Genomic DNA, 61,658 nt, shown 5'->3' with positions numbered 1-61,658 from the left:
CGCGGCGCGACGGCCGGGCCGGACCTCCGCGCGTTCCCCGGCGCCAAGGCGCTCCCGCCTGCAGCCCCAGAAACAACACGGAGAACTTCTATGTCTTTATTTAGCTGTATGCACACGCACCTAAAAACACGCCAAGCGCCCCGCCTGGCTCCGCCTGTGTGGCACGTGCCCATGCGCTCCGTGCCGGCACTGCCGTTCCGGCGGACGCGGCCGCCGGCAGGCGACGGCGCCCCGAAACAGAGCCGCTCCCCCCAAAAAAACCACTTTTCTTTAAAACTCAACACTTTTCTTTAAAACTCGCCGCTAGGCGTCCAGCCAAGCGGTTCACGCAGACCCGGGAGCGCGACACGACTCCGCGCCCGGCGGCGACGCGCGGAGCACCCGGAGCCCCTTCCGAGGGGCGACCGGGGCCGCCCGCCCCGGCGGCAACGGCCGCCCCAAGCCCCGCCCCCTGGCACGGGCACGCGCGGGCGCACGAGGTTTATCTCCGACGCGCGGCCCTGGCACCGCCCATCGCKCCTCCCTATTGGCCGCCTCCCACCTCAAGCCACGCCTCCGTATTCCCTCGGGGGGGGGGGCGGAGGAGCGAGAGCGTGGAGCGGGGAGAGGAGAGCGGTTGGCGTCACGTGATCTCGCCCCGCTCTCGCCTCCTGGCCTATCGGGGGGGGAGGTGACGTCACGTGGGGTGGCGCGGCTCGGGTGCGCCGGAAGTGTCGTGCTGCGTCGTGCCATGGCTTGAGGCTGTGCTTGCGGTGAGGCCGGGCCGGGCCGGGCCGGGCCGGGCCGGGCCGGGCAGGGCAGGGCAGGACATGGCGGCGGCGGGGCCCGGCACCGGGGAACCGGCACCGGGGAACCGGGACCGGCAGGGGCGCTCTAGGGCGCGGGCTGCGGCCCGCACAGGCGAGCGCGGCCCGTGGCCGCCGGGGCTCCGCCTCGCAGCCGGGCCGAGGCGTGCGGGCGGACCGGGCGGCGCTTCTCCTTCCTCAGAGCTCTAAACGCCTCTCGCTTTGCAGAGCGCGAAGCGGCTGCGATTGATCCGGGGCTCCTCCCCATCCTGCCTTTGAATTAATGGCGCATATCACCATCAACCAGTATCTGCAACAAGTAAGCCGACTTTTTTTGTTGTTGTTGTTTCTTGTGTGTGCTATCAGAATATACAGGGATACATTCTTTTTTTTTTTTTTTCCTGAAAGTGTGTTTTTACTTTATTTAAAAAAAAAAAACCTGTCTAGAAAGCATAATGTGGCAAATATATGTACTTGCTTAGTGTGTGGTAAGTATTCCAGCTGCGTGCTGAGGATGTGTCCCTGAAATATGATCTTGTATTTGGCTTGATATGTCAAATGTGGCATCACTGATAAGGCGTCAAGCGAGGCTGTTTGCGCATAAGAATTAGCGTGGTGGGATTGTATGTGTGCAGGGATTTAAGGAAGAACCCCAGTTTACACGCAGAGAGGGTGCGYGTGGCAAGAGGATGGAGAGGCAGGAACAGAGCCATAAAGATCTTCAGCCAGGCTGAATCCTCAGGGTCAAGCTATACCTCTTACATTGCTTCTCTTTGCAATATAAAGAGCCTCGTCATTGTTATTGCAGTCTCATYGTTGTTACCATGTTCCTTTCTTGAACCAGAATCAATAAAGCCAATTGAGTGAAGGGCAGATAATCGGGTAGTTGTTTGGCGTTCAGTCTGAGAAGTGAAGCAGCTGAGATCTCTTGGGACAGTGCTCTGCTCTGAAGAGTCAGCATCTTTTCCAGTTAACAGTCTCAATGATCCTGCCTTTCCACTCTTCCTGCTGTATATGCTGTCAAAGTAATTTTAAATATTGTTAGAGTTCCTTTGCTTTACTCCTTATATTTTTATATCTTTGAAAAGAAAAACAGCTTTATGGAAAGCCTGAAATGAAACCTGAATGCGTAGATAAAATGTTATGGAAAGTAGCTAAATAGGGAAGAAAATATAAAATCAACTGCTTAAACTATTTCAGAGAATATGTTTGTTTTGAAGGAGTCAAAACATAGTCTTCTACAACTAGTTTATGTTATTAAGCATTGAATTAATTTCTTATTGTTTGCAAATTATGATTAATGGCAGGACCAAATTCCATCTGCAGCATCCCAGATGACAATACTCAATTATTTTTTTTATGTCTCCAATATATATTTCATGCTCCACCTGCCAAGAAAAAGGAAAAAACAAGCTGCTTCTAATTTGTTTCATAACTGATGTCTTCAAATGTAAAACCCATGTAGTTTATTTTGGGCTTCTCCAATTTGATTGTATTGTATAGGTATTAAAAAAAGAAAAGACACCCCTACCTTCTCTCCTGAGAGTATATTATTATTTATATATATTTGTGTGTTGAAACTACCATACAAATTCTTTCAGTTTTAAAWTTTTAAAAACTCATGTTTGGGGGTTATTGACATGGATGAATGGTCATAACAAGTTGACTTTCATAGGTACCCATTAACTTATTAACCTAGCCGTGAATAGATTTTTTTTTTATTTTATTTTTTCCCCCTGTGCAGGTGCAAGAAGCCATYGACAGCAGAGATGGACAATTTTGTGCAGAATTGGTATCATTTAAGCATCCTCATGTTGCCAATCCTAGGCTTCAAGTAAGAACTTGTTATCCTGAGACCATCCGGTTTTGGTCCTGTTTGCCTTCAGTGTTTCCCTGTACGAGTTCCTTTCCACTGGGTAAAAACCTCAGAAATCTGCTTTACGGGACAGAGCAGGATCCCCTTGCAGGTTTCTTCTCCCCTTTCTTTTCCTGGAATTCTGATTTCTGTCTTGTTTCCATCTTTTCCTGGATGGATGGTGGTAGGTTTTTTTTTTCTTTTTTTTGTCTTCTCTTCCCTTCTGCTTTGAACTGTGTTCTGGATGGGCATCACTTTGGAGGCTGCCTGTGGCCAGGTCCCAACAGTGAGTTAAGTGGCCCAGTGGGAGTGGACGTGAAGATGAAATCAAGTGGTCCTGAGGATGCAGTGCTTGTACTTTGTGGTTTTTAACTAAAACTTACTCTAATCTGGTTCTGTGGACACCAGCAGTTACATTATATTGAACATGAGTTGTAGTATAAAGTAATGTTAGGTTTTTGTAGATAGGGAAGGCATGCTGTGATGAAATACCTAAATGAAGTTCTATTTCTGGTCCAGCATGTATTCTTTTAATGTTTCATTAATTTATTCTATTCTTAGCTTCCATCTCCAGAAGAAAAGTGTCAGCAAGTTCTGGAGCCACCATATGATGAAATGTTTGCAGCCCACCTAAGGTAAGGATGGACTGGCAATGGACAAGTGAGTTGTGAGATGTGCAGCAATCATAGGGAGGCATATCCTTAAGTTTTAATTATTTTAAATGGCATACATATATTTTTTTCTTTTGCTACTCTTATAATCAGTGTTAGAATTGCAGGAAATGGACCTCTCCTTCTTCTTTTCAGTTCTTCTTTGCATTTGCTGTTCATCTCTCCATGGCCTCTGACACAGCTTTGGATTTGGTGCTTGTTCTTTCCATCTTTAATTTTTACTAGTTGCACAAGAATTCTAAATGAAATAAGAAAAATTGAAAAGAAAGAATTGSTGGGGAGGGGAAGGGGTGAAGGGAGGAAGGAATTTTGCTCCTAAAAGTACTCTTAAGACAGCTTTAAAATTCAAATAATTATACAAGGTTTTTATTGGAGGAAAAAAATGCCATGCTATGTTTGATACTCTGTTTTAATTCAGTCTCAGAGGTCTTGGAAATGTTTTCTTTCCTGTCCCAACCTCAGTGACAGTTTCAATAAGGCTTAGCTTGTTTTGGTTCATACTGTACAGACAACAGAARTAAATCACTGTTCATATACTAGATCAATTTTTTACAATTATCAGACTCAGGCTTGTGTGACTGTGTTAGGAATACTCCCAAAAATATTTCTATTTTTTATGATAAGTGGGCTCTAAAGCTCTACATCTATTAAAAGGCAAAAAGAAATGTTTGTTTCAGGTTTAGGATGCATTCGATGCACTAATGTTCTCTCCRACAGGTGCACTTATGCTGTTGGAAACCATGACTTTGTAGAAGCCTACAAATGCCAAACAGTCATTGTCCAATATCCTTTTCCATAAATCCTGTGYGTGGCTTTCACCTTTTCAGTTTTGGTGGAATGTGTTCTGCTTCCAAATACCCTTCATTTAGGTGTTTCAGCAGGGGAATCCAGGTACACTTTATGCCTTTCAAATTTCTGTGGGAAAACTGGCATTTGCCTCTAAATTAGAGTATTAACTTCTCACAGAGAATAGGAGACCCTCAAATTATTAATTTCCATCCTAGTTTGTATTTATTTAGTTGGGAAAGAAGCTACTGATAAAGATGTTATTTTATCTTTCGGTGACGGGTGCTTTTCACTATTTTGCTGCAGCACTGAGTGGAGCATTGCAGTGCTACTGTTCCTTCCTTTGCTTCTTGGCTTCTCATTACAGGGCGTTTTGCTGATTTCTGCCATTTTATAGAGCATATAATATTCAGCATGATGCATCTCTGCTGTTTATAGTTTAAATCTCTGCTTTACTTCATAGCGTTTTACATTTTCCTATACATGTTACATCTTTCCTGCGTGCGTTTCAGGCACATAAAGAAGARAACTGGTGAGTACATTGTAAAGAGTTGACTCTCTTGCATTGTTACGCTAGCTTAGCAGTCAAACTAAAACTATGCCTATAGCTTTTATTTATCTCCATACAAGATAGCAGGATTTGTTGTTGCTGCTGTTTTGGTTTGGGTGTGGTTTTTCTGTCTGTTTGTTTTGTTTTGCTCTGTTGAAGCCATAGTAAAAAGGCTTCTGAATGAGTTCTCCTTCATTGTCAGATTTTTACAATGATGAGTTCTTGAAGACCTGATTTTTCACAAAGAATCGTTCTAAATAAAAAGGACAGATTTTAAGACTCCCATATATTTCTCTAGTTTTGTGACCCGCTAGCAAGAAAAAGATGCTTGTTCATCATGCCTTGTTTATTGCATGCCGTGCACATTCTAAGTGTAGAACATTTATATTTTTCTAGGGCTTTGCCTATTATGTATGCTGTAGCTCTTGACCTTCGAATTTTTGCTAACAATGTAAGTAGATCAGAACTGTACATTAAGAAGCTGATTAATTTCATCCGTTAGGAGCTATTATTTCTGGTAGAAATATTTTATACTTGTCATATTAACCTGATTTTGTTCACTACTGTTCAAGCTGTTGCTTAAAAAATAGGCACACTTAAACATACTCATATGTTGTTTTGTGAATGAGTATATTCATACACTTGCATAGAGAAAGTGTGTGTGTGCGTGCACACACAAGTGCTTGTGCACAGCCAGGCTGTGTAATAAGTCTCAATTCTGTAGCCAAATGACACAGAAAATTTGTATTTTTGAGACTCACAAGGAATGAGTATTTGGGATCTGTCATGCTRGAAGCATTTGAGCAACTTCAGTATACTCAAAAGATGCATTTCTGTTTCTTTTGCTTACATTTCACCTACTGGAAATGAAAGCAAGGGTCAGTGTTGTAGTGAAGCTTGTTGGAAAGCACATTAGCAAATATCCACAGTCTTGGTGGGTTTTTTTTTTTTTCCCTCTAATCCTTGTTGATTGTTTATGTTCTCTGTTAATTAGTGCGTGGGATCTGAGATSCTTCCCACTTGACATGAACAGTGTTGCCAACTCATTGTTTTCTTTTGGGTCTGCAACATAGGCTTTTTTTTTTCCCCTGAATATGTCATGTCCTAGTCATGTGCAATTGCTGGTAAATGTGTGGACTTTTGATTTTGTTTGATTTTGTCTTTTTTGTCTTTTTGCTTTGCTTAAAAATCCAGACTGCAGACTTAAAAATTTCCAGACTGCAGAGAGAAACTAAATCATAAATTCTGTAACTTATATTTGTATTTCAAAAAACATTACTTTGTTCTTACTTAAAAGACAGTCTTTTTTTTTTTTTTTGCTTGACCCTTGCTCTTTGAAAGCTTGAGTTAGGATTAATGCTCCAATTTAGCTGTAATGTGATTCTGAATGTAGGTGTCTCAGTACTGTATTAATCATAATGGTGCTGGAGCTGATGGTGCTAGGGGTTATTTGCAACATTCTGATTGTCTTTCTGTGTATTCAGTTTGTTGCAAGCTGCTTAGAAGCCTCTAATTGTTTTAGTTATTTGCTTTCAGTTACTTTTGTTCTGTAAACTTGAGTGTCTTTCAGGCTTTGGGGAACGGAAGGCACACGGGCATGACGAATCTGTTGTGCTTTGCCAAATGCTGTAGTAGGGAACTAAACTCTTTATAATCCTGTGAACCACGATGTCSAATTACACGTTGTTTCTTGCCATGCAATGACAGGCAGATCAACAGCTGGTGAAGAAGGGGAAAAGCAAAGTTGGTGACATGTTGGAAAAAGCAGCAGAGTTGCTGATGAGCTGTTTTCGAGTCTGTGCCAGTGACACGTGAGTGACAGACCCGCTCTACAGTCCGCACTATTGAATTGTTAAGAACTTAATGAACTRTTTCCTCCCACTTTTAGTCTATTCTCCTTTCACTATTAACCATAGCTGGGGAGGCATCCCTTGAAGTTTGATAACGCTAAAGTATATTATTGGGAGGGATTGATTAGGTTCTTATCTGTCAGGAAAGATGATTAACCCTTTTGTGCCTCACTAGTTGGCAGCRTTTTTTTCTGCCCCCTTTCAGTTAGGCTGGAAGATGATGATTCTTTGCTTTCTGCTCTTAGCAGTTTTAATACTTCTCAAGTGGAGAAAAAGCTTTTTTTTTTCATTCTTCTTCCCCTTGAATACTGGAAACGACGGTTATGCCAGTGTATTTGTTACAGTTGGAGTCAGGAACTTGCTGCACATGAGTGATACCATCTTGCTTGGCATCTGCCATTTTGAGAAGGAAGGCAGCAGAGCTGCCTTCAGGATGGGGGTTGGGACAAACATTGATTTGGCAGTGCTGGTATGGTCTAAGACCAGAAATTTGGCATTGTTTTTTATTTTCAGTCGTATTCTTACCCTAAAACATCCATAACGTGGCTGTAGAGGGAMTGAACATTGTAAGAAACTTAGATTTTATTTCTTACTTTGTTTTTTTTCTTACGACAGGCGAGCAGGCATCGAAGATTCCAAAAAGTGGGGCATGTTGTTTCTCGTGAATCAGCTGTTTAAAATTTATTTTAAGGTAGGTTCAAGTCTAGTATGCTTTTTTATTACGATTATTATTACTATTATTCAATATTCTAAGTCAAATTCACCCCTCTTTATTATTTACCCTCCGAGTAAAATACAGTTAACTTTTTTAACAGATCAACAAGCTTCACTTATGTAAGCCCTTAATTAGAGCAATCGACAGCTCCAATCTGAAGGATGAGTACAGTATGGCACAGAGGGTGACGTACAGATACTACGTTGGACGCAAAGCGATGTTTGACAGTGACTTTAAGCAAGGTACTGTGGGTCCCTAGCAAGCTTTGAACTCTCACTCCTAGATGTGAAATGTGCTTGATGTCCTTTGAATCAAAACTTCTACAAAAGGTGCAGTTGTGGGGTTTTTGTTTGTTTGTTTTTACTGACCAAAGCAAAATCACGTTGCATGATCCAGGGACCCATAGGCTGTCAGATMTGAGGTGACTTATCTATGTGACACTTCTAATCGTAGTATAAGCCCTGTTGCTAAATGTTGCTGTCTATAAATTGCCCTGTAGTCCTCCTAAATACACTGTGTGTATGCATAATAAAATAGTTATCTTCTGGGTGAGCATCAACAGGCTATGTTTGTAAAGGGTCTTACAAAGGAGGCTTTACAACTTCCTTTTCCTCTTGAAGTTGCTCTATGTCAGGTAGGAAACCTTCAGCAAAGTGTACTGTGTGATTAGAGCCAGTGCCCAAACAAGCCACTAGTTTAAAAGAAAAGGTTCTGGAGCTGGTTTTGTTCCCTAAGCAGTTTCTGTCGCCTGTTAGCCCTGTCGTCTTGGTCTCAGTGAAAACTGATACAGGCTTTTCACAGTCCTGTGCTGTACATGCTGGCACACTTCTGCATTATCAGTAGAAGTGAGCATCAATCACAGGCTGCTCACATGCCCTGGAGAACCTGATTTGTGCATTTGGAGACTCTTTGTTTCATCAGAGCTTTGTGAGATTCCTCCTGTCCTGTAGTAGCACCACCACTCAGTAATGTTACTGACTTGAGCTGGTAATTCCAATTTCATTTGTAACTGTTACCTTTGGCCTCTAGACATAGACATTTTTTGTTTCTGAAGGTACATTTTTTGTGTGTATTTTCCTGACCTATTTTGATTTGATTCCTTCTTACATCATTCAAAATGTCATGGGTGCAGCCTGGAGACAGACATGAAGCACAGAATTTGCCTTGTAGTTTTAATCAGTTTTGCTGTTGACTCGGTGTTTTTATTTGTGTCTGCAGCTGAAGAGTACCTGTCGTTTGCCTTCGAGCACTGTCACCGCTCAAGCCAGAAAAACAAGAGAATGATTTTGATTTACCTGCTGCCTGTAAAAATGCTGTTGGTGAGTAGATGTTACTCTTCCAAATGAATTTAGAGGGGCAGATGAGACATGCTGGGTATCAGCATAGTTTTGTTTTTCCCACATTGATATTCAGAGCTCTCTCTGCCTGTCCCACATAAGTCATCATACATAGATTTGTACAGCTGGAAACAGTGTTGCCCTGTCATTACGCATGTAAATGTAGAAAACAGGGGAAACCCTAAATATTTTCCCCATCTTTCTTTGAGCTCTCTCAAAAGTAGAACCTGAAGTTACCTATTTAATAGAAACAAATGCTCCTTCAAGCAGCTTAAAGTTAGAAGAGCTCAGCTGATGTGTAGCTAATGTTGCTGAGCGCCTGCCTTGTGGTCAGCTGTGCACATGTGGGCCAGGAAAATACGTGGATTCACTAGGACAAATCTATCCCTGTCACCAGAGGGGAGTAGAGAGGCTATGCGGGTAGTTTGCTGAAGACTGTCRGAGCAGATCAGCCGCAGGAAATAAAGGACTCCTGGCCTTGGCTTTTCCAGCTTAGGGCTTGCCGATGGCAACTTGTGCATCTACCTGCTTCAGGCATGTCGGAAGTGTCACCAAGTGGAGCATTTTGGTTTTGATCACTAAATGGATCAATGAGGTCTGATTTACCATTTGATCGTTTTAGATATATATATGCATTTAGTTCTATTAATGTATATAAATAACATTAATGTATATAAATAGAACTAAATGCATCTCTGCTGCTTATTCCTGTCCTCCATCCACTGTTTGAGTTCCCTGAGTTACTGTGACTATACAAATTTTATTCAGTGTAACTGAGGGGCCAAGAACAAAATTCTGGAGTGTTTTCTATTCCTGGCCCTATTACAAAAGTGATCCTGCTCACATGGTTAATGCATTTATGATCCCCTGTGAGAGTTCCCTTCTTCCACTTTTGCCCCAACCTGTTTGTGACAGTTCTCCCTTTTCCCTTCTGCGCTCCCTATTCAGCCCCTTGCAGTTTCATGTTGGTTATTACTCTGCAGCTCCTTTTTGATGACAGAAACCTCTCGTGGGGAAAGGGAGAGCGTAGGGATGATTAGATGCTGTGTTTCATTTGTATTTATTGTCATTCTTACTAGTTGTTTTCAGATCAAGCAGTGATAGGGTTGACAAAGCAAAAGTAACAGACTTGCTATAAAGTTTTCCCCCTTTCAGCGGCTGCCTCGGGGCGGTGGGTCTTTCAGAGACCCCAGGGCTCTTGTGGAGCAGTTGTAGTGTGCAAGAGGCCCTAAAGAAACCAGGTGAAGGTCCTGAAGAATTCATTTTTTTAATCAGTGGCCGAACATTACCATGAACATACTAAAATAGCTTGAGTGTTCTTGGTCGTGGTGGGTTTTGGGGGTTTTTGTTTTGTTTTCTTGTCTTATTCCTAGCAGCTCTCAGTAGACATGTGGCTGAGCTGCTGAGTTCTGCTCTCAGTAATCCCCCAGCCAGGAGAAGGGGTTACCCACAACACAGGATGATGACAGGGTCACCGAATGCTTCTGTGGTTAATAGTGGTAACTAAATGTAACATCTGACCAAGTCCATGTGCAATATCATCTCTGCTGTACATGCAGGAGGGGGGGGGAAATAAGTTTCTTTCTGATAATGCACAAGATTCAAAGTCTTACCTGATGTAACGCTGAGAACTTTTTATTTTTCTTTGAATTGTCTTTTAAGAAGGGACATTTGTACATCCATATGGAGCCATAGTGAAAAGAAACCTGGTACAGACAGAGCTAGCACTGAGCTGCGCTGAAGTGCTGCTTGTGGGATTAGTAGTTCTGGGAGTTTGCTAATTAGATCATACAATCATAGCATACAGTTTGCAACAACMTAGGCCTGTGTCACAGGATCTTCATTTACAAATTTGAGAACTGTTCCCCAATAGCTAGAAATTCTAAGAGACTCCCTGAACCATGATATACAGGTAGTTATCACAAGCTATGTTACAGGGTGTTTGTGTCTTACAAAATACTTTTATTTATCTCTTGTTCTATAGCAAAGGAAATGTAGTTGAACATTTCTGTTTCTCCGACAAATGTTTTTTAATTTTTACTTAAAATACCTTTGACTTGACTCTGGAAAACTTGGAAACGGTTTATTTTTCAGGGCCATATGCCAACAATTCAGCTCTTAAAAAAGTATGACCTTATGCAGTTTGCTGAAGTAACAAAGGCTGTGAGGTATGGGGTCTTTATTTTATTGTATCGTATTTGTTAGTTCAAAAAATGTTACATAAATATTTTTATTTGGGATGACTGAGGGGGGGGGATTATTCCTACCAATTCAGACTTTCTTCCTTTTGTCAGAAGGATCAGACCTTCTCATGTTTTTATTTCTTCCATCCTTACAGTGAAGGCAACCTTCTCCTGTTGAATGAAGCTCTGACAAAGCATGAGACCTTCTTCATTCGATGTGGAATTTTCCTTATTCTGGAAAAGCTGAAAATCATCACCTACAGAAATCTCTTCAAGAAAGTGTAAGCCTAGCAAGCTATATTTTTGCAAAGGCAGATTTAATGTGGTTTTACCTAGGACTGAGATGGAAGTATGTATATTCCCTAGTTTTCTCTAACAGACCAAATTTCCACTTAAACTGAATTTACTGTAGAGAATCCATTTTACTAAGAACCAGAGTTTTTCGGTGATTTTTGTTTTATCTTTTTCTCCAGATATTTACTACTCAAGACCCATCAGCTGTCTCTGGATGCCTTTCTGTTTGCCCTGAAGTTCATGCAAGTGGATGATGTTGATATTGATGAAGTTCAGTGCATTTTAGCTAACCTAATATATATGGTACGTGCTCCCCACTTTGCTTTTTGTTCCTTGCAAACTGCAGTCAGTAAAAGTGATTATAGAGAATGGAAGTTTATTACAGAATTATATTAGATCCATATACCTAAATCTAAAGTGTTTGTGTTTGGTAGCTTATTATTCCTTTGAGCCCAAAGGGCAAATGTTTTTCATTTGACATGGAGAATTACTCTAGTTGCTGCCTCTTTCTGARGAACCAGATTTCTGAAGCATTGTGGTATGCTGAAGCATAACTAAGATAACAGAGAGTGGGACAAAGAAATGTGCAGTTTCGTTTATTAGATTGGGAGTAACAGTTAATTTAAACCATAGTTTGAAAGTGAGCAAGAGTGAACTTAAAAACACTTGAGTTTTGCCCCCTCAAGGAGATGTAAACTGACCAGAAGGGGGCCCTGGCAAGAGGCTCTCACTCTACCAGAGATACTGGTTCACATTTATTGTTAAGGTTCCAACTTCCTGCCTATCGTGCGAGCAGACTGACTAGAAACTGTTTTGCTTGCATGGGTATAGAAAACAAGCACAGCAGTGCAGTGATGATGGAGTATACCACCCACAGCTTGGATTCAGTCTGAAGACAGCTGAAATACAGAAACCATGGTAACACCCTCTGTTTTTCTCCTCCCAGGGTCATATTAAGGGGTATATATCTCATCAGCATCAAAAGCTGGTGGTCAGTAAGCAAAACCCATTCCCTCCGCTGTCCACGGTGTGTTGAGCCTTGCGTCTCCTCCAGGCAAGTGCTTCTCAGCTGCTCCGAACCACCCAGCGAACACTGTAAATGACCTGGTCCGTGGCCAGTGCTGGAATACCAGGAACTGTTTGTGGCTCCTTTCCCAGAACGGCCAAGGCTGCCAAGGTAGCAAAGTGCATTGCAATGAAACGCCSACTTTTTAACCAGGACTTCCACGGGCTTCCTAGAGCATTTGAAGTGGCTCACCAGGAAAYGAAAGAAGAGCATTCCACATTCCTTCTGAAGTGTTTAAAAGCTTTATAGAAAGTACTTTATGTTTTTGTTTTTGCGTTTATCTGTCTGAAAAGAGAAGTGTTATGCTCTAGTRCTAAGGATATTACTCCCATCTTCTGGGTGGAAACAATGTTTTTCTTTTTAATTTTTTTTTCTTTTTATTTTTCAATAATGGTATTCATGACTTGCTGATATTGAATACTCTCTTCAGGCCCTCTCTAACAACTGGAGATTTTGTGCTTGACACCAAGAGCTTTACTGTGTCATTGAAACCTGTAAGTGTAAATAAATGTTGGATGTTTAACTAGAGGTGCTCAGAARTGGCTCCTTTTTCTCTTTTGTAATTCCTGAAGCAATTTGTTTAACTTGCATCATGATGAAAAAGGGGCATGGCCAAGTAATTTATCTCTACACCACTTTATTCTGTTTCTGGAGAAAAGACTGCCACTGGGTCCATGATTTTAAGTGTCTCCTCTACAGGCTCCATTACCTTAAGTTTTGTGGTGGTGGGTTTTTTGTTGTTGTTTGGTTGCTTGCTTTTTTTTTTTTTAAAAAAATTACCACATAACTTTGCCTGTAACGCTGGTATCTTGTTTGTTGGCTTTTGTCGTGATTTCGAAGGGAACATGCAGTGATATAAGGTTAAATCCTGCATTGACGTGTGTGTTTAGAGGCCTGGTATTCCTGTGGCTATACAAAATAATAATTGCGCGGGTGCTGAAATAAGAATATGGATATGTTGAAGCAGAAGAGAATGAAATAACTTATTTCCTTTTAGAAACAAAAGTCTGTAACAAACTTCCAAAGCTTTTTGAGTTAAAACATTGACAGTAATAAGAAACTAAGAGTTTTGTTGTTTTTTTTATTAAATAGGTTTTTCACATAATGTTTTTTTCACAGTACTGTGTCAGCAGAGGAAGGAGAGGGAATCTTGGGCTTCTTTCTGTGAGCTGGAGTTAAATATGTACAGTATTATTGCAGCTTCCCTTCCTGTGTGTTGTGACCGAGAGTCAAACTGCTCTACGCGCTGCACCCAGGTGTTCCTGGGTTCCGTGGGTGCAAGCTGCAACACAGGCAGTTCCATCTCCAGGTGAGGAGGAACTTCTTCCCTGTGAGGGTGGCAGAGCCCTGGCACAGGCTGCCCAGGGAGGCTGTGGAGTCTCCTTCTCTGGAGGTCTCCAAACCCACCTGGATGCTGCCCTGTGCTCTGGGTGTCCCTGCTGGAGCAGGGGGGTTGGACTAGATGATCTCTAGAGGTCCCTTCCAACCTCAACCMTTCTGGGATTCTGTGATTCCTCGCAGGCAGCGGGAGGAGTTTGGTGCTGGAGAGTTGGTTGCGTTTGTGTCTTACTTCATTTTTTGCTTAAACCACACCRCGTACCTGGCGGTGTTGGTGAACACGAAGGTCTCCGAGTCGCCGTTTCCCGGCGGCCGGGAGCCCAAGATCCCCGTGAGAAACCAGGTGCCCTTGTACTCGGCGGCGACGAAGCCGCCCCCAGCCAGGCGCCCGGCCGCGGCCTCCCGCCGGCGCCCGCAGAACTGCCGGGTCGTGAGGCTGCCGTTGAGCGCCCGCTGGCAATCCTCAGCGGGGACATAGGAGACCCGCAGCTCCTCGCCTCCCCCGCCGGCCCTTTTCCAGCCGCTGACGGTCCCCACCACGTGGGGAATCAGGACGTGCTCCGCAAAGTCCCGCTCGGGGACGCACACGGGCCGCTGGTGGGTGCTGCACTCGACGGGAGCTCGGAGYCGGAGTAAGGCCACGTCGTTGTCGCCCGTGTCGGCGTCGTAGCGCATGTGCACGTGGATGGCGCTCACCCGCGCGCTGCTCTCTGCTCCTGCTGTCCCGTTGTGCCCTGTGGGGCAGTAACAGGCTCGTGATGCCTCTTGTTAGTTATGGGGCATCACTCAGGAGGGATGTAGCCGAAACCTTGAAGACTGCATGCAGCAGCAACYGCTGGTTTATTCTGGGAAGCGTGTTCAACTGAGAAACTACATGGTGTTTGTTTTTCAACAACAACAAATACCCTCAAAACAATAAACTAGAGTAAATGTAAATTGGGGGGCATACATAGTTTCAGAGTGGAGGTACAAGTAACCAAGGGTGGCAGGGAATTCTGGTGTGAAATATTATCATTTTCTCCTTGGAAAAGGGAACACCTCTCAATTGAGCTGTTTTTGCCTACTTCTAGGCCATTACAGTGTTGTCCCGTTGCAGTTCTGCGTTGACCTCTAGAGGTGCTTGTCTCTCTTGGCTTGTTGAAGACACCTCTGCTTCTCATTCAAGATACTCAACTGAGATGCTTAAACAMGAAGCTTTTCTTATAATATTTTTATACAATAGAATTTTTAATAAGCTACTTTTCAAATTAGCTTGCCATTACTTAAGCGTGCTGGGGAAAAAAGKAAAAAAGTAATAATAAAAAAGGTATGGTCACCTACCAGCACCAATCCTGATTTCAAAATTGCTGTGCAGAAGGGCACACTCTGCTGTTGTCAACACAAAGTTCCTTTTCAGTAGCACTCCTCCGCAGAAGCCCTTCCCTTCTGAATTAAGCAGCAGCACCTCAGAGGAGGAAAGAGGGAACAAAAAAGAAGAAAGAGAAAAGAGAAGGAGGAAAAGCAAACCAAAAAAAGACAACAGTGAACAACTCTGCTTGCATGAGGCTGACTGATAGGTTTCATGAAATGCCAGAAATACCTGCCAAGGAAAGCCCTTGTCCCGTTTCCTCCTGGTTTCACTTGTCACACTATTAGTGTCTTGCACTGTGCCACATGCACACTCATCTAGCAAAAGAAGAAAAAAGTGAAAATTCATGTTGTATCATTTCGAGACAATCGCTGTCTGCAGGTATTTCATTGCTTCCACGCTGGCTCTGGGCTTGAATTTTTGCACTAGGAAAGAGGAAGCAGGATTTCTTGGCTGTGGAAAACCAGAAGAGTTTGCCTGGCTCCTGTGGTGTAATAGGTTGGTGATGGTGCAGCCTGGTTTGGGGCAGGGTGTTAGGCTCGGGGTGASCAGATTTGCTGTGTCTGTACACATCTTCTGGCCTAGCTTAACTGAAAAGAATCAGGTTTTTGTGACCCTGGACCATACCACAAGGTGAACAGAAAGGGGGATCAGGGCAGATAAATACRAGATCCCCTTCTAAATGCTGTTCCTCCTCTAGGACAACCCTGAATGCGCTTTCTCTCTTAACAGGGATTTAGTCCACCAGAGCAAACTAGAGCTAATCTAGTTTGTACAACCCACCTGAAACACACATCTAGTGCAGACAGGGGATCTTCTTCACTGGGACTGCTGCTCTACAGCTTCTCTCATGTTGTGTGGCCCTTATTTTGCTCATACAGGCAAGGCCTAAGCGTGTTACCATGTGTTTACAGCAGACCTGTTTTGCAAAAGGGGTTAGTATGRTCTGGGAAAAAAAGAAAACAACTCTCACTTTAATTAACAGAGCAGTAAATAGTGCCCTTCATTTATCTGAATCARTTGGGAATGAGGTTTCATTCCCAAACAGACAATGAGTCTTCAGGGGAATTACTCCTTATGGAAAGTGGAAGTAGGATGGAAAACCTGCCCTGGCCTGGTAAGATGATGCAAGTGCCTTCTGCAGACCCACATCTAGGTGTTCAGATCAAATATTACGCTTTCACTGCTGCTCAGGTACTTGGCCACTGGCTGGTGGCCCTTAGTTTTCAYTTTTTTTTTCTGCCAAATCTAGAAGGTCAATGAGGTTCTTGTAACTTGAGTCTCTCAGGAGGCTCAACTGCAACCGGATTTCCATTTTATTCCCCACTCAGCCATGCACGGAGCGGGCGCCCTCCACACCTTGTGCCCCCACCTACCTAACGCAATGCACTGCTTCTTATCCTCGCCGAGCTTGTAACCATCAGCACAGGAGCAGTGGTAGGATGTCGTTCCRGGGTAGCAGAAATGGTGACATCCTTCTTTTGCTTCGTGCCGACATTCGTTTTTAGCTGAACAGAACAAGCAGAGCGTCGGCAACAGGTCAGCTGCAGGTCTYTTGCATAGCTCGAGTCCTCTTTGCTAAGTGCCTAACGCTTCTCGCCCTGCTAAGGGGTGGCTTGGGGTGATGCTCTTTGCCTTGTGGTGATGCTGCCCACCACCTTGTTCCTTCTCTTGTCAGGCAGCAATGGGAGAGAGCTGCGGCTTTGCAATTTCTCCCCACACCAGCATCTCTGCATCTCTGGGTTTTGGAGAACAGTAGTAGTTGAGGGTCAACGAGGCCTTCCCTGTTGGAAGATGCCAGGGACTTCCTTTGTGCACCTTTGAGCACAAAGCACCAGGTACCTTCATTTGGGGGCAGAACCGGCATGTTTTAAGAAGGCAAGTATTGCTTAGGGAGGGGGGAAGCTAAAGCTCCCTGCTTCTCAGTGAAAGCAAATTCACAGCTCTTATTTCTCATACATATGCCAAGAAAATTAAAAGTAACAGCTGCCATTATTAAACATAGCTGAACAACGCCCTTCAAAACACAGTCGCTTTCAGCATTCCATAGCTGCACAACAATCAAACTTCAGCCCCAAGCTGTGGCGTGGTGTGTTTGGCCCATGGATGGAGAAGTAGCAAAAAAAATGGCTTTGGGAGGCTCCCTCAGACTCCTGCTGCGYGGATCTGGTTCCCAGCACTGGTCCGAGGGTGCCTCCCTCAGCGGTGCCCACGGAGCTGCTCCGCGCCCGTCCTGTCGCACCCCGTGCAGACGGGGACGCTGCCTGGGAGCAGCCAGGGCGGCCACCACCCCGGGGAGCCCCAGGCAGGCAGGAATACTGAGGTAAGAGCTGGAAAGCGCATCCGGGTGGATGCGAAAGCCTAGGAGCTGGCCCGGCGTGTTGGAGGTGCCAGAACGCGTCTGTTTTGTTTTGTGCTTCCCCTTGGAATGGTTTGTTGTTTCACCRTTTGCTTTCTCTGGCAAAATTTTGGTGTCTGTTTTCTGAGTAGAGTGAGAATGAAAAAAAAAAATTAATTCCAGCGCAAAGGATGACTAAAGGAAAAAGAGGGCTGCAGCTTTGGGGTGGGTGTTTTGCAGCCCCTGCCTTAAAGGGTTGTAGAGAACTCTTGTTTGTTTGTTTGTTTGTTTGTTTATGTAGTAGCTCTCTTATTTAGTTTTCATACTTCTAATAGGTTTAAGCATAGCAGTTAGTACTAGATAATACAAGAAATAATATGTAATAACCATTAGGCATAGAATGAGGTAAATTTATGAGTTGTGGTTTAGCATATGTAAATATTACAAGGGACTTCAGTGTCGTTAATAGGAAGCTACAGGCTCAAAAATTACTAGAGAAGCAAGAGGTTATTTTTTTCATAGGCAAAGGATTATAAGCAGTAGTTTGAGCAGTAACTACCCAATAAAGATATTTTTTACTGTATTCAGACTGAGAATTAGAACGCAATCAGATATGATTATACCATCTTTAGACTAGAATCTTCTTTATGATTTAGCACATCCTTGTGCCCTTCTGTCCTGAGAGAGAGAGCTTTGAAGGTCCATGTAATATTGGAGGCAGCTACATGACTAAGAAGTCCCATCAGGAGGGGAGTTTGGGGTCTTGATGCCATTTAGCACCCCAGGGCCACAGGGTGGAGGTAACTAGCACATCTTTGGAGTTCTACCCATCTTTAAGGACGAGCAGCCAAGGAGGCTCAGCGGTCTTGTTTTCTGGTGGGCTTTGGAGCTGACTTTGCTTTCTATGCCCTGAAAAGAGGGAGGGTGAATGGAKAAAGTCAAGGCAACCTCAGAATACTGAAAACCATGGCAGACTTGCCGAAGGGCATTCAAGGCAAGTAGCACACATCACCTCTGCCAAGAACTGCATATTTTATCCTAAAGCCAGTAGCTGGTTTCACTAGATGAGCACGGTTCCCAGCGTGTCCCCCACACCAGGAGGAGATGAGCGCCTCGTGGGAGGAGGTGCCTTACCGAAGGCGCAGTTCTCCCCTTCGTAGCCGTCGACGCAGGTACACGTGTAGCTGCGGATGTTGTCCTCGCACACGCCGTTGTGCTGGCATGGGTTTGAGGAGCACCTCTTGCCCTCTAGGGAAACACCACAGGAGAGCGGGGAGTTACTGGCAGCAGTGACCCCCACTTGTATCAATTACACAGCGCTCTTCCCAGCATGGGAAAAAAAAAAGCATTTGGAGAAGTGTTGCCAAAACGGAAGAAAACAGTTAGGAAGGAAATGTTGCATTTCACTGAATTTTGCCTTGTAGGCAATTTTTGCCAGAATCCCCGCTTTCAAATATGCTCTGGCAATGCTTAGCAGGGAAGCAGGGAAGTGCACGGAGGCCAGAGGTGGTTCTGAGGGATTCTGCGCTGCTTCTGGGACCCATCGGACACGTGCGGGCCCCTTCTCTTCCTGCCTCAACTGCCCAATCTGTTGCAGCCGGAGTCTGAAATGGTCATTGTATTAGATGATATTAATTCCCAGAAAACAAGCAGAATACAAAATGATCACAGAAATGATCTTTCAGTCTAGCAATGACTGTTTTCAGCTCTGTGCAATGCAGCCTGGAGCCCGGCCCATTCAGGAGTTTTGGGACATGGAGCAACCGATTGCAGACAGCCCCTCTTCCAAGCCTGTCTGGAAAGGGGAGTCTTCTGGGAGCTGATTCCCAACAAGAATGTCTTCATTATTCAAAAACTATAATCATTCTCTGCAGGAAAAAAAAAATGTAGCTGGAACCTTAATTTTCTGTCAGAAAAGTCCTGAGCGACACTACATTTTTGTTTAGTTATCTCYCTCCTCATTATCTTGATATTCTGAACATGCATTTCCACTAAATTAATGTAATTACCAGATCTTGAATTCTTCAGTATTTCAAATATATAAAAAAACAACCTAACCCTGCTACAGATTTTTCCTGTCAAGCTAATAGCACTGGTGGCACATGCCAAAAGTTCAAAGAACCCTTTTCAGTTCCTCTTCAAGGATGGAGCTGGAGCCTAGTGCTGACTAAACGCTTCATGCATTTACTCTTCAAGAACATAATATGAGATCAGTATTTCAAGTGTTACGTGGTAGATTTAAATATACTGGGCAAAAACCTGGCATCAGAATTATCTAGCGAACATAGTGAACCTGTGTTCCTCCCAAAACTAGGAGGAGATTGGTCTTTTACACACCTGTACGAATAATATGAAATTGCAAGCCAGAGGATTTCCTAGTGCAGATGAACTACAGGCAGAGCTTCAAGGTTCCCTTTAAGCGGGCAACTGGAAAGACTCCAGAGTAGTTTGGAAATGTTCTCCAAATAACAGCAGCTTATCGTGGCACTAGTTGTCTGGGAGCAAGCCAGAAAAGCCTAGCTTGGGACATGAACTCCAACCTTTCTAAAATTCTAAGTCTTCATCTGAAAGGTTAATTCTAGTCAGCGTAACTAGCGTCAGGGACAGAAAGATGAAAACTCTGTCTGATAGTCGGGAAAAAAAGTCAGCTTGGGCTAATGCATGTGCATTTTTTAGCTTTAGCTGTGCTAAAATAACTGGCTTGAAGCAGTTACCACCTCCAGCACAGGTGCAGCGAGGCCCCACCATATCCCAGCAGTGTGTGTCCACCAGGAGAGCTTTGGGCTGGGATGGAGGGGCTCATCAGTGCCCTTGAGGAGGCAGCTTTGAGGCATGAAAAATTCCAGCAGCAGCAGCTGGGAAGCTGGAGCTAGGAAAGGATGGGATCCACAGCCTCCAGCAAGTTTTGTGTTTCAAGCCTCTGAAACACATCCTGAAACACTGGTAAGGAGGCCTTGGAAATTTCTGGGATCATATGAGATACCGTAAGACTGGAAAAAAGGTAAACTTAGCACCTATGCTATGCTGTGTCAGCTTTGATTTAAACAGAGCAAGTTGGATTAACACAAAGTCGAGCCAAAACGTGAGCCAGCAAGTGGCAGTGCTGATGCTCAATCTTTCTCTCCAGCCATGCTTTTATTTGCAGCACAGATTTGCACTGTGAATCCTGGAATATGGATGGAAAAAAAATGGATGATGTGTTTGGGGGGTCTAGAAAAATGTGGCCTTGGAAAACAGGATGAAAACAATGGGTTTGTTTAAAAAATTATTGCTAAATGCTGTTTTTATCACTTCTTGTCTAAACTAGTTACAAAATATTTWAAAAATCAGTTTAAGAAAAGAGAAGCATTCAGGATGCAACATGCAGAGAGGAGCAAGCCCAGTAACCATAAGTTGTTGCCCAGACTCAGTGCTCAGGAGGCATCCAGTTACCTCAGTTTTCTTTACAGGTTGATCTCGATCTCTTGCTTTGGGGGCTGTCAAGACATGACCCTAGGAGCCCATAGGAAGCTCAGGAGCTTTTAGAACCCATCTATCTCACTCAGATTTAAGTACTAGGCTTGCAACAGACCAAGTCAAGATGCTTACAGCTCGACAACATTAAGAAGGAGAAATCAAGAGGGCCAGCTTACCATAATAGGCATCCCAAAACATTTTCTGAAATAAAAAAAAAAAAGAGAAAACATATTTCAATTGTTAAATAACATATTCTTCCATAAATATTTTGGTAAAAMAAAAATATTATGTCAGAGGGTGCATACTTCAGTTCAACATTTGCTCAGCTACACAGTGGGAGGGATTTGGATTCCTGCTCCTTTTATTGTTTGCTGAGCAGTTATTAAGGAGAAAAAYGCACTTTATAGGCAAAAGAGAAACAGCCAACCCCTTCAGCAATATGGTTTCCTGGAAACACTGGCCAGCAATGATCTGTCTGGCCTGGGAAGTGACCCCAGCATTGCTTGGCCCCCCACAAGAGGAAGCTGGAGGGCGTTTAGCCGTGTCCAGGGAATAGATCACAATACTTTTTGACCTCACAACCTTTTAGAACAATGAACGCTTGGGAGAACATTCCCATGTGTGTGTGTGTGGATGTGGTGTGCGCGTGTGTGTGCAATGGTCCATTTTGGGGTGAACTGCCAGAAAGGCAGGTACTACAAAAGGATAAAATAGATGTGGCAGGATGCGGACAGTGATGGGCATCCCCACTCACGGCTAAGGGCTCCTCCTTCATCGTTTTACTCTCTTGCTTGTCCCCCAGAAATTGCTTGGCCCACRCTGCTGGTGGCAACTGATAGCCCTGAATGAGCTGCAGTGATTTAAAGTGGTCATAAACTCTTCCCTCCACACAYCCCTCCATCCCTCTGACCTTCAACTTTCCTTGCAAAAACAATCTCTGGCAAGATTCCTGCTAAGAGCCCAGCATCTTGCCATGCATTTCAGAGGGGCTGTTGTACTTACAAGCATATCATCATTTTCAAACACTTCCCTTGCTTCTTCATGTGTGCATCTTTCCTCCAGGCACTCTCTTTCCAAGCTGCCCTGAAGGACCTCCTCCAAAAGCAGGGAATTGGCTCTCCTGTGCCTCTTGATAACTTTGTTTGCATCGTCACCAGATATAAACACTGAAATATTGCATGACACAATGCTAATATAAGTACTTATATTAATTTTCCCATCTACATTCACTTTTTCAAAGAAAAGATTTTAGTAAGCAGACATATTAATCATGAATAGAAATCTTTTGGCTAATTCAGTGTTGCAGCAGTGTTAAATATATATACAGAAAGAGCTCTAATTTCCCAGCCCAAACTAGACTGAGAAGCCAGGGGGTTGTTGCCTTTTTTTTTTTCTTCTTTTCTTCTTTTCTTCTTTTCATCATACCTCAACATGTGATGTCCTGTCCCCTTGTCACTGTTCTGTGGTAGGCTTCATGGCTCTCTGATCCCAGCAGGGCCAAAACAACAAGTTACTGAGTCATGCCATTATTTATTTTTCCCCTAGGTTTATGCAGCACCAAGTACAAGGGGACCCTGGTCTTTGGCCAGCGCTCTGAGCTTGCACAAAAATGAAAGTACTCAGCTGTAATTCATTGCTGAGCTTTTCTGCAGAATTCCTTGTACATGCAAAAAGCTCTTGAATCTGCCTGCAGCAGCCCCTCCCACTGCTGTTTTAACTATAAAACATCTTTGGACGTGACCAGGGGAAGGAGATATACCACTGGAAAGGCAGAGACGGTTATGTAAGACTCCAGGGGACTCCCAGAATCTTGAGCAGAAGTGAAAATTGTCACTATACATTTCTGATAAAATCAGCAATTTTCAGCCTGATTTCATGGGCATTTTCTGCTGAGGAACATGACATATCTCAGTCAGATATCCGCTATGGAAAACAAATAAAAGTACTTCTCAGTAATGCCCACRAAAGCTATGAGTGCTATATCATATACCATGCCTTATGGGGAGGATATCATAACCTTTGCAGAGGAAAAATCAAAGAAAAGAGAGATGTTAGAGATATCAGCAATGATACCCAGGACAAATATTGCTTGGCAGCAGGATGCTGAGCTGTAACCCATTGTCTATGGCATTAACCCTTAGGCAGCCCTCTGTGTCAGTCTGTATTTGTCACTTCTCCTATACTTAGTATGAAAACCCAATGGGGCAGAGACTGTTTCAGTTTTGTTTTGTTTTGTTTTTTTCCATACAGCAATTTGAGTCCTAGAACTGCTGGGCACAAYAGTTGTGTTAATCAGCTATACTACAAATAGAAAACATGACAGTAGTAACAGGAAATGTATTCTGAAACCACATACAATTTCAGTGTTGTGCAGGATATTCATGTTATACATTAGTATATACTGGCAGTGCACTTTTCTTGGTAGGATCATTTTTTCTTTTCTAAGTGATCACTTTCTTTTTCTCCTTTTCTCATTTATAGCCTCATTTTTGACAAATCATGGAAGATTAACACAGAAATGTGTACTTCTGCAAACTACAAAAAGCTTCTCAGCCTCTTTAATAAGACTKTTTATTTCATCAGTAATTAGAAATATGAAACCATATATATGTAATTCTGTGATTCTGTGATATATATATRTTTAGTATCYGGGGCACTTTTTAGGAATGGTAAGTATAGATAAAATATCATCCTTATGTAGATCATGGCATTTCAAAATGTTATTGCTCCATAACCTACTCTAATTTTTACTCGAGTACATGAAAAAAAAAAARRRRAAWKKWAWWMAAAATAAGGAGCAGAAGTTTTTCAGCAAGGCTGCCCTGTGCTGCAGAAACTGAGCCTGATAGAAGGTACACAGTTACTCACGTGTTTCAGGAGAGTGGGAGCGCAAAGCAAAATGAAAGCTGCAACAAAGCAAAGGCCATACCTGTCTGCTCTGCCTGCAGGAAAGGGAGGACAGAGAGGAGGCCCAAGAGTGTCCCCAAGCCCCTTGCCATTGCCTTGTCTGAGACTTACGGCCGCTCGCCCGCCTGCCTCCCTGCAGCGCCGCTTCCAAGCGGCGACGTGGGAAATGTTGACGTTTAAAGTCCAGCTGCTCGTGAGACAACAAAACCTCCAAGGGCAAAGCCTGTCCTCAGGGTCAACACGCGAGCACCTTAAAAATACCCGTTTGGTGATGCAACAGTGTCACTTTGCACCATGAGARGAATATTCCTCCCATGCCTGGGCCCCTCAGTGCAACCCAAAATGGGGAGAGGTGAAGCCCCATGACTCTTCTTTTGTATCATAATGAAGCACAGGCATGAGCTTGGTGGTAACTGCAGGGAAGAATTTTATGGTGTGACTGGTTTATATCCCCATAAGACATTTACCAAGACAGTAAGGGAAATTCTGCTGTCTTTGCAGGTTAGCTACACTGGTCAAATCCTACTGCCTGTTGGGCTTCAATGAAGTGACCCTGTAAATTTCCGCTAAATTTCCCTTGTAAAGCTGTATTTTAGTGGCTCTGGCATTCTTTCTCTTTATGTGTGCCACGAAGGAGAGGATGGGAAATTCTTCCAGAGCCTGAGGATCTCAGTGGCATCCCTGTATATAGTCTGCCAAAGGGGATCTAGATAAGAAACTAAAAGAAGGATTTCCTCTGCTGCTCTGACCATCAGCTGGCCATCCAGCAAGGCATAAGACAAGAAGACAGATGAAAGCAGATTACAGGAAAAGCCAGGTCCCCACTGAACCTGGATCAGCAGCACGCTTGTGTTGCCCAGGCAGGACATTGCAGCAAGGGGGTCAGGCACCACCCCGGGAAGGCTCCCAAGAAGAGAAGGAAATGATTTACACAGTCAGAACAAAAAATACTGTAAGGAAAAAAGTGCTTTTAAAAAATCTCTTTGGCTTTTCATCTGTTACGTTTTTCATTTATGTATGGCTTTTCCCATGCACTCTCCATGGGGATGTTRTTCCAGAAGTATACTCCAACTTTTTAACTTCAGCCCTTCTAACAGCAAGACTAATTTTATTGGCAACCAATTTCTAACCTTACATCATTGTTTCTCCCTAATATTTCTGAGAACTAATTAACATAGCTTCCCACCCTCTTCGGTTCACTACGAGTCAGGCTTTTCTYAGCACATGAGCTCCCTATCCATGCTCCCCATCATCCCCCTGAGGCCATGAAGTTTACGGCAATTTTCTTGGCATTGGGCTGCGGCAATGCTTTTCCACATTTTTCATGCCAGCTTATAGCCATATTCTCTTCATGGCTGGTGTTTATGCCTCCCTTATATCTCTGCCTTCCTGCAATGATGACTATCACCTGATGTATATGCAGTACAGTGAGCCAGGCTCCCTTCTGCACACTGAGRTGGAAGACATGGCACCACTTGATGTCAGCATTGCCCCAGGACTTTGCAGAAACTGGCACAAAAACATGCATCTGTAAAAAAACTTTTTTTTTTTTTTTTTAGTGAGCTGTTTACATTTTACAAGCTTCTGCCAATTAAGGAGTATTTTTAGGTATAAGCTAATTATTCAGGTCAGGTTAATAATAGCAACACAGAGCTTTAGAGACTGTGTTCTCTCCAAAGTTTAGTTAACATGTTAATACTTTCTTGCTCTTTGTTTGTTTTTTACTTTTTTTTACCAAATATTCCTGGCCGAACTGCTATGCCCTCGGGATGGGTCACAGTGTACTCACTCACGTATGGCCCTGACTTTTTGACGCTGATATTATTGCAACAGGCCCTGCTTTTAAATTTCTATAGTACTATGGAAAATTGCATAAAGGCAGGATTTTAAAAAAGCAATCCTACCCTCACATGTTTTTTTAGTAAAGAGTGATGGGAATCTCTTCCATTCCTTCAAGTACCATAGTGAGCACATGGAGATGTGTTTCAATCAAGTGTCCCACAGACCTATTTCCTGTAAACCTGGTTACACATTGCCTCTTGCTTAAAGAAGGAGGCAAAATGCACAGAATTCTTTACTTTTAAATGATCTCGTGCACACTGGGATTCTGAGAAGTGCCTCAGAGCCTGTGGCTGCCTTGGGGTCCCTCCTAATGGTGGTGACCACGACCTCTCTGAAAAAGGACCRTAAAAGCGCGTCTGCGGCTCCTTGGAATGGAAATGCCAAATATTCAGGAAGCAGAGTGAGTGACACAGGTACGTGCAGCAAGCCAAGGGAAGAAGGTTTGCCAAAGAAGAGCTGCGCTTGCTGTGATGAGGTGGTGACAGGGACAGGCCGATGTCACTCACGTCATGCGGTGGCCCCGCGCTACCTGTCACTCGTCGCTTGGCAGAGGGCAGGCCACGGGGGAGCTCTTCCGAGCAACGGCCACTGCCATCCACTTTCGGGAAATGTGTCCACAAGAGGGGACAGTGATTATTTTCCAGAAGTCATCCCTTCCTCTGAGCAAATCTCAATATCCGATTTCTGGGCTTATGGTGCGTAGCGGAGGGAGAAATTCCTCTTGCAGGTACACACACAAATGCTGTGGTTAGATGTATTTCTTGGAGAGCAGATCAAACCTGCTTCACAGTGAAGGGCACATGCCACACAGCCTCCCTGTAGCAGAAGGTACAGACGTAGTTCCTGGCATGTGCTTCCTCCTCTGCCTCGCACACCTGCAATACAGCCTCTTTTCTTCTCTGTGAAAGCTTTGCAGCCATCAKCCCCTTTCCACAGGCTGCTCTGGCATCTAGGGACCAGGAAATACGAAAAACCCATGACTGTTTGCTGCCTTGAGGCTGGGAGGAGGAGATATGGGGAATGGGACCACCCCTCTAAAAGAAAACTCCATGAGGACCAGACTCCTGAGCTGTCATCTTCTGCCATGTCCCATCTCCTGTCCTGAATGCCTCACACTGGGCCTAAAAGTGTTTCATGTTGGGACAGAAGAAAATGGAGAGATGAGATTTCTTCAGCATGTTTAGAGATGTATAATTTGGTGTCGTGTGAAGGATGAGGGGAACGGTTGTGAGGGGATGGGAGAAGAGCAGCCAGGGGAGTGTATGGCTGTAAGAAGGGAATGCTTGAATCCTATCGGAGTAATGGAGCAGGAAAACACAGGAGCCTAAGAAGAGAGTGGGAAGAAGGAGGCCAGAGAGTGGTGGGAGAAGTGSGTTGGGGCTGTGGCAAGGAGGAAAAACAGGATGGAGAAGAGAAGCAGAGTGGGATCAGCCTGCAGAAGGGGTATGAAGTTTAAGGCAGTGGAAAAGATGCAGCTTTGAGTCCACAACATGCCATGCTTGGTCTGTAGCAGGGGAATTGYACCTCTGACACCGACGAGAGGAGTATCTCCAAGACAAGAGGTACTGATCACAATTTTCATCAGTTTCAGATCACAGTTTCAGTTAGCTTCATATATTTATGAATTTCTATATGCTTAGTATGCCATTTTCACAATGAGCCCTTCTTGTGCTATTCCGGAAACTCAGAAAAACTCGAGTCACTGGCAACAAGGCTATAGCAGCAGCCCTTTCAAACCCATCTGCTGTGAGCTCACTTGCTGAGATGATTGCATTGAGGGTTTTTTCACTCACTGCCCAAATTTRCCACTGACTGCTACACATGATGCTAAAAAATGATGTGAGGTGTCCTGTATGACAAACTCATGCTTATAGTGTTGCTGTCTTCACATCTCCTTCCCCAGAGGCAAGAGCCCTGCAGCCCCTGCAGCTGCATCACAGCAATTGCTACCAGCTCCAAAGAGATTTAGGTGTCAGAACTAAGTTTTACTGTGTCCTCACTCAGGACTTCATCTGTCTGAGGGCTGATTTGTATGCATCTGTGTCAGAATGTATTTAAGAAGATCATTTCTTATACAAATACATTGTGTAGCTATTACAAAGGGGAAATGAAAGCAGGAGATTGGCAAAGGAGAGCTGTTTTTTTTTTTTTTTTTTTTTGAGTTAAAGAAGCTATCACTTACAAGCACCTGCTGAAGAGCAACTAAATGTGAATGGATGCGGTCCAGTCTAGTCACCAGTCAGTCCAAAACAGGTGAGTGTGATCACGCATAGTCTTGCTCAAGAGCTAGTAATGCATGACATTTGCTCTCATTTACGTGCCAAAGTACCTATCTGCAAGCATGTTTAAAAGCAGGTCTCAGTGTATGCAGAAGCTACACAACTGTGAGCTGCCAGCAGAACGGAAGCACCTACCCCACAAAGAGTTAATGCTCAGTGGAGTTAAAGGGGGTTATAATTCAGTTAAACGTCTGGAAAGTCATCAGCCAGTTCTGCTCACCATCTGCATGAAAAAAAATAATTCTTGCCACATCCAAAGGGTATGGCCATTTCTAAAAGCTGGAGGAACTGCAGTCATTTTGGAAGAGTGTCAAAACTGCTTCTTTGGTTAGGATATGGATTGCAGGAATTCCTGAGAGAATAGGGCTGGATGGAGAAATGTGGCCTGGGGAGGTTTGATTTTCTGCAATGACTTCTGTACCCACAGCAAGGTTTTAATTTGAGGACAAAAACCCTGCCATGAGGTTGTGTAAACCTCCTGAGAGCTTGTGACTGGCAAGGAAAAACATCTTGGAACTACTCTGACATCTAGGTAGATGCAAGCTTCCACATCTTGTATGTCTGTGCACCAGTTGCTAAACCCCATAATTGTTAATATTTCAGTCATTAAAATAAATTCTTCCTTTACTTTTACCTTCATGTTTCTTTCCCTTACCGTTCTTTCATCTGAACTTCCTTCTCCTTTCAAAATTTCAGCCCATGAAAGTGAACACCAAGCAGCCATAGATGAAAGTGCATATGCACAGGGAACATCATATCTGTTAGGCGCTTCTGTGCTAAATGAGGAAGTTCAGTAAGTTCCCTTATGAGAAAACTCAGAAAACTCACTATGTTGTTTTTGCCTTTTGAATGAGGCTTGTATGATTTTTCTTCCTTTTTCTTTGATAAGATCTGCCTTTGACCTAACCTGTACCTCAGGAAAAGATTGCTTGAGGATGGTCCGCAGACAAAGTTATACACACTTTTTTTCAGGCAAATTCCTGGKAGATAGAATTTCCTGGCAGTCAGAAGTGGTCAATGTGGAAATAAGAAAGTGCTTTGAGCTTCCTTTCTTCCAATCTGGGACTTACCAGATTACTTACCTTCTGAAATAAAACRTCTGTGTAATAGTAGGAATTTGTCCTTTCAAAAGCCACTTAAATAAATCTGATTTTGAGAGTTTGCTAATACAGAGGTTTAGGCCTCTTACCGTGGTATCTGAAATACTTCACTGAGTTTGGCCAAGAGCTTTACAAAGTTTTACTCCTGTGCTCACACCCTTGCTCCTCAGGCTTCCCTGCCTGTTGCTCTTTCTGCTAGACTATCACCCCCAATCCTGCCCCGTCATGGGCAGGAGTCCATGCTGACTGCAGGTATTGCGATTTAAGGTGTTTCTGGACCAGCAGACCATTCCCTTTACAACAGGGACAGCAGAAGAGAGCCCTGTCCCAACCTCAACAGCAACAGCCCAAAGGCTTTGATCAGCCCTGTTCGAGACAGGCTGATCTGGGTGGCTGATATCATTCTTGCCATATCCCTGACTCCTAAACTACAGAAGACAGGAACTTTGTGGTATCTGCAATTGTACACCTCTAGGTTGCATTTGAAATTGGACTTCTGTATTCATGACAGGAAAAAAAAAATCCATGCACACTGAAAAATGATGGCACAAAGTTATCCATCTTTCAAAGTAAACCTTCCRGGATGGTGTGAGTTACAACTTTATMCTCTCTGTCCTCTCTGTGAGGACTTACATAGAACTTAGAAAGAGTACAGGCAATGTGATGTGTGCCTTGATATACATCTTGACTGAGTTTGTTTTTACCTGATACTGAGCACTTGAGCAGGATGAGGAAGGTGTTTCAGGTCTGCAGCCACAACAGATCAGCATATAAAGGAAAAGCTCTAGTTACCGATTCCACGGGATGCACAACGACCTGTAGTCTAAGCTCATTGTAGGTTTCTTTGCCTTTTGGAATGGATTACGAGTAAGTCAGGATTGCTGCAGAGTCTGGACAACTGGTGATTCAGGACTGGATGGGAGGAAAGATGGTCAGYAACAAGGGAACTGCTCAGCAGGGAAAGTCATGTGCGATGTCCTCTTCACAGTCATTGGAAAATGTATGAATGTGACCAGGAGCCCCACGTATCACGTTCATATCTCAGTAGATAGTTTAGGGCTGAATTATAACCCCATTTTAATTGAGGTCTTATTGGAAGTCAGGCCAGAGTAAAGCCTTTGAAACAGGAACATTAGGAAGTCAAATATGCAGCTATTTGCAAAATTTCCAARTATGCAAAGAGGCTGAGCTTTAACCTCTTGGGACTYTCACATTAGTGACTGAATTCTATCRCCTGCRTAGCTGTAGTTCCTCCTYGAACTCCAGGAGGGGGTTAATCTAACATTTCTGAGTTTGAGRATAGGATAATAGGGAGCTATTGTCAGGGAAAGGGGAAAAATAATAATCATACAGTCCTCATACAAATGCAACAGAATCCAGAGTGATTTTTTTCTGAGTTTTTGGTATGGAAATAAGGAAGTGTTAATCTCAGGACAAGTTTAATCACACTATTTCTTTCAAATTTATCAGCATAATCCATTAAAACAAACAAACATGCAAGAATGGTGATTCCCACATCCGTAAACTGGATAGTGTGAAGCCAGGGAATRAGAAAAATATAGAATATACTGTAGCATAATTAGTGCAGGAGGTGTTATAAATTATATTACAGCATAATGAGTGCTATAACACCTCTTTCCCCTCTTGTTTAGAATATGCACTGACACACTTTCTAAAGAACACCACAGAGTACTTTCTATCTCTGTAAAGACTCAAACATTAAAATGTCTATTTCATGATTTTTAAGTACACTGAGGTGGCTGAAAAACAGGGCTTTCTCCTCTCAACACTGAAAGAGGCGGCAGAGCATATCAGGCTCAGGTGGTTAAAAAAGCCAGGCATTTTTTTTCAGTTTTGAAAGACAATTTATCTCCATATATTTTAGAACTCTTCAGCTGTGAAGAGCACTTTATATAAATGATGACACATAATTCATGTGGCGTGTGCACTCCATTCATTTTATTACTGCCAAATCATGAAGTGAATAATGATGGTGAAGAAAGTATCTCAGACGGAAAGCAAGAAAATATGAGCAACGGATATGAGCAATTTTGATGACTTCAAGCAAGGTTTTACAGGACAATTAACAGAAGCTAATAAAACGCTTGTGTGACACAGTCAGTTATTTGGAATCATAAAAGATATATCAGTACTGTCTACATTTTCTMGCTTTTTCTGGATGCCTAAATATACATCTAGAAAATCACATGGTTTATCATGAGGTTTTAGAAGTACTTTGCTACTCTGATACTGTCCTAATTTGTTATTGCCCTAGTCTGACTTATAAACCAGCTCTATAAAGCAACTACTGACAGATATATATTGATTTAATTTCAACTTTGTTTGGAAAAGGAGAGGGCTTATCAGCATAATCGAAGTCTTCTATAGACAGACTTGAATAACTACAACAAGAGAAGATGGAGTTCCTGAACCATCTTTCTGGAAGACGTTACAGTATTGTCCAAAAGTAGTAGTTCTATTTTGAGGTCTAAGCACACTTTCTGAAAACCAGGCATTAACTCATGAAAGAATAAATGGCTTCTCTTAACAGAATTTTAGCAGGTTTATGAAAAAGAGGACATTATTTAGAGATCAGATCTGCTGGTTAAAACAATGCAGTTGATTAAATGTCAAGGAATTAAGAATTTTGGTCCAAGATGCTTCTTACCCAGGGCAGAAACTTTGACAAGTTGGTGTATATTCCATACTTTCCTGGTGTTCCACAGCCTTCGCCCCAGCTAATGATGCCAGTAACAAAATACGTGCCGTTGTATTGGGTTACATGGGGGCCTCCTCCGTCTCCGCTGCAGGCATCTCTTCCATCTTTATTATAACCAGCACAGAACATGTTTTCTGTGACCAAACTCCGAATGGCAGGCTTGCACGTATCCATGTCTACATAAGGGATTTGAAACACTTTCATTCTTCTGACCAGCTGTTGATGAGGAGAGAGCCTTCCAAAGCCACTAATAATTCCGTATGGTTGTTTCATCAGAACTTGAGTAGCAAAGTCCTCCTCTGGAAGGCATGCTGGGRTAACGTACTCAGAGAATTTTATACGTTCCTTTAATTTGATAAGAGCTATGTCACTCTCATAAGTTTCGAAATCAAATGCGTCATGTATGATTATTTTCTCCACTGTGTGCCTTGCTTCGCTTTGTTCTTGTTTTTTTGTGTCCACGTCCCCTGCGTCAGATTATTAAAAGCATCAATAATATGACAATGTCAGCAAGTCTAAACATCATCTCAATACAAGAAAGTACCAAAGTCCCCTTTACTTTGTGTAGGTGTTTGTACTGCACTAGTGAGATAGATCAGGGCTGTATCCTGATGCTATAGTATTTTATACTCATTTTGAATAGGTTTAGATGACATGAAAGTGCCAAACAGGCATGGTGTTCAGAGTCAGGATGATGTGCTCAGTGAGAACTAGCGTAAGAACCTCTGGGCTCCATCACAACGTCCCCAGGGGCACTCTCATGACATAAAACCAAAAACTCCAGCACAAAAGAGCAGGATATCGCCTCTTTGTTGAGTCAAACATGTATGCATTCATTTTCTTTTTAAACTTTAGCATTCTAAATTGCATGTAAAATACATATTTAGTTTTCCTCAACTTGTATTCAAGTCTTTGAAATTATTCTTTGAGAATTAAATGGGAAAGCAATTGGAATCTGGACAAGGTATTCTTTGATTTACTGTTGTACACTGACTGCAATTTTTATGACTTGGAACATGAATTTTAGGTGCCTAAGACTTGTGATACTTTGTGATAAATTACAACATTAAATATTTAATTTGAGGTTTCACATATGGAACCACCTCTGACTAACATCAACATGTCAAAATATTTGTTATATGAACCTGAATGCTGCTTTTGGAGTTCTTCAAGGTTTTGCTAACATAGAAAGTTGCACACATTTGTAATGTTAGACCAATTAAACTAAACCAGCTCAACTTTACTTGCCAGTATACTTTCCTGATTTAAACCTGGCTTGCATCACACAGAAGCTAAACTGGAAAAAGCCATGCTGAAATAAACAATCCATGTTGGAAGTTCATGCTTTCCATTACTAATTAAGGAACAAGAAAAGGCAGTGGTGACCTGTAACAAGAAATAAGAAGGGGAAGGGAAGGGAAGGGAAGGGAAGGGAAGGGAAGGGAAGGGAAGGGAAGGGAAGGGAAGGGAAGGGAAGGGAAGGGAAGGGAAGGGAAGGGAAGGGAAGGGAAGGGAAGGGAAGGGAAGGGAAGGGAAGGGAAGAAGGGAAGGGAAGGGAAGGGAAGGGAAGGGAAAGATACACCTAGGGGAGTGCAGTGTCTTGCATATTGAGGCCAGAACAGAGGACAGTTTCTTTGAAGCATATGTTTTTCTAATAAAGGAACAAAAGACTTACCAACAAGAACGACAATCTCTCCAGGCTGCTTAGCACAATGAGCTGCAGTAAGTATAAAATACTCATTCAGAATCGTTCCCCCACAAAGCAAGCTATCATCCTCATGTAGTAGAACAGCCTGCAAAGAAATGGGAAAAACTCCTGAAGTACAAAAAAAAGATAGATAAACATGAACCCTAACACCTGGCTCAGATGCAAGCAAGTTTCTTAGAGTAGAAATTTTCACATGTATTGTGTGTCAGAAACATCCTTAATTCAGAGTCAGGACGAGTTAAACTCAAGTGTTTAACTTCCACTYCCATTGCAGTGGGAAACCTATCAAGACAGACTCCTTTTTTGGCTCAAAATAAAGCTTATGCATTCAGATATTTTTTCTTCTAACTGCTTTTTGCTGTTGTTATTTTTAAAACAAAATCAGCTAATATTGTTAGAGCACTATTCTTGTTTGGTTTTTGTTGTTGTTGTTGTTGTTGTTGTTGTTGTTGTTGTTGTTGTTGTTGTTGTTGTTGTTGTTTTGCTTCTGTCTTGGTCTTAATAGGAACTCCAGCTATTCTTTTGATACTGCTATGTGGCAACCTGAATAGCTGAGTGCCTGGTAGGGACGGTTTCTTTTTGGGAAACATGGCCTTACATCTACTACCTGCTATTCCACTTTGATCCCAGCCTACCCTGTTCAACACTCGCTTGGTGATAAAGCAGAGCGTATCTTTATTGAACACAAGATATGTGTCTGTGTAGCAGAAATGCAGGACTCAAGAGAGGGGAATGATCACTCAAAAGGTTGACACCAGCTTACCCTGGCACACATACTCTTTCTCCCAGTACCATCCAGACTTTATGCCCCATCCTCTTTCTGCATTGGTGTCACTCTCAGCATGACTACAGTGGTGACCACATGCCCCAAAACACATTACGCTTCACAAATGCCCTGACAGTTTCCTTTATCAGGACAYAGGTGTCCCATCAGTCACCATGCTATGTATGAACACTGAGTCGAACCAGTTTTGAATTAGCTTCTGAGTCAAAGCAGGTTTGCTGTGCAGTGGTATCTCTTTTGTGCATAACTAAAACAACCAATTCCAGGGAACTTTGGTTTATTAGATAAATCCTTCTTGGAGGAGCCAGAAAACATCATTAAATCAAGCTAGGTCTTCATGGCAACAGGGACCAAAAAGTCTATATCTGCAACACTACTTTATGTGACCTTTTGCATSTATCAAATGCTTGCTCTGAGACAGGTCCACATTAGCACCCAGCCCAAGCAGGCAGTTGTGTTGATAGGGTATGARGAAGGTAGAGAGAGGTATATTCCGGTCAGTGAACGATGAAGAAGAAATGATTGTAGTTCTKGGTGAACAGGGCCAGGTATTTAACATCTTGGATTCTCTTGGATTCAGGGAAACTTACTTGCCATGGACACGCAGTAGGTAAATTGCCACCTTCCCCTATAGCCTCAGTGTGATTGCTCAAGGTCTCAGCACTTTCCTCATGCTCAGGATGAGCTTCTAGACTTGCCATGGTTCCTGTGATGTCTTCTGGGCTGGCTTCATGACTACTCTGAATTTTACCACAAGGGAACTTGACTGTRAAGGCAAGAGCAAAATGTTAATACTTGATGCCAGGGCAATATTGTACCTTTAAAACACCTATTCCTCTCCATAATCCTGAGCAAAGAGCTGTGGACATTTAACAGCTGTTACCAGGCTTTCACTTCAGCTCAGAATCGCTGGATGATGCCTGTGCTATTCCTCAGACAACAGGCCAAGGACCTTGCAAGTGGCAGCAATCTCCAGCAGAATGGAAGGGCAGAGAGCTGTTGCTGAAGCTGGTTTACAACAATACCCTGAGATTATCCATCATAGTCTGCCTGACAGAGTCCTAAGCATAACAGAGTTTCATCCTCAGAMAAGAAAATCTAACTTTTTTAGGTGCATCTTTTTTGAGCTGTGTTTCTTAATACAAGAAATACAGAAATCAAAAGTGGCCTTTTGATGTTTCCAGTGGTTACCAATTGTAGGGGGAAATGGTTTATATGGAAACAGATCATCTTCAAGAAAGCAACTCTTCATGAAAATGAGAGAAAACTCACTTAAGAGTTCAGTGGAAATTCCTGGATGGCAGCCTTTTGCAGTCTAATCAGTTGTATGAGTGTCCTTATCAGGATAATTTCTGCAAGCATTTTAAAGACAGTAACAACATCTTGGCAGATACAAGAGAGGAGGACCAGAATAGTTAAAAAATGACAATATCATTTTAGCTATAAAATTTGCCTGTGGGTTGAGTTGAAGACAAAGTTTTCTAAGTATTTAAAAATTAAGCATCTTCCATTATTAGCATTGTTATTTTCATGTATATGCTATTAGTAAAAACTTTGTAATTGAGAAATTGAATAAAATATTCTGTGTTAGGAAGTATAGGATACATGTCAACATTTCGTTATTGTTTACAAAGGACATTACAAGAAATAACAACAGGCTGACAGAATAACAGATTAAAATTAATATTTTTGAGGTACACTTTCTCTTAATGCAGGTAAAAATTGCTAAGGTGTAAATTTAATATCTATACTCTTTCTCTTATTATGTTACTATATGTTATCAGTAGAGAAGTAGCTTCTAAAAGAAAGTGGAAAAGTAGGTTTCATTCTTTTAAAATGGACAGGTTATATTTGAAGGAAAACAAGTGGTATATAAATACGAACAAATTACATCAGCAGCTCTGAAATTTTAAAAAGTCCTTCTGGACTGTATCTTGGAATGGGTGAAGTTTCTTGATCTCTGAGTGTTAAGCACATTATGGAGATTTTGAATGCAAACCAGTTTTCACCAGTGAGAAACCCAACCCATTTCTTTCTAACAAAATCTGTTGATAGATGAAAGGCCTGCTTCAAACTACCAGAGAAGGGAAATCTCAGCCCACTTGTTTATAATGTGGCAAGCCATTAGTTTATAATGTGGCTTCATAATGGATAGAACTTGAGTTCTGCTGTTGGCTCTGAAAACATATTGATTTGCAGAGTACATTTTTGTGTGCTAATTTTGCCACTGCACATTGCTCTCGGTTGCTCAATTTGACATTGCTGAAATTATGACCTTTAGTTAAGACCTTCTTCTCTTTCTTGATAACATTTCAAGCAAACAATGCGAAAGGTCTGAATAGTTAGTTTTATTCCTTATGCAGTGACATCACTTTTGGGAATGACCAGCATTCCCAAATATAGTGAAGATCTTTCCCATAAAAGGAGCTTCAAATGTGGCTTCATACCTACCTACAGGAACACAGGTTTTGTTGTCACTGCCCAGAGCATAGCCATAAGCACAGGAACATACCACTCCATCATGGTCAGCTTTGCAGAATTGTTCACAGTTGCCGTTGTTGATCTTGCATGCATTTGGTATGGCTGCAAAGGAGACAAATTTAYAGGCAAGTTACAAAATATTGCTGGCTTCATAAAAGCACAAGCATCTCATAAAACTTAGCTTGCAAGCTTTGGTCAAAAACCCCATCTCTGTAAAATTCTCCACAATTCCTGTCCAAAGCCTTAATAAGAAGAATAATCTTATTAATCTTTTTTCACAAGAACATGATTGTTATCTGCTACAATATCATATGAAACTGTTGAAAGTCTTGCTGACTACAGAGATCTGACATCGACTGCATCTTTTGCAGTCTCTCAACCTTTTATACGGTCTTTACAAGCAAAACTTAGAGGGTTTGATATGATTTGTTCCCTTCTAGCCCAACTCAGCAGGTTCTTTTCTCCTTGTTGTGCCACACAAACTAATTAGTGATGAAAGATTTTATCTCCAATTGGGAACAGACTAACATTGTTCTTGGTACCTCTTCCAATATCCTTATTCTTAAATTAGAGCTTGACTTTCATATCTTCTTTTATGCCTTAGCCTTACTTTTATTATGCCTGCATGCTCTCTATTTCATACTCCTCTGTAATTTGATCCAATTTTATTTTTTCTATACTTCCTTCCGAAAGCCAGACTGTGAAGATACTCATGATTTTAACCAGAGTGACTTCTTCATATAATTCCTTCTCTTATTCCTCAGTACTGGAATAGCTTGGACATGCAACCTAAACCCTATAGTATTTTTTGTTTAGAAATAGCCGAAATCTTCTGGACTTCCTTAAACTTCTTTCCTCTGGAATCATAACTGTATTTTTTTTTCTTTTGAAAGTACTCTCTTGTTTATTCTCTTATTCTTTTATTCTCTTGTTATTTTTATTTACTTCCTCCATGAACTTCGTCATTTTATAGTCTTTCTTATTAAAGCAACCTTCCGTCTTTATATCCACAATCAATCCCAACCTGTTAGTTAGAGTCAAAGCCACTTCAGGTTGCTTTCCTACAACTTTGTATCAAAAAGAAAATGTTCTTCAAAGATCCTGAGAACCTTCAGGGTAGCCCGGGTCCTGCTAGTTATTTCCCATCTAATCTTTGGGAAGTGAAATTTTCCCTCTTATTATGAACTCTTGTCACTTGAACGATTTAGCTGTTCAGCTGTGTCCTACCATTCCTCTGTCATCTCTGAATGACTCCTATAGCAAAATACATAGCAAAAAGAACAATGCATACATCATGTTTGCCTTGTGATTCCATACAATATTCTGTAGAGCAGCATTTAAGCCTCTACCTCCAAAGCACAGGTGAGACACTTTCTTGAGAGGGGGCATCTCATTTGCTTTGAGACTTACACAAACACATTGGGCAATGAAGTAGAATTCTAGTTCCTCTCTACACTATTAAATGCCCTAGGGTTCTTTTGCAACCCAGTAGCTGATGAACTGACRTTGACAGTAGGGATTATTTAGTTAAACGCCCCTCTCGAGTACATGAAGAATGGCATGTCATTAGTGCTGTCGGTTTGACAGTACTCTGTATTGACATATGAAACCAGTGTTTTACGCTGGCAGAATTGGTCTAGTTCTGTGTTATTCCCCTAGTGACTCAGGTAAGGATACCAGAGCAGGCGAACAAGAGCAGTGTGAGTGAAAAAGAAAAGCTACTAGTTTTCAGTGACCTCACCCTGCCCCACAAAGCGCAAATAATTGCAAATAATTGCAAATAATTGCAAATAATTGCAAATAATTGCAAATAATTACCTGTGGGGTTTAGACAGAGCTGCACAAAGCCAAGTTAAAGCAAAGATTGTACCTGTCTGCTCCGTCTGAAGGAAAAGAAGGACACTGAGAAGAAGCCACACCATCCCACAGTGACTTGCCATTGCCATCCTCTGAGCTCATTGAGMGAGTCTCACCTTTTTCTCTACATGGCTCTGGGGCAGCTGCAAAACGACAAACATTACAGTACAAAGGTCAGTAGTTTATGAGAAAATACAACTTCTAAGAGCAAAATCCACATTTAATGACAGTGTAGGACAATGTTAAAAAAAGAAAGGCCACCATGTTACAGCAGTGCCACCCTCATGGCTTGCAGGTGCCTTAATTCTGAGCAAAGCCCCTAAGGACTGGGAATACAGTCTATGGCTCTTGGCCATGTCCCAAGGAGACCAAAGCTACTTTTGTGCCTGATGCAAGTTGGACAGAAGGAGAAAAGAGGTTTAGATGTGAAAACTAGCTCAGGGCACCTCATTTGCTGTAATCGGTGTGTATACTGCAGGCAGACTGCCTTCCAACCCTGGTAGTGCCTTAGGGAGCAAGTAAAGTGCAGAGCTCATCAGAAGAAGAAAAAAAAGAGACAACTTTTTTTTTTTTTTTTTTTTTTTTTTTTCTGTATTAATGCCAGCAGGTATCACATAGGATTTTGGTGCCATTTATTCTACAGAACTGTGAACTGAGACTGAAGTGTTTAACTAAAGTTCATTGAAATGTTCTTGTGTAAAGCGCTGACTTTGACTTCAGTGTCTTTGACTTCAAGTCTTTGATTTGATGATCAGGTGTCCTGTATAGGCCTCTGGAAATAGCCACTCCTGTCTTTGTCCCATGCACCAGGGCAGCCAGTACCTCTGTAAATGCATGCTTTTTTTTTTTTTTTTTTCCCACCTTATTTTGGTTGGCTCTTTCTTACTGTGTGTCTTTGGTTGACCTGTGTTCTTACTGAATACAGTAGTTCATGGGCATTGCTGTGCTTTGAGGTCCTGTGTGCAGGAGACAATTCTGTCAGCTGAGCTCTGTGAGCAAGGGAGAGGTAAAGAGGGAGAAAACCTTGCTCGGTTTTGCTGCCTAGCATAGTCACATAGCGGGACTTCGCAGGCCCCCCAAAAAAGATCTATTCAGAGGACTTTCCTATCACAACATTAGTTTTTTTCCCTGAGATCTCCTCTGAATCTTCCTATAGCTGAGGTGAGCATTAGGTGAGCCTAGTGCCTCATGAGCTAGAATCTCTTGTCCAGATATATTACACTGAGCTAGGTTTGAGTAATGTCATGACTTTTTATTCTTCATACTAGTCCTTTCTTAATCCTTAAGTTGGTACCTCTTTTTGCTTAACACCTTCTCTTTCTTCTGCAGCTCAAAGCTTCTCCTTCCACAGCTCTCAGTTGCTGTCAGCTCTTGCCCACTCTTGAGATAAATGACACTTCCTTTCCAAGGACAGTCATGCTGCACACTCAGATGACACTTGTCTCTCTTGCACACCCCCTGTTAAACCATCTCTGTACTTGCTTTCAAAGTGCTGCCTGGGTTGACAAGTACATATATGCATACCAGCTAATAAAAACCAGCAGCAGAMACCATTTTGAGATGGAAGCTCAACCAAGCCCTTGACTCCTTACACAGTCCAGTCTCTGTTTCACTTCAGTCCTCAAGAGATGTAGCTCTGAGGTAAAATAATGTACTTAGCACAAGTACATACAATTTGGGTAGCCTAAGCTTAAGCTTGTCCGTTTGAAAAAGGAGGTTTCACTCTAATGGAGGTGAATGTTGGATGGAGGATCAAAAGATAGAAATCAAAATCCAGTGGACATAAGTTGTCAGAGAACTAACACCACTGAATAAATATTTAGGTAATTCCACTGAGGGTTTACACAGGTGGAGACCATCAAACTGGGCTCATTGACCTGCAGTCTTCAAAGCATGAGTTAGTGCTGACTGCAGCAGTACCTTGTTGTTATGCAGAGTTGCATTTCTAGTCTTTCAGCCGTGGTTTGCTCAGAGCACCTTTTTTAAGGTACCAGTCAGTGCCTTTTCCAGCCCTCTGAGATAGAGAGCAGAAAACTGGCTAGGTTCAGTTTACCTCGGGCAATAGGGGAGCATATTGAACTGGAGGAAGCTTGGAAAGGCCACCAAGGTGGTTAGGGACACATGGCATAGAAGTAGCTGAGGGAATGGGGGTTTGTTCAGCCAAAGAGAGCTGAAGGATCTAATTGCTGTCTTCTATTACCTAAATGGGGATTATGGTGATGACAGAGTCAAGTACTTTCTCTGAGGTGCACAGCAGAACAACAAGAGGCAGAAGTCAAAAGCTGTGACAAGGAAAATTCCAATTGGATATAAGAAAGATTTTAACTGTGAGGGTGCTAAAGGATGTGAACAGGTCACCCAAAGAGCACACAGAATCTCCGTCTCTCCAGAGATTTCCAAATCTTGAGTGGACCAGGCCCTGCACAACCTGATTTGAATTTGATGTCAGCCCTGTTTTCAGCAAGGGATTGCCCAGGTGAGTTCCATACTTGCCAGTAAGAACCCTTAGACCCCCTACATTCTCCACCTCCTTGTTAGTGTTGACACAATGCAGACAAAATATATCACAAGTACTTGTTAGAGTCATTGGATGTTTTTTTCACTCTTAAAAGAGATCTTGTCCTCAATTATTTCTAARCTGACTGAAGGAAAGGAAAAAAACAACAAAATACAAAGAAAGTGTTTTATTTCAAATTCTGATGTACATCAATATTGCACCTTTCAGGAACATGTAGAACAACTATACATGCAAGGAGCTCTCCGATCCTCAGCCATACACAGTGCAGAGCATGATGGAGAAAATAGTGGATATGCACATTTATTTTTCTGAAGAAGCAAAACAGAAGTGTTCAAAATAAAGTGAAATACAACTCATATAAAGGGAAACAGTATTTTAATTAGCAGTAGTGACGTTGGTGGGTATTTCTACAGAGCATATTTGGGAGATAGCATCATCTGTTGAATACTTACCTGAGGCTCAGCTTTTGCCATGGAAGAACCTTTTGCACAAAACCTTCTGTGCTCTCTTAATCTGCTCAGCACATCAGCAGCTAAGCTGAACAGTTCTAATAAGCACAGATTCTCTGTTGAACCAACTGGCTGCAATTTGAAGTTTTGAAAAATAAAATGAATAAGCAAACATAAGTTCCCAGCAAGCAGCCATTCTTAGGGAGAAAGCGCCTCCCTGTACAAACCCAAATCAACCCTGACAGTCCACATATACATGCTGGAAGCCAGGAATAAAGATAGAAGCAGCACCATAACTTTAAAGAAGTAGCTCTCAAACTTAAGTTTAGTAAATGTGCTAAAAAAGGATAATGTTTCTATTACAGATTGTACAACTGTACCTTGTTAGCCAACAGAAAGGATCAATAACTGCACCACTAAATCTTTTGTCTCAGGACCCATTTTACCCAGCGTAGGAACCTAGACAGTTTGGTATAGATACCATATTTGCCTTTCCTTGCGCAGCCTTCTCCCCAGCTAACAATTCCAGTAATAAAGTAAGTCTCCTTATATTTGGTTACATGGGGGCCTCCACTGTCTCCTTGACAAGCATCTTTTTGCTCCGTCTCGTATCCAGCACAGAACATGTTATCTGTTATGTCAAAGTTAGTGGATTGCTTGCAAGTGTTCCTATCCACGTAGGGGACTTGAAGCACTTTCAGTTTTTTRGATAGTCGTCCACCTTCAAACTCCCGTCCAAAGCCACTAACCATCCCAGCTTTTTGGCTCATCAGAACTTCATTAGCAAAGTCTGTTTCTGGAAGACACGCTGGGATAACATACTCAGAAAATTTTATAGGTTCCTTCAGCTTTATTATGGCTATGTCATTGTCGTAGGTTTCTGCAACGTATTTAGAGTGAACAAATATTTTGTCCACTGTATGCATTGTTTCAGAATGTTCTTCCTTTTCTCTGTCCACTTCACCTGCACAAGATCATTGAAAGGGTCATGCATATGAGGAAGGTRCAAGAAATTAAAAGCAATCTTGATTAAGAAACTAGTATCCCATTCCTTACACTTTGCCTAAGCCTTTATACCATGCAGTAAATTGTAGAAAAATTATCGCAACATTCATTAGCAGCACATGGAGACACTTCCAGTTTCAAGGTCTTCTAGTGAAATCATTGTGTGAGTTTAAGATAAACTCATTCAACTAGACTAAAGCAACTTGGATGGGAGATCTTGCAGAAGATGAGTATGGCTTACATCAGGGAAGGGAAGCTCAGGCACAGCTGAGGCGCAAAGTTGCACTGATCTATAATCATGCCTCAAAAGTGAAATAGTCATAATGTGAGCTCCTTGTTTCTTCCTCCAGTCAATGTGTCCTAGCTTTTCTCAGTGTCCCACAGAAACAAGTCTGTATGCTTGAGACAGGCCTGCAAAAATCATGAGCTTCCTAAAGAAGGGTTTCTGATCAACACAATGCTGAGCAATTTGTTGTGAAAATTTGTTCAAAATGTTCTAGAACATTTATTCTTAATCATTTCCACCTAGCTGACACCAAAAAAAGGATTCATCATTATCACCTTCTTAATCAGCTACTCCTCTCACTACAAAGCAGGATGCCTGCAATAATGGGAAATGATAACAAGTAAAACAAAACAAAAAACAACCACCACCTCACACAGGTTTCAGAGCACAGAGGATTTGTCCATAGCACAGGCTCACCATTTCAGCATGACAGGAGTAAAATAAATAACCACTTACCAACAACAACTGTAATTTCTTTAGATTGGTTCATGCAGTGAGCTGCAGTAAGGACAAAATCTTCATTCAGTATAGTTCCACCACAAAACTCTTCCCCTTCCTCATTTATGAGAACAGCCTGTGAGAGATAAAGTTAAATGCAGAACTAAGAGCATGTTAACTTCAAAGGGTTGTGAACAGCTAATTGYTCTCTCTGAATGTGTGCATTTCAGTGCAATATGTGCTAGTGTGCAGGCCTCTCTGCRATGGTCCTAGTACTGCATACACACCAGGGTATGTTACAGACAGCCTACAGGATCYCATTGGCCATATGGGATAAAGAGGTTTGGCTTTATGTACAGCCCCATGGTACCTATGTTTTAGGAAAAGATACCAACTGACTGAGAGGGGAAAGTGTTCTGCCTACATGCAGAGCACAAACACTTCATTTACCTGCCATGGACATTCACCGAGCAGACACTCGTCACCACCAACTATCCTRGTAATCACATCTGGACTCTGGTTACTCGTTTCATTCTGAGGCTGGACGGTTGGGCTTTCTGTGGTAGCAACAATGTCCTCTTCCAGAATTGTTGCATTTGTGGGAGAGGCAGCTTGAATGCTTGTTGCAGTGCTATTGCCAGCAGGTGAAATAACAGATCTTTTTTTTCTTTTCACAAAAACTTTTCCACAGGGAAACTTTACTGTAAAGACAAGAGCATTAAAATTAAAAAGGAAGGACAAAAACACACATACAAGAAGAAACTCCTTACCAACATCCTCTTGCAATAGAATCAGCTGCCCTCCTTTCAAGACACTAACAAAATGTTGGAGAGATGGGTTGAAAAATGAAAGTCATTTTCTAGCCCTGAAAGCTAGCCGTGGGTTTGGCTTCTGGCCAGGGTTTTCAAAGCTTTTAAAATTCAAAAAGCACTTTCAATTGTTTATATTGCTACATACCAGTAATATCGTTATATATGTTAAAAATCATTCATGAGAGCCATTTACTTATTTGTTATAAGGGATCTAGAAACAGATTATATCCATATATGGTTGGCTTATCCTGCTCATCCCACCACTTGCAGTCTGCTGAAATACAATGGAAATGGACATCCGATAGCATTAATCTTAATTACTTGATTAGGTTAACTGACATCAAAAACAGAAAATAAGTTCTTGAAACCTGCTACTTTAAATAGTAAGTAACAAATTTGTTTAAGGAACAAATAGCTATCCTCATTTTCATCCAGACAGCAGCCCTTTTGTTCCCCTTCACATAATTTCTGTGAAAGGTACCTTGTAAAAAGTTACCAGTGAGATAGATCTGTTGCCCATCACTTCACCCCAGGCACAGAAGGCTATTAAAACACAAATCATSTAGTCTTAGTGCTAAATCAATGTCACTATGTCTGTGTTTCAAAAGACTTCTTTAACTGTGAAAAAGGTCCCAGCACTATTGCTATTAGTTCATCATGTGTCTTCGTACCTGATGCAACACAGCCTTTGCCATCTTCTGCTAGAACATACCCTTTAGCACAGGAACACACAACATCCTTCTGTGCACTCTTTTTGATGCTACAGAACTGCTCACAGTCACCATTGCTTATCTTGCAGTACTTGGGTATGACTATAAAAGAGACATGTTTGGAGAAAATAAAAAGTTATTGAAGTTCACCAATCATTGGCACCAGTCATTGCTGACTGCCATTCTATTCCATGCAATTTTCCAAGMGACAGACACTGCTCCTTAAAGATAGTGCTGACATCTTATGCTTCAGCTCCCTGTTCAAGTCTCTGTCACAGTTTTCTAAAGGAGAAACCTACCAAATTCACAGTTTCTGCCTTGATAACCATCCAAGCATGAGCAAGTGTAGGAACCAATTCCATCTTTACAGTGTCCACCGTAGTGACAAGGGTTTGAGCTGCACTGATCTCCATCTACAAGACATCAAAAGAATAAACTGTTTTAAGAGCGTAAAACTGTCAGTGAACTCTGAAGGGGCTGAATTTTATCAAGGAAGCTTTAATACGATTTTTGTAACGTTTCTCCCATGAGTTGCCACATTCCAGACAGCAAAGAGGAGGGTCAGTATTTCAAAGCGGTGTGAGTCACATACATGACCCAAGTGGTGCAGTCATACTTGCTGTATGAGCTGGGCCTTTTGTGTAGAAAGATAAAGCAATAGTGCAATAGTGCATCACTGTGCATCATTTACAGTGAAGGCTGTAAGAGCAGGCTGGCCATTTCCATGTTGCAGATACTCTCCAAGATGATTTGACTTTTGACCTCCTAAGCTCTGAAACTGCTTATCCTAAGAATCCAGCCTGAAGCCTCCAGGTATATTCCTGGTATATTCCAGGAGGCCTGTATATTCCGCAAGAGAGGAGTTAAAGACCTTCCCTCTGTTGTTCCTCAACAGAGGGAAGGTGAGATCACCATTTATGGAGGAAAGGCAGACTTGAAACCTACTGAATAGTTCCTGTTTTCTGCCTAATCAGTTGTGCCGCTGTAGCTGTTTTTAACTAAGCAATATCTTACTGTTAAAACCATGCCTGTTCAATCTTTCCCTAGACACCATAAGTGTTGCTGTGGACCTGAGCTTTATAGCAATATTTCACAAAAACATTGCAGAATCCCATACTAAAAAAAGGAAATTCAAATGAATTGTTCTAGCAACTTGGCTGAGGGAAACTGTGGTTTTCAATATTTCTGAACACCAAAAAAGAAAAAAAAAAAAGAAGAATTCATGGCCTGTGGTTTACAATGTATGAAATGGGCATTTCTGCTAAGAGCACTGGCACTAATGTTCTGCTGCCTGTATTCTCATGAGAAAATGGGCTGAATTTTTCCGCTCATGTTAACTGCTGTTCCCGCAGTACTGACGCAAGCCTTGGTTGCAATCTCAGCCTGTGGGCTTCAGAGTTTGTCTCCCCCTTAGATGATTGTGAAAGTTCTGAGTCTTCATCACAGCAACTATATCAGTTCTCTGTRGACTCCAAGAGACAAAGCTGAGCAGTCTTACTTGGGTCAAAATATTTGAGGTACTCTTCATAGCATGCATGCTGGACACATAATTTCAGGAAAACACATTACTAAACAGTAACACATTAAAAAACCAGCAACTTTCAGAAAAGAAAAAAAATATTGATTAGTATTTACTAATCTGCTGGGTTTTCTTCCTTGAATACTACATAGTTCTGTAGAAACACATGCTGCAAAATACTAACCTTTGCAGGACTCAACTACACTGTAGCATGAAGGATGATGGAAAGCGGCAAGGCAGACTGAGCAACATAGTTAATGCCTTAGCCAAGGCCAAAAATTAAAATGACGCTCTCATCTATGACACTTTGTGTCTTTATATATTTCTGAATAGGTGCCTGTGAAGGACAGTTAACTGGCAGAGTCACATTCCCAGCTTCTCACTGTCCTTTGCGTGCAAAGAGCCACTATTCTTCTCTGAGAGGAAAAGATCTCAAGCATTGGAGGCAGCTGAACCTTGCCTTAGAAAGAAGTGACAGGGTTCAAGCAACAKCAAGGCAGTAAATCAGTCAGATTCCCTTTTCAGAGGAAACTCAGCATGTCCACAGTGAAAAGAGAGGAAACAAGAGGGCAGGAAGTGGTTACGTAAGAAGTGTGTCCTTTTTAGCCATGCAAAAAGAAGAAGCTTAATTTTCTAAACAAATGCAGAGTGTTTCTTACCTACATAGACATTCCAGAATTCCTCCTACAGGTAGGTGTGGGAAAAGGGAAATAGGAGGAGACAAACAAGAATTAGATGGAAATCAGTGATTTCAAATCTTTAGAAAAATGTCAGAGCTTTCATACAGACCATGCGTGCAACCAATAATTGTTAAAACAGAATATTTGTTACAGGCAAATATAGGGCCTTGCAGCCTGACACTGCTAGTTAATAAATTAAAACAATATGACCCATTTATATTTCTCAGTCCTAGAGAAACRAGTCTCACGCACTTCTGAAAAATGCTTAAACTCATTAGAGATTTCTTAATGATGTGACTCATTTAACATAAGGCACTCTTTTTCTTGCATAACTTATCTTCATATTCATTTGACTGGATTTATTTATACTCCTGCAATACCAAATTCTCAGTGTACTTCCCCTTTAGCCCCTCAGGACCTCAGAAATCTCAGCATTTAAAAATATGGTGTCTCTTTTCTCCCTTCCCTCTTGCACTGCAGATTCCAGGTATGCTGCCTGTCCAAGTCTGTCTTTTTCATGATACTCGGTCTCCAGGTAGAACAGGCTGTGCTGGTTTTGTTATAGGTCAACCAACCCTTATGCTTTAATGTATCCTTATGATGCATCCATAACTCCCCCACCCAGGTCATTTCAGGCACACTCCAAGAACATTCCGGACAGCAAATATTACGGAAGTGAAATAAATCTGGCTTTAATACCAGTTTCAGGGCTGTTCTTAACAGCCACGTAGCTACAGCCTGATTCTCCTTTACCCACAGTCACTTCAAGTTCTTCTTCAAGTAACATTTATTATCTTTTCTATTGACCTTGTCTCCTGGACTTGTCTCATCTCTTTAATCTCTCTTTAGCTTTGGAATAGATCTCCCTCCTGTCTAAAACTAACTAGCCTCTAGAATAGGGAAGGTGATACAGGAATTGCAGTGTAATTCTTTGTGGGCAGTTTAATATTCAGACATACTCTTCACAGTACATATCCTGTCCATTTAAATGCTGGAAAGAGAGATACAAGTTGCTAAACACTACAAAGCTCCTTCAGATGAGTAGGCAAGGTTTTTGCATGAGGACTACCATAGGTTCTATGYCAGTATTTGCATTCTCAGTCTTCCTATGGTCTCTTCATCTAAGAATCCTTGAACACTCAGCTATGCCATGCAGATGGCAGCGTGACAGTATTTCTAACATAGCTAATATCAAAATATTTAGAGGTTGAATACTTCACAGTGATGATTAAACAGATTAGACGAGGTAAAAGAATGGAGGCTTTAATATGGACTAGCCTTACAAGTGCTAAATTAAGACCGTTTTCCAGTTTTCATATTTATGCTGTAGCAATTCCAGCCAAATCCAAAAATGTTCTCTATTTTTCTTTTATGTTAAGTGACCAAGAGCATTTTGTTAGTTTTGATTCCCAGCTCAAAAGATCTTAATGCTGTATGGTAAACATGAAATATGCAGGCCTATTTCTTTTGTATTAGTTCATCCTTACAGTTTTCTCTTGGTTTTCAAAGGCTTCTCTCGCTTCTTCTTTCGAGCAACGCTCCTCATTGCATTCTCTTTCAATATTCCCTTTCTTCAGTTCCTCCAGAAAAGAGTTAGCACGTTTTGTTCTTTCCAAGAACTTATCTGCATTTTCTTTCTTGATAAATACTATACAGTGGGAAAAAGAAGAACAGAGGTGCCAGGTAGCACTTGTTATTGGTGAACAGCCATTCAGAAATAACTGAAGTGAAAACAAAACAAAATAGAATCTCTATCCACTATGTMCTTAGGCTAAATGACCTGTGAAGTCAGTTACCACAGACAAGTACATCCCAAGATCTCTCAGATCAGTTTCTTCCTGGGAATCAGTGGGTCTAGGACAGATTAGAGGGTCACCAGAATGCCATCCTACTGCTTTTAGTCTTGAAAATAAGAACATACATATTGACACTAAGGGATTATACTGCAGTTGCTCCTGCTCAGGACTCCAGTCATGAACAGAGTGACTTTCCTTGCCACTCCGAAGGCTGGGTACACCACATCATTGCTTGATTTGTTTTCAAGGCTAACACCCCTGTTTGCTCTGGCTGCTTGTGCACCAGAAACTAAACACCACGCAGATGCGAGGTGCAGTAACACATCACTATGGGGTTCAGCTGATAGATGGGAAAAGTTGTTTCACTGTCCAGCCTTCAGAGAAGAAACAGAAAATCTGCAAGTTCTGTTGCCTTTCACCACCCCRAACTCAGGTCAATAACTGCTGCATGAGCAATACTGCTACTTTCCAGTAACCTGTACACAAATTGCCACTTAGGAAGAACTGAACATTGGAATAAATCAATTGCCATTTTTACTAGCTTACAAAAAGCAGATATTCTAAGAACTTTTGCAGAGTCTGAAAGCTGGCATTATTAAGCAATACTGTAGAGTCTACATAGGCTGAAAAGGCTGCTTGCAAGGAGGGCTCACAGAAAGTGCTCCTAAGTTTCAGTTCAGCAACTGTTACTTCACTATCTTATTTGTCCTTAAATCTCCTTCTGCAGTTATGGGAAAGTGACAGGCCACAGCTGGAGGGGTTATTGCYCCTATACTCTTTGCTACAAGCAGCACTAGAAAATGTTTTTATAAATTTGAAYTAGCCAGTCAGCCTTCTGAGACTGATCTTTTTTCCCCTAAATCTTCTGTCACGCTTGCGTCTTCAGCGCCATGAAGTCTGTCAGCTCCAGCAGGCCGCTCCACAGGCTYGCCAAGACCCTTATTTTAAAACTAGGCTGATTCACTGAAGGAAGAGCTGATGACTTTCGGAAAAGTCACTTGCTGCTCTTGTCTGTTCTGACCTTTGATGTTGACCCGAGTAACACAAACAGCAGAGCACAGAGCGCGCTAACCCTCTCCGCGCCACAGCCCCGAACCCTCACCATGTAAGCAAATCCCGCGGAACCAAAGACAGTCTGTCCACTTCCGGGTCCCAGGACAGTCCCACTACTYCCCAAGTATTGAAGTACAGCACATTTTGAAGGCTGTCCTCCCAGCACTTGCAATGGGAGGAATGGAAATATGGAAGTGAATGTCAACTGGGAACAGGCCACTCTGGAYCAGAGTGGGAGGTTGCACCATGGGGACTCTCCAAAGTTGGGCTCAAGCCCGGAAGCCCCCCTGGGACTTCCCAGGGAGCCCTCCCTCACACAGGCAAAGCCTGCTGGTGTTTCAGCACAGTAGAGAGGGGCAGTGCAAGTGCCAACAACCCTCCTGCCATTTTGGAGTGCAAGCTGCAGCGGGGAGGAAGGGAGGAGGAAGGAAGGGAGAAGGAAAGGAGGAAGGGAGGAAAGGAGGAAGGAAGAGAGGGAGGGCGGAAGGAAGGAAGGAAGGAAGGAAGGAAGGAAGGAAGGAAGGAAGGAAGGAAGGAAGGAAGGAAGGAAGGAAGGAAGGAAGGAAGAAGAGCGGGAGGGAGGGAACCCCTTCCCCACCCCCCCCAATCATCCTGCTCCCAGGAGGTTGGATCTCCTGTTCCAATGGTTCCCCCAATGGCTGTGGTACCCCCAGCCCCAATCCCCAGCAGCAATCGTCCCAGGAGGAGACGAGGACAGGATGGACATCATGAAGAGCCGAGCCCCGCTCTCCCCCTGCAGCCCCCCTTACCGCTTCCCTCGGCGCGGAGGATGAGGGCTGCGAGCGCCGCGCAGAGCAGCAGCGGCAGCAGGCGGCCCGCCATGGTGCCCACCCGTGCCTCGACCACGGCCGGGTGGGATGGCCCGGGCAGAGCACAGGAGCCGACGGGCCCGCACACACACGCACAGCCCCGCGCCAGCGGCAGCGACTAAAGTTGTGTTGCTTCACCCTGCCCAGAAATAGCGGAAGCGCCTGGACGGGGGGAAGCCGCCGGCAGGATCGCTCTGCAAGGGGGCTGACGTGATAGCGTTTCTTCTTTTTTTTTTTTAATGCGGGAGGGAAGTCTGCTTTCTTAACTGCACTTTTTGGGCGCAGCGCTGGATCGTGCCCTTGGCAAGCAGGCAGCCGTGGCTGAGGCTTGGCACRACCCGAGCCTGGGCTGGAGGGGGCAAACAAACCTGAGCTCCCAACCGGGGCGGACACTGACCCACCTCCAAAACAACCACTGCCCTCRGCAGCCCCCTCTCGCTTTCCCAATGTTCCCGTCCCACACCGTGACCTGTTGACTTAGTGCTTTATATTTCCCGGCTCCAGCGTGCTCAGTCTCATGAGCCATCCCCAATGGTCCCATGACCACCTCACTGCTTGTGCCTCATGGTAGGAAGGGACTCCCGCCTGTCAAACCAGGCTTAGGGCAGCTTGCCTCCATCTTCCCTGTCATGCTGTTTGTTTCTTTATTACTTTATGAATAACTAGAATCTGTGGGGGATGTTTTCATAGACCCAGACTGCTTATTTCTCAAGYCTTTGGAATTTGCTGCCTGCTCTAATTCAGTTAAGTGCTTAATAGGAATAATAGACTGCTTCTTCTAYGTTGGTAATGCAGATTAAAGAATGCACAGTTTTTGTCTTGCATATATACCGTGTAATGACAATGTTTTTTTCCCTAATAATAGAGTACAGCCAATCTTAATTTTCCTACTTGCTGGCAAGCTTTTGTGATTGAGCTCACATTCAGCATGATTTGAATGATTCCAGAGCATACGCTTTCATTAGATTATTTTCTAATCTCATCAGCGATTTTATCTGCCATCGTCTCCTTCACTTCTTGGCAGTTTTTACGCTTACAATGGGAAATATAACTTTTAATGGTGTAGTCTGCTGTCWTTCGGAGTTGCTCAAGTAATACCATTTGTACACTAAGGCTACAGAGAATAATGTGTGGCCTGTATTTTGCCCATGGTCAGACAAATATCCTCTTCTCCCTCCAGACACCAGAACAGAGGGCACAATTTRAGTGTTAGATTGAATGAAAAAATAAACATTCTGTTTCCATTTGTTCTTCTTCTGTATTAAGTAAGACAATACTGAGGCAAAGGAAAGCTAAATCAGTGATATTCYTCACCATAYACAAATTTAGGGTGCCTTTAACTAAAGTTAGTAGTCACTAACTTTATTGCAATAATATTTGATGCAGGAAAACTGTAATGAAGCTTTCAGAGCACATCTGTAAAAGTGAAATTAACTTTTTCCCTGCTTTTATGTGTTGGAGAGTCTCTACAGTTTCAAATTTGCCTGTTGTCACTGCAATTGAGGCTACTTCAGCATAAGATAAAGCAATTCTTTTCTATTTTCTTCCCTATTATGTAATTTTGTTACAGAACCTATTGTCTTAAGAAAATGTGAAAAACAGAAGTATAGAAGGGGGTTAAAAGAAATTTCACATGTTTGCAGAGAATAGGTTCGTCATGACTATTCAACATAACRCAACTTATTGCTCAGGAAATCCTTACATCACTGATTACCAGAAAGGAAGATCATGATGTGCCTGATATGTTACTAGGAGTCTTTCTCAGTGGTTAGCTCTATCTGTTATCAGAAAATAGACACAAAATGAAAGAGACTCTTGAGTCTTTTTCAGTATGGTTATTCTGTGCACCATTTGCATACATACAAATTTACAAACAATAGCAATATAGAAGTTATTTAATATATTCAGATAGACATTAGGCTAGTGCTGAATGATTTTTAGTKGTATGGGTATTGTATAACCACATCCATGTACAGGGAATGCCTTCATGGGAAAATGTTACAGGTTGGATCAAGGRGCAATAACACTATCAAGAAATACTCTGAATCAATATCATTAATCCATGTGGTTCTTTAACCAGTCAATGTATTTGGATACCCTTGTATAAACCCCATAGTTGCCTTTAGTAGCACAGCCCTTCCCCCAGCTGACAATCCCAGTTAGAAACCAAGTGTCCTTGTACTTTGTGGCATGAGGTCCACCACTGTCACCCTTGCAAGAGTCTTTAGTGCCGCTCAGATCTCCTGCACAGAACATATTTTCAGTAATATTTAAAGTAGTCTCCTTTTCACATTCTTGTGTCTTCACACGTGGCAAGTCAACTCTCATCAGAAAAGAGGATGTAGCACCTCTGTCCAGCAGGCGACCCCATCCGCTCACTGTGGAGAATTTGATGGAGGACAGCTCATACACTGCAAACTGTTTCTCAGGCAAACATATTGGTACCACATAATCGGTGAGGTTCACAGGTGTTTCCAGTCTCAGCAGGGCAATATCATTATTAACTTGCCCGTTCTTGTATTCTTCGTGAATGATCATCCTGGTTATTCCACTTTCTTGTTCAGTTTTCTCATCATAATGTAGAGCATGTTCACCTGGAAAATGATTAATCCTAGATAATGTCAGTCACATCCTTGATTCCTCAGATGTTTTGGAAACAGGAGGTTTCTAGTCTCACATTTCTAGAGGACACTTATCTACTATCRAAGTCTGTAGTCTTTCTTTTAATCTGGCTGCACTTCTTTCTTTTCCTCTGGTTTGTCCGTCTTGTTACACAGAGTTACAGTATGGTTGAGGTTGGAATGGATTTCTAGAGATCATCTAGTCCAACACCCCTGCTCAAGCAGGGAAACAGTGCACTTTGCCCAGGATCCTGCCAGCTGGCTTTTAAATATCACGAAGGCAGGACACCACCATCTACCTGGGCAATCTCTTCCTGTGCTGTTGCCCTTACAGTAAAGAAGTTTTTCCTCATTCTCAGATGTAATTTCCTGTGTTTCAGTTTGTCTTTGTTGTCTCTCATCCTATTGCTGGCCACCAATGAGAAGAGTCTGGATCCATCCTCTTGACACCCACCCTTAGGATACTTATACACATTTTTAAGATTCCCCATTCAGTCTTCCTCAGGCTGAAGAGGTCCAACTCTCTCAGCCTTTCCTTACAGGACAGATGCTCCAATCCCTTCATCATCTTAGCGTACCATTGCTGGACTCACTCCTTGTCTCTTTTGTACTGGGGAGCCCACAACTGGACACATGCTCCAGATGCAGCCTCACCAAGGCTGAGAAAGGGGGAAGGAGGATCACCCTCTGACCTACTGGCACTGCTCTTCCTAATGCACCCCAGGATATCATTGGCCTTCTTGGTCTCAAGGACACATTGCTTGCTCATGGTTATCTTGTTGTCCACCAGGCTTGCCAGGTCTTTCTCTGCAGAGCTGCTCTCCAGCAGATCGGCCCCCAGCCTGTACTGGTACCTGGGGTTACTCCTCCCTATGGGCAGGACCCTGCACTTGCCTTTGTTGAAATTCAGGAGGTTCCTCTCTGCCCAGCTCTCCAGCCTCAATCACAGTAGGAATAACTGGGGTAAAATGGTAGCAACCCATCAGTAATCAAACATGAATACTAAAGTGGAAGCTTGAAATTACGAGGGAAGATACATACCCAGCCTCACCCGAATCTCATTCTCATGAATGTAGTCCAAACAGTGAGCTGCAGTGACCACCCACTCAGGTGAAAGTAGAGTACCTCCACACTTCTCTTGCTKATTATGTGTTATAAGGGCCTGACAACACAAAACAAAGTGACATATTACTCGAAGGCGCTTGTCTTGAATCTCAGTAGTGTCAGGTTTTATGTTGCTTATTTCTGTCGTTTTATGCAACTATGTTTRAAATACTGAGCAGATTGTATAGAAAACTTAGGAGTGGGGAGACTTCTCATTGAGATTTTTTTACAGTATGGGCACTTCTTATTATGGCCAAAGGTATAGCCCTGAAAGCTTCAAATAAAATTCTTACTGATAGCAATATTAAGGATTAAGGGAAGATACAGGAGGCTGAATTATTACCCCACTCCTATGTAAGCAGACACTCCAGAAAAAGGCTAAGATGCATGGTTGGAATAAATGGGTCTGCTAGCTACAGGTGAAGAGGAAATTTGGCTGTCCAGAAATTGCGCTTTTTACAGGTTTTAAAATAATCAGTTTAAAGTAAGGAATTTGACATGTTGCAGAAGAAAGAAAATGCAATAAAGGATCTTGAAGACTCACTTGCCATGGACATTCACCTGGAGGACAGATGAAACCACCTACTATTCTCCCTTCTCCAGTTGCATTTTTTTTTGCCAACACTGGTATTTTTCCACATGGGTATTTCACTGAAAAATATATAAACAACTACAATTTTATTGAAAGGAATTACAATAAATTTGCCCTGGCACTGGCCGCCACTGAGAAGAATTTGGCCCCATCTTCTTTACATTCTTCCCTCAGGTATTTGTACATATTGATCAGATCCCCTCTCAATTGTGTCTTCCCCAGACTAAACAGGCCCAGTTCTCTTAGTCTTTCCTCATACAATAGATTATTATTATACAATAGATTATTAATATCATGGACATACAAGGCACTTGCAATTAACACATCTTTTTAAAGTATAAGTCAACACTGAGGAAAACAGCAAGCTTGAGAGGTGATTCTATCAAACCTTGTAGTCTACATGTTTTCAATGACCCTCATGCTTTAATTCAGTGGTGCTTAGTGCACAGTACCCCTGCTGGCACGAAAGGCAGGCTTGAGTGTGAGACACTCAGCTTGCTATCCCTTGTTTGGATGCACTGAAAATCTCCTGAGAATAGACATTGTGTCTTCTGGTATGTCTCCTGGCAGACTGCAACTCTACTGCTTGGGTCCAGCCCATCCTCGATTCTTCCAGATTGCTTATCTCAGTCTAAGGCCCTATCTCAGCTTAAGCAAGCGAGGAACTGCATGGACATGTGACAGTAAGTGATATAAGTCTTAGGGATCAAATCTGTACCTGCGTTACAGTGCAGAGGAAACTTTGGTGTTTTCAGTATAACATTAATCCCACAGAAGTTTCCTTTAACTCCGAGGATCTGCCTTTGGCTTCTGCGTGCCATTGGGGGGCTTCTGCGTGCCTGTAATAATCCCCAAGTGCCCTTTACTTGAGCTGATGCAAAGAAAGCATCAAGCTTTTGCAGGTCCTGACAGGGTATAGAAGAATCAGACTAGCTCTTTGGGTGACAGCCTGTGAAAGACCAGAAAATACTTAATCCATAACATTATTTCTRATGCTCTCTTCAGAACAACACAAGTTTTAGCATTGAAAGAGTGTGAGCACATTGTATGAAGGGATACTTTAGGGTAGTTTTGTTTTCTTGGAACACACAGACATTGATATAAATATTTTGGTCCTCAAGAAGCAAGAAGCAACAAATACATATTCTTTTTTTTTAAAATGCAGGAGAAGATATGATTTAAAGGTTGGGAGAATCCTGAATTCTTTGTTTGGAGCTTTTAGCAACAGCAGGTTCCCCATCGCGGAGTATTGCAGAACCTGCTAATGTGCAGGGACAAGCACATTACTAGACAATCATTTTCTAATGAAATTGTTTCTGAGAGCCAGGTTGTCAGCATCGGTTCTCCACATGAGTGCTCTTTTGAGGTGTGTACTGGGGTGTTACCCCTTCAGAATCAGTTCTTTAGATGTGAACACATGTTCCCTGCAGCTCTCTCCATTATGTTCACATCCCCGGGGTCTCTTTTTCCCTACTAATGAGGTAATTGAGGTAGGCATCTGCARTAGAGTCAGATGCCAGCTTTTGTATTGGAAAAGTAATTAACTTGTCCTAATGAAGTCCCAGTTGAAATTTACCTCGTCAACTGAACAAGAGAAAAATCCAGCCATACTATCTAGAGGAATATCAACAGTTAACAGTTTATTGGTCCTACCAATGGCTGGAGGAAAAAAAAAAAAAAAAGAAAGGAGCAACTGATTTTCTTTGGTTTTAATAAGGCTCTTCCTCTCTTGATGTTAYGTTGCAATAAATACTGCAATAAAATCCCTATTCACAAATTCACATTGATTGGAAACCCAATAGTAAAACAGTGTTGTCCATGAAGTCCATGGCCTACCATAATGAGGTTGCACTAAAACAAAAGGAGGATTTGGGGGGTCCAAAGTCCCCCCCCCCCACTCATTGGAAATGCCTGAGTACCTTCCAGTCTGCTTTATTTACTGGCTGCAGTGTGCCTCTCCACTGCTCAGCTCTTCTCTACAGTAGAGAATATTCTAGAATATTCTCTAGCTAGAGCAATGGTGAGACCATGCCCCAAAGAAGAGGAGGGATTCAGTTTGCTTCTCAGTCCTAGGGGTGGGATGACCAAACTCAATTTTCCCTTGTCCCAGTGGTGTGGGCTTCTGAGGCCAGGAACGGTGGGGTCCAGAGGGAACAGATCACTCACTGAAGAAGACATCCTGAAGTGTGGTCTCCTTGCTATTAATTCTCTCAGGCTGAACGAATCCAGCTCTCTTAAATCCTGAGTCTTAATTCCTTTAGCCACGAGTCTAATGTCCTGAAATTGGGGGAAGTACTTCTTCTTCCCCAAATACTTCTTATACTTTGTGGTTTCAATAAAAAATGGGTGGTCCATTTGAAAAAAGAGCGGCTGGGGCTCCCAGCATGAGACGCTGAGGRCACTGCTCAACCCACCCCCAGACCCACGGCAGCGCATATGTCAAACTCAGCCTTTCCCACCGACTCTTTTGAGGTGTCTGAGTTTTAGTAGAAGTCCAAACCTACTGCTCTGGACTCTCCCCTAAAAGAAAAGGAAGGGAACCAATGCCTAAGGAAGGGAACCAATGCCTAAGGAAGGGAACCAATGCCCCAGGATTACACTTTGGAGCTCCGAGGGTGTTGAAAACGTTTCTTTTAGGGGGCTGGGTTAGATTTAGCAGCGCGCTCATAGCGTCATACCTCGGGGAAGGCAGGACACACCATCACTCGCTAGCGCGTAGTCATCTGCGCAGAAACACACTCGTTTGCCGGACGGCCCGTCAGTGCAGTACTGCTCRCAGCCACCATTGCTGTAAATGCACTTCAGCTGGTCAGCGGTGGCTAAAGCCAGAGAAAGAGTCTTCATGTTTCTGAAATGTTGGTGCCTAACACAAGTCAACTACAGCTGGCAGTGCTGCCAAGGAAGCACGGCAGTAAATATCAGTGATGTATGTGCAGTGACTGGGTCAAAGGCTAATTCTGTTTGGGAGAAAGTTGTGTAGAACTGGATCACCTGAGATTAAGGAGGGAAAGGCTGTGCTTAAGAAATATGCACCTAAAAATAAATCAGTCTGCGTATAATGCTGTATCTGAGCTACAGCAGTAGCCTACTGTCCTTCCTAAAGAACAGGGGTGTAGTAATTGTCTTGCAACCATCATAATCTTTAACTATGGAAAAACATGTCTATTTTATATTTGGTACAAGAAAGATCTGGGAATATAACTGAAAAAAAATCACACGATATGACAACTTCTTTTCTGTGAAACAAGTCAAAAAACCCTTCCCCTCTGCCCCACTAAATGTTGTCAGTTTTCCAAATGATTGGATGTAGGTGGCTGCTTTATAATAATTCCTTATGTTCTGCTAGGAGTTCTCTCCATCCTAGAGGCAGAAAGAAAAAATGGGGCATGGTCCTTGCAGCAGAGAGACACATACACAAAACTACCATTTAAGACATAATTTGTAAAAGGAGAAGAGGCTCACAGATTCTGCTCTAGTGATGGTGAGCATGAAAAATGCTTAGGAGGTTAGCAGGCRGTGAAGAAGGCAGACACGATCAGCTAAGCAGTATGAGGAGAGTTTGAGAAAAGACAAGAGCAGAGAYGGCAGCTTGACTTAAGTTATGGGTGGCACATGGCAGGTAATGAGCAGTCAGAGCTCTGAGAGCACCTGGTGTCAGTTGGGAGGTGCCTAATTCTTGTTTGGACTCATCATATTCTGCAAGCATCAACTTAACTAATATATAACGTGCACTGAAGTCAATGAAGAGCATTGTATTGACTGTATTAGACACTGTGTCTGTCCCCTCTTTGCAGCATGGTCAAGTAACTTCCTAGCTAATTCAGGTAGGAAAAGCAATCCTCCTCCTCTCTCAGACAGCTCACAAAAGTCATTTGTTTTACCAGATCCCCTAGAGTAGAAATTATTTTGCTATGCAGTGCAAAACCTGCACTGACCCCACTGCCAGCTGGTTACATCTACCATAGGACACTTCAGAGAGTGGCAATGGTAGTTATCATTGCGGGAATGGTGCAGAGAAATAATGCTCGCCGCTGCTTATCCCAGTAACTTCCATTTGAATGAATAATGACATTTTTACTTTGTTACCCTTTGCCATAGCTGACCTTTTTCACAGTTTTTGCCTTCATATTTCTCGGGACAACGGCAAACATAATCCTGAAACTGATCATCACAAGTCCCACCGTTCTGACAGGGATTGGAGGCACACTGGTTAGGGTCTGTAAAACATTCACCATTAGTCCAGGTCGCACGAGGAATTGCGGCAGTGGGAGCATTTTTGTAAGATGTGCAATTCTCATACCAGAATAGACGTGCCAGAATTCTGCCTGGGAAAAAAAAAAAAAAAAAAAAAAAAAAAGCAAAATTTAATTAAACAAAAAATAATTCAGATTAAATCCTACACCCTTGTAAAAGAGAATGTGTTACAGGCAGCCACAGAGATGCTCCTATTGAATGGGATGCCCATAAAATATTCTACCTCATTTTCTGGTGTGAAGAGAGAAGAGCACTTCAAATATATACAAATATGTTCCCGTCAATAATTTCCCTATGGTTTGTGTGAAATTGACTGATTAGGTCTGTCTGGAAAATGAATATATTGCATAATAAAAACATCTAAGATATGGTTGCCTCTGGAATTTTTGTGGGGATGGAAGAATTGAGATGACTTAGCAAAAATCTCCTTTCCAACCATCCCTCAAACTGGTCCTGCCCAATGGGGCCCATGCAGCGTGCTCCCCACCAGCCAGCACTGCTGCCGTGGATTCCTCTGGACATTTGAGACCAGGATCCAAACAGAAGGCCACAAAGTGCATTTTGGCTTTCACGTTTTCAACTGTCAAGCCACACTCYTAAGTACACCCTTGAATCATGGGGAAGGGCAAAGTCCACCCAACTGCGAGCGCTAACCCAGCGCTGCGCTACTTACTGTCCTTTCGTTGTCGCGGTAAATTTCTCTTGCTTCCTCAAACGAGCAGTTTTCTTCCATGCATTCCCGCTCTAGGGACCCCAGTTTTATCTCCTCAAAGAAGCTATTGGCTCTTCTTTGCCTTTGCAGAACACTGGTTGCATCTTCCTGCTTTAAAAAGACTGAAAAACATTTTCTGTTTGCCAGACGTCTCTCCAGAAAGAGAGGATAGCTTTTCTGCTATCCAGGCTTTTTAGGAGAAGTTTTAGAATTAGACACACTGAATAAATTTCCACAACCTGCCAGAGTCACCACCTCCTTTCGTTGATAAGGTGGCGATGACAGGTAAAGGGAGAGCATATGGATTTTACAGAGCCAGAACTAAAGAGAAGTCTTACATGTCTGCAATACACAATACACTGACATATTTTATATGGTAGGTCTAAACATAGACAGGACAGAATTTCTTTCAATTCCAGCAGCTGAACAGCACTTCAGCAAGTGCTGACCTCTGTGGCCACAGCTGGTTTTCTTGTACTCAATACAATTATTTGATGCCAGGTGGACCAAAGGGAGTCCTAACTCTCCAGTGCTCTGTTTGTCACTGGTTTTAGCTCAAACCTTTCAATCCTTGGACCTGCAGAAGGAATCTAGCAGACCATTAGCAGACTACAGGTTGAGTTGTTATCTTTATTTTTCTTCTGAAAAAAAAGACTACATCACAGTACATATGAGGGTTGGACAATGCCCTTTGTGTTGCCTGGTGGAGCCTGCATATGGCTCCTAACTTCTGCTATCACCATAGACCACAGCTATGGGGATCTTATCCCTGTGAGTCTCTGCCATCCTCCAAATGGACATTTGGGAACACAAATAGGGTGKCAAACATCATCAGAGCTCACTTCACAGAACTACTCAAGCTTCCAATGAATGTAAATGTCTATTTAAAGACCTAATAGCCTTATGTCATCATGCTGACCTCTTCCTGAGGTGATCCTCACACCTAAGCTTCCTGATATCATCAGCTATGCCCTCCTGGTATAATTCAGAATAATAARCAGTAAGTCCCAGTGCTGTGGTCTATTTTTACCCCATATACTACACTGCRTGAACCTTGAAGTGATTGGTTTCTGCAGTGTGTTCCTCCCTGTCACTAGGCAATTCTGAAGCTTCGTGACAGCAGTTTAAATCTCAGCACTTCTGGCTTTGACTTAGGACTGTGGGTAGATTTGTGGATTAAGGTTGATGTGTATCCCTYGCCATTCCTCCAAGACATTCCCCACTATATGGCTCCCAAAAAAGAAATATTTGCCTACTACCTGCCTGAAAGGCTTTGAGGTAGTTGAGGTAGTTGCGGATGAGGAGACTCATATCTGTCAGCACATAAATACCCACAAAAAATAAAAACAGCTGAAAGGATTTTCTCCAGTCTAGTGAGTTCTTTGTCTCTGGTCACTTATCTCAGATCATAATATCTGCTGAATTGTATGCAAAACAATGGTAATTTTCCCTGTATTTTGAAGTTATTTGAAGGAATATAGTATTGTGTGATGCATCTAATTTGCCACAGAATGCTTCATAAGWTTTTTTCTATTATAAATATATAATTACAATATTAAATATGTCTAACTATTATTATATAAAATATATATTAAATAAATATATATATTTTGCCAGGTTGTATGCTTTTAATATCATAAAAACATAGAATCCTTAAGGTTRGAAGGGACCTCTAGAGATCACCTAGTCCAACCCCCTGCTCCAGCAGGAACACCSAGAGCACRGGGCACAGGGCGGCATCCAGGCGGGTTTGGAAGGTCTCCAGAGAAGGAGACTCCACAGCCTCCCTGGGCAGCCTGTGCCAGGGCTCTGKCACCYYCACAGGAAAGAAATTTATCCTTAAGTTCCTGCGGAACATTTGGTGCTTCAGTTTGTGGCTGTTTCCTCTAGTCCGATCGCTGTCCACCACTGAAAAGAGGCCGGCCCCTCCTCCTCACTGCCTCCCTTGAGGTATTTATACACGCTGATCAGGTCCCCCCTCAGCCTCCTCTTCTCCAGGCTGAACAAATATTTAAAGGCTTGTAAATGCC

At 42.5% G+C, this 61,658-nt stretch overlaps 5 protein-coding genes across 5 annotated transcripts in view; 1 reads left to right on the top strand and 4 right to left on the bottom strand.

The window, feature by feature from the left end:
- The first annotated feature begins 984 nt into the window (after nucleotides 1–984).
- PCID2 (PCI domain containing 2) lies at nucleotides 985–12,643 on the top strand. The gene is made up of 14 exons (XM_026044296.1): nucleotides 985–1,104; nucleotides 2,530–2,619; nucleotides 3,202–3,275; nucleotides 4,029–4,094; nucleotides 4,588–4,629; nucleotides 5,044–5,098; nucleotides 6,355–6,458; nucleotides 7,113–7,188; nucleotides 7,313–7,454; nucleotides 8,431–8,531; nucleotides 10,644–10,717; nucleotides 10,888–11,013; nucleotides 11,206–11,329; nucleotides 11,973–12,643. The coding sequence occupies exons 1-14, from the start codon at nucleotides 1,069–1,071 to the stop codon at nucleotides 12,060–12,062; spliced, it is 1,200 nt and encodes a 399-aa protein (XP_025900081.1). The 5' UTR covers nucleotides 985–1,068; the 3' UTR covers nucleotides 12,063–12,643.
- A 932-nt stretch (nucleotides 12,644–13,575) lies between these two features.
- Nucleotides 13,576–23,571, bottom strand: PROZ (protein Z, vitamin K dependent plasma glycoprotein). Its single transcript, XM_026044283.1, has 8 exons — nucleotides 23,502–23,571; nucleotides 21,575–21,738; nucleotides 20,749–20,773; nucleotides 18,251–18,364; nucleotides 16,155–16,286; nucleotides 15,010–15,095; nucleotides 14,751–14,874; nucleotides 13,576–14,164 (listed from the first exon to the last, which is right to left on the bottom strand). Exons 1-8 carry the CDS (start codon nucleotides 23,569–23,571, stop codon nucleotides 13,659–13,661), a joined length of 1,221 nt encoding a protein of 406 aa, XP_025900068.1. The 3' UTR covers nucleotides 13,576–13,658.
- A 7,333-nt stretch (nucleotides 23,572–30,904) lies between these two features.
- Nucleotides 30,905–38,366, bottom strand: LOC112951591 (coagulation factor X-like). Its single transcript, XM_026044290.1, has 5 exons — nucleotides 38,263–38,366; nucleotides 36,363–36,494; nucleotides 34,502–34,677; nucleotides 33,095–33,212; nucleotides 30,905–31,886 (listed from the first exon to the last, which is right to left on the bottom strand). The coding sequence occupies exons 1-5, from the start codon at nucleotides 38,336–38,338 to the stop codon at nucleotides 31,339–31,341; spliced, it is 1,050 nt and encodes a 349-aa protein (XP_025900075.1). The 5' UTR covers nucleotides 38,339–38,366; the 3' UTR covers nucleotides 30,905–31,338.
- Nucleotides 38,367–41,281: 2,915 nt separating this feature from the next.
- On the bottom strand, nucleotides 41,282–50,582 carry F10 (coagulation factor X). The gene is made up of 8 exons (XM_026044289.1): nucleotides 50,286–50,582; nucleotides 48,154–48,314; nucleotides 46,646–46,670; nucleotides 44,767–44,880; nucleotides 44,429–44,569; nucleotides 43,396–43,646; nucleotides 42,964–43,081; nucleotides 41,282–42,180 (listed from the first exon to the last, which is right to left on the bottom strand). The coding sequence occupies exons 1-8, from the start codon at nucleotides 50,356–50,358 to the stop codon at nucleotides 41,633–41,635; spliced, it is 1,431 nt and encodes a 476-aa protein (XP_025900074.1). The 5' UTR covers nucleotides 50,359–50,582; the 3' UTR covers nucleotides 41,282–41,632.
- A 1,626-nt stretch (nucleotides 50,583–52,208) lies between these two features.
- Nucleotides 52,209–61,658, bottom strand: part of F7 (coagulation factor VII) — a 10,990-nt gene continuing 1,540 nt past the window's right edge. Inside the window, exons 2-8 of the mRNA XM_026044298.1 lie at nucleotides 59,590–59,750; nucleotides 58,963–58,987; nucleotides 58,766–58,879; nucleotides 57,341–57,481; nucleotides 54,615–54,721; nucleotides 54,008–54,128; nucleotides 52,209–52,939 (exon numbers count right to left, since the gene is read on the bottom strand). Of these exons, the coding sequence (XP_025900083.1) occupies nucleotides 52,401–52,939; nucleotides 54,008–54,128; nucleotides 54,615–54,721; nucleotides 57,341–57,481; nucleotides 58,766–58,879; nucleotides 58,963–58,987; nucleotides 59,590–59,750 (1,208 nt within the window). The 3' untranslated portion in view covers nucleotides 52,209–52,400. The remainder of the gene's footprint in view (nucleotides 52,940–54,007; nucleotides 54,129–54,614; nucleotides 54,722–57,340; nucleotides 57,482–58,765; nucleotides 58,880–58,962; nucleotides 58,988–59,589; nucleotides 59,751–61,658) is intronic.

This window comes from Nothoprocta perdicaria, unplaced genomic scaffold (genome assembly GCF_003342845.1).
Source record: "Nothoprocta perdicaria isolate Ctin4 unplaced genomic scaffold, notPer1 scaffold_358, whole genome shotgun sequence".
Taxonomy (NCBI): domain Eukaryota; kingdom Metazoa; phylum Chordata; class Aves; order Tinamiformes; family Tinamidae; genus Nothoprocta; species Nothoprocta perdicaria.
This window is presented reverse-complemented; position numbering and strand designations above follow the sequence as displayed.